The sequence below is a fragment of the Salmo salar genome, chromosome 06, assembly GCF_965601325.2.
Source record: "Salmo salar chromosome 06, fSalSal1, whole genome shotgun sequence".
Classification (NCBI taxonomy): domain Eukaryota; kingdom Metazoa; phylum Chordata; class Actinopteri; order Salmoniformes; family Salmonidae; genus Salmo; species Salmo salar.
This window is the reverse complement of record NC_138296.1, coordinates 97948794-98020080: the sequence shown is the minus strand read 5'-3', so window position 1 is coordinate 98020080 and position 71287 is coordinate 97948794. Positions and strand designations below refer to the sequence as shown.

Genomic DNA, 71287 nt, shown 5'->3' with positions numbered 1-71287 from the left:
TGGTGTCTCTGTTCCCATAGTAATAGTCTAGGACCTGGTGGTGGTGGTGGTGGTGTCTCTGTTCCCATAGTAATAGTCTAGGACCTGGTGGTGGTGTCTCTGTTCCCATAGTAATAGTCTAGGACCTGGTGGTGGTGGTGGTGGTGTCTCTGTTCCCATAGTAATAGTCTAGGACCTGGTGGTGGTGGTGGTGGTGTCTCTGTTTCCATAGTAATAGTCTAGGACCTGGTGGTGGTGGTGGTGGTGTCTCTGTTCCCATAGTAATAGTCTAGGACCTGGTGGTGGTGGTGGTGTCTCTGTTCCCATAGTAATAGTCTAGGACCTGGTGGTGGTGGTGGTGGTGTCTCTGTTCCCATAGTAATAGTCTAGGACCTGGTGGTGGTGGTGGTGGTGTATCTGTTCCCATAGTAATAGTCTAGGACCTGGTGGTGGTGGTGGTGGTGGTGGTGTATCTGTTCCCATAGTAATAGTCTAGGACTTGGTGGTGGTGGTGGTGGTGGTGTCTCTGTTCCCATAGTAATAGTCTAGGACCTGGTGGTGGTGGTGGTGGTGTCTCTGTTCCCATAGTAATAGTCTAGGACCTGGTGGTGGTGGTGGTGGTGTCTCTGTTCCCATAGTAATAGTCTAGGACCTGGTGGTGGTGGTGGTGGTGTCTCTGTTCCCATAGTAATAGTCTAGGACCTGGTGGTGGTGTATCTGTTCCCATAGTAATAGTCTAGGACCTGGTGGTGGTGGTGGTGGTGTCTCTGTTCCCATAGTAATAGTCTAGGACCTGGTGGTGGTGGTGGTGGTGGTGGTGTATCTGTTCCCATAGTAATAGTCTAGGACCTGGTGGTGGTGGTGGTGGTGTCTCTGTTCCCATAGTAATAGTCTAGGACCTGGTGGTGGTGGTGGTGGTGTCTCTGTTTCCATAGTAATAGTCTAGGACCTGGTGGTGGTGGTGTCTCTGTTCCCATAGTAATAGTCTAGGACCTGGTGGTGGTGGTGGTGGTGTATCTGTTCCCATAGTAATAGTCTAGGACCTGGTGGTGGTGGTGGTGGTGTATCTGTTCCCATAGTAATAGTCTAGGACCTGGTGGTGGTGGTGGTGTCTCTGTTCCCATAGTAATAGTCTAGGACCTGGTGGTGGTGGTGGTGGTGTCTCTGTTCCCATAGTAATAGTCTAGGACCTGGTGGTGGTGGTGGTGTATCTGTTCCCATAGTAATAGTCTAGGACCTGGTGGTGGTGGTGGTGGTGCCTCTGTTTCCATAGTAATAGTCTAGGACCTGGTGGTGGTGGTGGTGGTGTATCTGTTCCCATAGTAATAGTCTAGGACCTGGTGGTGGTGGTGGTGGTGTCTCTGTTCCCATAGTAATAGTCTAGGACCTGGTGGTGGTGGTGGTGGTGTCTCTGTTCCCATAGTAATAGTCTAGGACCTGGTGGTGGTGGTGGTGGTGTCTCTGTTCCCATAGTAATAGTCTAGGACCTGGTGGTGGTGGTGGTGGTGTATCTGTTCCCATAGTAATAGTCTAGGACCTGGTGGTGGTGGTGGTGGTGTCTCTGTTCCCATAGTAATAGTCTAGGACCTGGTGGTGGTGGTGGTGGTGTATCTGTTCCCATAGTAATAGTCTAGGACCTGGTGGTGGTGGTGGTGGTGTCTCTGTTCCCATAGTAATAGTCTAGGACCTGGTGGTGGTGGTGGTGGTGTCTCTGTTCCCATAGTAATAGTCTAGGACCTGGTGGTGGTGGTGGTGGTGTCTCTGTTCCCATAGTAATAGTCTAGGACCTGGTGGTGGTGGTGGTGGTGGTGGTGGTGTCTCTGTCCCCATAGTAATAGTCTAGGACCTGGTGGTGGTGGTGGTGTCTCTGTTCCCATAGTAATAGTCTAGGACCTGGTGGTGGTGGTGGTGGTGTCTCTGTTTCCATAGTAATAGTCTAGGACCTGGTGGTGGTGGTGGTGGTGTATCTGTTCCCATAGTAATAGTCTAGGACCTGGTGGTGGTGGTGGTGGTGTCTCTGTTCCCATAGTAATAGTCTAGGACCTGGTGGTGGTGGTGGTGGTGTCTCTGTTCCCATAGTAATAGTCTAGGACCTGGTGGTGGTGGTGGTGGTGTCTCTGTTCCCATAGTAATAGTCTAGGACCTGGTGGTGGTGGTGGTGGTGTCTCTGTTCCCATAGTAATAGTCTAGGACCTGGTGGTGGTGGTGGTGGTGTCTCTGTTCCCATAGTAATAGTCTAGGACCTGGTGGTGGTGGTGGTGGTGTCTCTGTTCCCATAGTAATAGTCTAGGACCTGGTGGTGGTGGTGGTGTCTCTGTTTCCATAGTAATAGTCTAGGACCTGGTGGTGGTGGTGGTGGTGGTGGTGGTGGTGGTGGTGTCTCTGTTCCCATAGTAATAGTCTAGGACCTGGTGGTGGTGGTGGTGGTGTATCTGTTCCCATAGTAATAGTCTAGGACCTGGTGGTGGTGGTGGTGGTGGTGGTGTCTCTGTTCCCATAGTAATAGTCTAGGACCTGGTGGTGGTGGTGGTGGTGGTGTGTCTGTTTCCATAGTAATAGTCTAGGACCTGGTGGTGGTGGTGGTGGTGTATCTGTTCCCATAGTAATAGTCTAGGACCTGGTGGTGGTGGTGGTGGTGTATCTGTTCCCATAGTAATAGTCTAGGACCTGGTGGTGGTGGTGGTGGTGTGTCTGTTCCCATAGTAATAGTCTAGGACCTGGTGGTGGTGGTGGTGGTGTCTCTGTTTCCATAGTAATAGTCTAGGACCTGGTGGTGGTGGTGGTGGTGGTGGTGTCTCTGTTCCCATAGTAATAGTCTAGGACCTGGTGGTGGTGGTGGTGGTGTCTCTGTTCCCATAGTAATAGTCTAGGACCTGGTGGTGGTGGTGGTGGTGTATCTGTTCCCATAGTAATAGTCTAGGACCTGGTGGTGGTGGTGGTGGTGTCTCTGTTCCCATAGTAATAGTCTAGGACCTGGTGGTGGTGGTGGTGGTGGTGGTGGTGGTGTCTCTGTTCCCATAGTAATAGTCTAGGACCTGGTGGTGGTGTCTCTGTTCCCATAGTAATAGTCTAGGACCTGGTGGTGGTGGTGGTGCCTCTGTTCCCATAGTAATAGTCTAGGACCTGGTGGTGGTGGTGGTGGTGTCTCTGTTCCCATAGTAATAGTCTAGGACCTGGTGGTGGTGGTGGTGGTGGTGGTGTCTCTGTTCCCATAGTAATAGTCTAGGACCTGGTGGTGGTGGTGGTGGTGTCTCTGTTCCCATAGTAATAGTCTAGGACCTGGTGGTGGTGGTGGTGGTGGTGGTGGTGGTGTCTCTGTTCCCATAGTAATAGTCTAGGACCTGGTGGTGGTGTCTCTGTTCCCATAGTAATAGTCTAGGACCTGGTGGTGGTGGTGGTGGTGTCTCTGTTCCCATAGTAATAGTCTAGGACCTGGTGGTGGTGGTGGTGGTGGTGGTGTCTCTGTTCCCATAGTAATAGTCTAGGACCTGGTGGTGGTGGTGGTGGTGTCTCTGTTCCCATAGTAATAGTCTAGGACCTGGTGGTGGTGGTGGTGGTGGTGTCTCTGTTCCCATAGTAATAGTCTAGGACCTGGTGGTGGTGTCTCTGTTCCCATAGTAATAGTCTAGGACCTGGTGGTGGTGGTGGTGGTGTCTCTGTTTCCATAGTAATAGTCTAGGACCTGGTGGTGGTGGTGGTGGTGGTGGTGTCTCTGTTCCCATAGTAATAGTCTAGGACCTGGTGGTGGTGGTGGTGGTGTCTCTGTTTCCATAGTAATAGTCTAGGACCTGGTGGTGGTGGTGGTGGTGGTGTCTCTGTTCCCATAGTAATAGTCTAGGACCTGGTGGTGGTGGTGGTGGTGTCTCTGTTCCCATAGTAATAGTCTAGGACCTGGTGGTGGTGGTGGTGGTGTCTCTGTTCCCATAGTAATAGTCTAGGACCTGGTGGTGGTGGTGGTGGTGGTGGTGCCTCTGTTCCCATAGTAATAGTCTAGGACCTGGTGGTGGTGGTGGTGGTGGTGGTGTATCTGTTCCCATAGTAATAGTCTAGGACCTGGTGGTGGTGGTGGTGGTGGTGGTGTATCTGTTCCCATAGTAATAGTCTAGGACCTGGTGGTGGTGGTGGTGGTGGTGGTGTATCTGTTCCCATAGTAATAGTCTAGGACCTGGTGGTGGTGGTGGTGGTGGTGCCTCTGTTTCCATAGTAATAGTCTAGGACCTGGTGGTGGTGGTGGTGGTGTCTCTGTTTCCATAGTAATAGTCTAGGACCTGGTGGTGGTGGTGGTGGTGTCTCTGTTCCCATAGTAATAGTCTAGGACCTGGTGGTGGTGGTGGTGGTGGTGCCTCTGTTCCCATAGTAATAGTCTAGGACCTGGTGGTGGTGGTGGTGGTGCCTCTGTTCCCATAGTAATAGTCTAGGACCTGGTGGTGGTGGTGGTGGTGTCTCTGTTCCCATAGTAATAGTCTAGGACCTGGTGGTGGTGGTGGTGGTGTCTCTGTTCCCATAGTAATAGTCTAGGACCTGGTGGTGGTGGTGGTGGTGGTGCCTCTGTTCCCATAGTAATAGTCTAGGACCTGGTGGTGGTGGTGGTGGTGTCTCTGTTCCCATAGTAATAGTCTAGGACCTGGTGGTGGTGGTGGTGGTGGTGGTGGTGGTGGTGGTGTATCTGTTCCCATGGTAATAGTCTAGGACCTGGTGGTGGTGGTGGTGGTGGTGTCTCTGTTCCCATATTAATAGTCTAGGACCTGGTGGTGGTGGTGGTGGTGGTGTCTCTGTTTCCATAGTAATAGTCTAGGACCTGGTGGTGGTGGTGGTGGTGGTGGTGTCTCTGTTCCCATAGTAATAGTCTAGGACCTGGTGGTGGTGGTGGTGGTGGTGTCTCTGTTTCCATAGTAATAGTCTAGGACCTGGTGGTGGTGGTGGTGGTGTCTCTGTTCCCATAGTAATAGTCTAGGACCTGGTGGTGGTGGTGGTGGTGTCTCTGTTCCCATAGTAATAGTCTAGGACCTGGTGGTGGTGGTGGTGGTGTCTCTGTTCCCATAGTAATAGTCTAGGACCTGGTGGTGGTGGTGGTGGTGTCTCTGTTCCCATAGTAATAGTCTAGGACCTGGTGGTGGTGGTGGTGGTGTCTCTGTTCCCATAGTAATAGTCTAGGACCTGGTGGTGGTGGTGGTGGTGTCTCTGTTCCCATAGTAATAGTCTAGGACCTGGTGGTGGTGGTGGTGGTGCCTCTGTTCCCATAGTAATAGTCTAGGACCTGGTGGTGGTGGTGGTGGTGGTGGTGTCTCTGTTCCCATAGTAATAGTCTAGGACCTGGTGGTGGTGGTGTCTCTGTTCCCATAGTAATAGTCTAGGACCTGGTGGTGGTGGTGGTGGTGTCTCTGTTCCCATAGTAATAGTCTAGGACCTGGTGGTGGTGGTGGTGGTGTCTCTGTTTCCATAGTAATAGTCTAGGACCTGGTGGTGGTGGTGGTGGTGTCTCTGTTCCCATAGTAATAGTCTAGGACCTGGTGGTGGGTGTCTCTGTTTCCATAGTAATAGTCTAGGACCTGGTGGTGGTGGTGGTGGTGTCTCTGTTCCCATAGTAATAGTCTAGGACCTGGTGGTGGTGGTGGTGGTGTCTCTGTTCCCATAGTAATAGTCTAGGACCTGGTGGTGGTGGTGGTGGTGTATCTGTTCCCATAGTAATAGTCTAGGACCTGGTGGTGGTGGTGGTGGTGTCTCTGTTCCCATAGTAATAGTCTAGGACCTGGTGGTGGTGGTGGTGGTGTCTCTGTTTCCATAGTAATAGTCTAGGACCTGGTGGTGGTGGTGGTGGTGCCTCTGTTCCCATAGTAATAGTCTAGGACCTGGTGGTGGTGGTGGTGGTGGTGGTGGTGTCTCTGTTCCCATAGTAATAGTCTAGGACCTGGTGGTGGTGGTGGTGGTGTCTCTGTTCCCATAGTAATAGTCTAGGACCTGGTGGTGGTGGTGGTGTCTCTGTTTCCATAGTAATAGTCTAGGACCTGGTGGTGGTGGTGGTGGTGTCTCTGTTCCCATAGTAATAGTCTAGGACCTGGTGGTGGTGGTGGTGGTGTCTCTGTTCCCATAGTAATAGTCTAGGACCTGGTGGTGGTGGTGGTGGTGTCTCTGTTCCCATAGTAATAGTCTAGGACCTGGTGGTGGTGGTGGTGGTGTCTCTGTTCCCATAGTAATAGTCTAGGACCTGGTGGTGGTGGTGGTGGTGGTGGTGTCTCTGTTTCCATAGTAATAGTCTAGGACCTGGTGGTGGTGGTGGTGGTGGTGTCTCTGTTCCCATAGTAATAGTCTAGGACCTGGTGGTGGTGTATCTGTTCCCATAGTAATAGTCTAGGACCTGGTGGTGGTGGTGGTGGTGTCTCTGTTTCCATAGTAATAGTCTAGGACCTGGTGGTGGTGGTGGTGGTGGTGGTGTCTCTGTTCCCATAGTAATAGTCTAGGACCTGGTGGTGGTGGTGGTGGTGGTGGTGTCTCTGTTTCCATAGTAATAGTCTAGGACCTGGTGGTGGTGGTGGTGGTGTCTCTGTTCCCATAGTAATAGTCTAGGACCTGGTGGTGGTGTCTCTGTTCCCATAGTAATAGTCTAGGACCTGGTGGTGGTGGTGGTGGTGTCTCTGTTCCCATAGTAATAGTCTAGGACCTGGTGGTGGTGGTGGTGGTGGTGGTGGTGGTGTCTCTGTTCCCATAGTAATAGTCTAGGACCTGGTGGTGGTGGTGGTGGTGTCTCTGTTTCCATAGTAATAGTCTAGGACCTGGTGGTGGTGGTGGTGGTGGTGGTGTCTCTGTTCCCATAGTAATAGTCTAGGACCTGGTGGTGGTGGTGGTGGTGGTGGTGTCTCTGTTTCCATAGTAATAGTCTAGGACCTGGTGGTGGTGGTGGTGGTGTCTCTGTTCCCATAGTAATAGTCTAGGACCTGGTGGTGGTGTCTCTGTTCCCATAGTAATAGTCTAGGACCTGGTGGTGGTGGTGGTGGTGTCTCTGTTCCCATAGTAATAGTCTAGGACCTGGTGGTGGTGGTGGTGGTGTATCTGTTTCCATAGTAATAGTCTAGGACCTGGTGGTGGTGGTGGTGGTGTCTCTGTTTCCATAGTAATAGTCTAGGACCTGGTGGTGGTGGTGGTGGTGTCTCTGTTCCCATAGTAATAGTCTAGGACCTGGTGGTGGTGGTGGTGTATCTGTTCCCATAGTAATAGTCTAGGACCTGGTGGTGGTGGTGGTGGTGTATCTGTTCCCATAGTAATAGTCTAGGACCTGGTGGTGGTGGTGGTGGTGTCTCTGTTCCCATAGTAATAGTCTAGGACCTGGTGGTGGTGGTGGTGTATCTGTTCCCATAGTAATAGTCTAGGACCTGGTGGTGGTGGTGGTGGTGTCTCTGTTCCCATAGTAATAGTCTAGGACCTGGTGGTGGTGGTGGTGGTGGTGTCTCTGTTCCCATAGTAATAGTCTAGGACCTGGTGGTGGTGGTGGTGTCTCTGTTCCCATAGTAATAGTCTAGGACCTGGTGGTGGTGGTGGTGGTGTCTCTGTTCCCATAGTAATAGTCTAGGACCTGGTGGTGGTGGTGGTGGTGTATCTGTTCCCATAGTAATAGTCTAGGACCTGGTGGTGGTGGTGGTGGTGTCTCTGTTCCCATAGTAATAGTGTAGGACCTGGTGGTGGTGGTGGTGGTGTCTCTGTTCCCATAGTAATAGTCTAGGACCTGGTGGTGGTGGTGGTGGTGCCTCTGTTCCCATAGTAATAGTCTAGGACCTGGTGGTGGTGGTGGTGGTGGTGGTGGTGGTGGTGCCTCTGTTCCCATAGTAATAGTCTAGGACCTGGTGGTGGTGGTGGTGGTGGTGGTGCCTCTGTTCCCATAGTAATAGTCTAGGACCTGGTGGTGGTGGTGGTGGTGGTGGTGTCTCTGTTCCCATAGTAATAGTCTAGGACCTGGTGGTGGTGGTGGTGGTGTATCTGTTCCCATAGTAATAGTCTAGGACCTGGTGGTGGTGGTGGTGGTGGTGGTGTATCTGTTCCCATAGTAATAGTCTAGGACCTGGTGGTGGTGGTGGTGTCTCTGTTCCCATAGTAATAGTCTAGGACCTGGTGGTGGTGGTGGTGGTGGTGGTGGTGGTGGTGCCTCTGTTTCCATAGTAATAGTCTAGGACCTGGTGGTGGTGGTGGTGGTGTATCTGTTCCCATAGTAATAGTCTAGGACCTGGTGGTGGTGGTGGTGGTGGTGGTGGTGGTGGTGCCTCTGTTTCCATAGTAATAGTCTAGGACCTGGTGGTGGTGGTGGTGGTGTCTCTGTTCCCATAGTAATAGTCTAGGACCTGGTGGTGGTGGTGGTGGTGTCTCTGTTTCCATAGTAATAGTCTAGGACCTGGTGGTGGTGGTGGTGGTGTCTCTGTTCCCATAGTAATAGTCTAGGACCTGGTGGTGGTGGTGGTGGTGTCTCTGTTCCCATAGTAATAGTCTAGGACCTGGTGGTGGTGGTGGTGGTGTCTCTGTTCCCATAGTAATAGTCTAGGACCTGGTGGTGGTGGTGGTGGTGTCTCTGTTCCCATAGTAATAGTCTAGGACCTGGTGGTGGTGGTGGTGGTGTATCTGTTCCCATAGTAATAGTCTAGGACCTGGTGGTGGTGGTGGTGGTGTATCTGTTCCCATAGTAATAGTCTAGGACCTGGTGGTGGTGGTGGTGGTGGTGGTGGTGTATCTGTTCCCATAGTAATAGTCTAGGACCTGGTGGTGGTGGTGGTGGTGGTGGTGTATCTGTTCCCATAGTAATAGTCTAGGACCTGGTGGTGGTGGTGGTGGTGGTGGTGTATCTGTTCCCATAGTAATAGTCTAGGACCTGGTGGTGGTGGTGGTGGTGTATCTGTTCCCATAGTAATAGTCTAGGACCTGGTGGTGGTGGTGGTGGTGTCTCTGTTCCCATAGTAATAGTCTAGGACCTGGTGGTGGTGGTGGTGTATCTGTTCCCATAGTAATAGTCTAGGACCTGGTGGTGGTGGTGGTGGTGGTGTCTCTGTTCCCATAGTAATAGTCTAGGACCTGGTGGTGGTGGTGGTGGTGGTGTCTCTGTTCCCATAGTAATAGTCTAGGACCTGGTGGTGGTGTATCTGTTCCCATAGTAATAGTCTAGGACCTGGTGGTGGTGGTGGTGGTGTCTCTGTTCCCATAGTAATAGTCTAGGACCTGGTGGTGGTGGTGGTGGTGTCTCTGTTCCCATAGTAATAGTCTAGGACCTGGTGGTGGTGGTGGTGGTGTCTCTGTTCCCATAGTAATAGTCTAGGACCTGGTGGTGGTGGTGGTGGTGTCTCTGTTCCCATAGTAATAGTCTAGGACCTGGTGGTGGTGGTGGTGGTGTCTCTGTTTCCATAGTAATAGTCTAGGACCTGGTGGTGGTGGTGTATCTGTTCCCATAGTAATAGTCTAGGACCTGGTGGTGGTGGTGGTGGTGTCTCTGTTCCCATAGTAATAGTCTAGGACCTGGTGGTGGTGTTGGTGGTGTATCTGTTCCCATAGTAATAGTCTAGGACCTGGTGGTGGTGGTGGTGGTGGTGCCTCTGTTCCCATAGTAATAGTCTAGGACCTGGTGGTGGTGGTGGTGGTGTCTCTGTTCCCATAGTAATAGTCTAGGACCTGGTGGTGGTGGTGGTGGTGTCTCTGTTCCCATAGTAATAGTCTAGGACCTGGTGGTGGTGGTGGTGGTGCCTCTGTTCCCATAGTAATAGTCTAGGACCTGGTGGTGGTGGTGGTGGTGGTGGTGGTGGTGGTGGTGGTGTATCTGTTCCCATGGTAATAGTCTAGGACCTGGTGGTGGTGGTGGTGGTGGTGGTGTCTCTGTTCCCATATTAATAGTCTAGGACCTGGTGGTGGTGGTGGTGGTGTATCTGTTCCCATAGTAATAGTCTAGGACCTGGTGGTGGTGGTGGTGGTGGTGTCTCTGTTTCCATAGTAATAGTCTAGGACCTGGTGGTGGTGGTGGTGGTGGTGGTGTCTCTGTTCCCATAGTAATAGTCTAGGACCTGGTGGTGGTGGTGGTGGTGGTGTCTCTGTTCCCATAGTAATAGTCTAGGACCGGGTGGTGGTGGTGGTGGTGGTGTCTCTGTTTCCATAGTAATAGTCTAGGACCTGGTGGTGGTGGTGGTGGTGGTGGTGTCTCTGTTCCCATAGTAATAGTCTAGGACCTGGTGGTGGTGGTGGTGGTGGTGTCTCTGTTTCCATAGTAATAGTCTAGGACCTGGTGGTGGTGGTGGTGGTGTCTCTGTTCCCATAGTAATAGTCTAGGACCTGGTGGTGGTGGTGGTGGTGTCTCTGTTTCCATAGTAATAGTCTAGGACCTGGTGGTGGTGGTGGTGTCTCTGTTCCCATAGTAATAGTCTAGGACCTGGTGGTGGTGGTGGTGGTGTCTCTGTTTCCATAGTAATAGTCTAGGACCTGGTGGTGGTGGTGGTGTCTCTGTTCCCATAGTAATAGTCTAGGACCTGGTGGTGGTGGTGGTGTATCTGTTCCCATAGTAATAGTCTAGGACCTGATGGTGGTGGTGGTGGTGTATCTGTTCCCATAGTAAAAGTCTAGGACCTGGTGGTGGTGGTGGTGGTGTCTCTGTTCCCATAGTAATAGTCTAGGACCTGGTGGTGGTGGTGGTGTCTCTGTTCCCATAGTAATAGTCTAGGACCTGGTGGTGGTGGTGGTGGTGTCTCTGTTCCCATAGTAATAGTCTAGGACCTGGTGGTGGTGGTGGTGGTGCCTCTGTTCCCATAGTAATAGTCTAGGACCTGGTGGTGGTGGTGGTGGTGTGTCTGTTCCCATAGTAATAGTCTAGGACCTGGTGGTGGTGGTGGTGGTGTCTCTGTTTCCATAGTAATAGTCTAGGACCTGGTGGTGGTGGTGGTGGTGGTGGTGTCTCTGTTCCCATAGTAATAGTCTAGGACCTGGTGGTGGTGGTGGTGGTGGTGGTGTCTCTGTTTCCATAGTAATAGTCTAGGACCTGGTGGTGGTGGTGGTGGTGTCTCTGTTTCCATAGTAATAGTCTAGGACCTGGTGGTGGTGGTGGTGGTGTCTCTGTTCCCATAGTAATAGTCTAGGACCTGGTGGTGGTGGTGGTGGTGGTGGTGTCTCTGTTCCCATAGTAATAGTCTAGGACCTGGTGGTGGTGGTGGTGGTGGTGTATCTGTTCCCATAGTAATAGTCTAGGACCTGGTGGTGGTGGTGGTGGTGTCTCTGTTCCCATAGTAATAGTCTAGGACCTGGTGGTGGTGGTGTATCTGTTCCCATAGTAATAGTCTAGGACCTGGTGGTGGTGGTGGTGGTGTCTCTGTTCCCATAGTAATAGTCTAGGACCTGGTGGTGGTGGTGGTGGTGCCTCTGTTCCCATAGTAATAGTCTAGGACCTGGTGGTGGTGGTGGTGGTGGTGTCTCTGTTCCCATAGTAATAGTCTAGGACCTGGTGGTGGTGGTGGTGTCTCTGTTTCCATAGTAATAGTCTAGGACCTGGTGGTGGTGGTGGTGGTGTCTCTGTTCCCATAGTAATAGTCTAGGACCTGGTGGTGGTGGTGGTGGTGTCTCTGTTTCCATAGTAATAGTCTAGGACCTGGTGGTGGTGGTGGTGGTGTCTCTGTTCCCATAGTAATAGTCTAGGACCTGGTGGTGGTGGTGGTGGTGTCTCTGTTTCCATAGTAATAGTCTAGGACCTGGTGGTGGTGGTGGTGGTGTCTCTGTTCCCATAGTAATAGTCTAGGACCTGGTGGTGGTGGTGGTGGTGTCTCTGTTCCCATAGTAATAGTCTAGGACCTGGTGGTGGTGGTGGTGGTGGTGGTGGTGTATCTGTTCCCATAGTAATAGTCTAGGACCTGGTGGTGGTGGTGGTGGTGTATCTGTTCCCATAGTAATAGTCTAGGACCTGGTGGTGGTGGTGGTGGTGTCTCTGTTCCCATAGTAATAGTCTAGGACCTGGTGGTGGTGGTGGTGGTGGTGGTGTCTCTGTTCCCATAGTAATAGTCTAGGACCTGGTGGTGGTGGTGGTGGTGGTGTATCTGTTCCCATAGTAATAGTCTAGGACCTGGTGGTGGTGGTGTGGTGTATCTGTTCCCATAGTAATAGTCTAGGACCTGGTGGTGGTGGTGGTGGTGTATCTGTTCCCATAGTAATAGTCTAGGACCTGGTGGTGGTGGTGGTGGTGTCTCTGTTCCCATAGTAATAGTCTAGGACCTGGTGGTGGTGGTGGTGGTGGTGGTGGTGGTGGTGCCTCTGTTTCCATAGTAATAGTCTAGGACCTGGTGGTGGTGGTGGTGGTGTCTCTGTTCCCATAGTAATAGTCTAGGACCTGGTGGTGGTGGTGGTGGTGTCTCTGTTCCCATAGTAATAGTCTAGGACCTGGTGGTGGTGGTGGTGGTGTATCTGTTCCCATAGTAATAGTCTAGGACCTGGTGGTGGTGGTGGTGGTGTATCTGTTCCCATAGTAATAGTCTAGGACCTGGTGGTGGTGGTGGTGGTGTATCTGTTCCCATAGTAATAGTCTAGGACCTGGTGGTGGTGGTGGTGGTGGTGGTGTCTCTGTTCCCATAGTAATAGTCTAGGACCTGGTGGTGGTGGTGGTGGTGGTGGTGTATCTGTTCCCATAGTAATAGTCTAGGACCTGGTGGTGGTGGTGGTGGTGTCTCTGTTCCCATAGTAATAGTCTAGGACCTGGTGGTGGTGGTGGTGGTGGTGTCTCTGTTCCCATAGTAATAGTCTAGGACCTGGTGGTGGTGGTGGTGGTGGTGTCTCTGTTCCCATAGTAATAGTCTAGGACCTGGTGGTGGTGGTGGTGGTGTCTCTGTTCCCATAGTAATAGTCTAGGACCTGGTGGTGGTGGTGGTGTCTCTGTTCCCATAGTAATAGTCTAGGACCTGGTGGTGGTGGTGGTGGTGTCTCTGTTCCCATAGTAATAGTCTAGGACCTGGTGGTGGTGGTGGTGGTGTCTCTGTTCCCATAGTAATAGTCTAGGACCTGGTGGTGGTGGTGGTGTCTCTGTTTCCATAGTAATAGTCTAGGACCTGGTGGTGGTGGTGGTGGTGTCTCTGTTCCCATAGTAATAGTCTAGGACCTGGTGGTGGTGGTGGTGGTGTCTCTGTTCCCATAGTAATAGTCTAGGACCTGGTGGTGGTGGTGGTGGTGTCTCTGTTCCCATAGTAATAGTCTAGGACCTGGTGGTGGTGGTGGTGGTGGTGCCTCTGTTCCCATAGTAATAGTCTAGGACCTGGTGGTGGTGGTGGTGGTGGTGGTGTCTCTGTTCCCATAGTAATAGTCTAGGACCTGGTGGTGGTGGTGGTGGTGTCTCTGTTCCCATAGTAATAGTCTAGGACCTGGTGGTGGTGGTGGTGTCTCTGTTCCCATAGTAATAGTCTAGGACCTGGTGGTGGTGGTGGTGGTGGTGTCTCTGTTCCCATAGTAATAGTCTAGGACCTGGTGGTGGTGGTGGTGGTGGTGTCTCTGTTCCCATAGTAATAGTCTAGGACCTGGTGGTGGTGGTGGTGGTGGTGTCTCTGTTCCCATAGTAATAGTCTAGGACCTGGTGGTGGTGGTGGTGGTGTATCTGTTCCCATAGTAATAGTCTAGGACCTGGTGGTGGTGGTGGTGGTGTCTCTGTTCCCATAGTAATAGTCTAGGACCTGGTGGTGGTGGTGGTGGTGTATCTGTTCCCATAGTAATAGTCTAGGACCTGGTGGTGGTGTCTCTGTTCCCATAGTAATAGTCTAGGACCTGGTGGTGGTGGTGTCTCTGTTCCCATAGTAATAGTCTAGGACCTGGTGGTGGTGGTGGTGGTGTATCTGTTCCCATAGTAATAGTCTAGGACCTGGTGGTGGTGGTGGTGCCTCTGTTCCCATAGTAATAGTCTAGGACCTGGTGGTGGTGTCTCTGTTCCCATAGTAATAGTCTAGGACCTGGTGGTGGTGGTGTCTCTGTTCCCATAGTAATAGTCTAGGACCTGGTGGTGGTGGTGGTGGTGTATCTGTTCCCATAGTAATAGTCTAGGACCTGGTGGTGGTGGTGTCTCTGTTCCCATAGTAATAGTCTAGGACCTGGTGGTGGTGGTGGTGGTGTCTCTGTTTCCATAGTAATAGTCTAGGACCTGGTGGTGGTGGTGGTGGTGTCTCTGTTCCCATAGTAATAGTCTAGGACCTGGTGGTGGTGGTGGTGGTGTGTCTGTTCCCATAGTAATAGTCTAGGACCTGGTGGTGGTGGTGGTGCCTCTGTTCCCATAGTAATAGTCTAGGACCTGGTGGTGGTGGTGGTGCCTCTGTTCCCATAGTAATAGTCTAGGACCTGGTGGTGGTGGTGTCTCTGTTCCCATAGTAATAGTCTAGGACCTGGTGGTGGTGGTGGTGTCTCTGTTCCCATAGTAATAGTCTAGGACCTGGTGGTGGTGGTGGTGTCTCTGTTCCCATAGTAATAGTCTAGGACCTGGTGGTGGTGGTGGTGGTGGTGTCTCTGTTCCCATAGTAATAGTCTAGGACCTGGTGGTGGTGTATCTGTTCCCATAGTAATAGTCTAGGACCTGGTGGTGGTGGTGGTGGTGGTGGTGTCTCTGTTCCCATAGTAATAGTCTAGGACCTGGTGGTGGTGGTGGTGGTGGTGGTGTCTCTGTTCCCATAGTAATAGTCTAGGACCTGGTGGTGGTGTATCTGTTCCCATAGTAATAGTCTAGGACCTGGTGGTGGTGGTGGTGGTGTCTCTGTTCCCATAGTAATAGTCTAGGACCTGGTGGTGGTGGTGGTGGTGTATCTGTTCCCATAGTAATAGTCTAGGACCTGGTGGTGGTGGTGGTGGTGTCTCTGTTCCCATAGTAATAGTCTAGGACCTGGTGGTGGTGGTGGTGGTGTCTCTGTTCCCATAGTAATAGTCTAGGACCTGGTGGTGGTGGTGGTGGTGTATCTGTTCCCATAGTAATAGTCTAGGACCTGGTGGTGGTGGTGGTGGTGTCTCTGTTCCCATAGTAATAGTCTAGGACCTGGTGGTGGTGGTGGTGTCTCTGTTCCCATAGTAATAGTCTAGGACCTGGTGGTGGTGGTGGTGTCTCTGTTCCCATAGTAATAGTCTAGGACCTGGTGGTGGTGGTGGTGGTGTGTCTGTTCCCATAGTAATAGTCTAGGACCTGGTGGTGGTGGTGTCTCTGTTCCCATAGTAATAGTCTAGGACCTGGTGGTGGTGGTGGTGGTGTCTCTGTTCCCATAGTAATAGTCTAGGACCTGGTGGTGGTGGTGGTGGTGTCTCTGTTCCCATAGTAATAGTCTAGGACCTGGTGGTGGTGGTGGTGGTGTCTCTGTTCCCATAGTAATAGTCTAGGACCTGGTGGTGGTGGTGGTGGTGTCTCTGTTCCCATAGTAATAGTCTAGGACCTGGTGGTGGTGGTGGTGGTGTCTCTGTTCCCATAGTAATAGTCTAGGACCTGGTGGTGGTGGTGGTGGTGTCTCTGTTTCCATAGTAATAGTCTAGGACCTGGTGGTGGTGGTGGTGTATCTGTTCCCATAGTAATAGTCTAGGACCTGGTGGTGGTGGTGGTGGTGTCTCTGTTCCCATAGTAATAGTCTAGGACCTGGTGGTGGTGGTGGTGTATCTGTTCCCATAGTAATAGTCTAGGACCTGGTGGTGGTGGTGGTGGTGGTGGTGCCTCTGTTTCCATAGTAATAGTCTAGGACCTGGTGGTGGTGGTGGTGGTGTCTCTGTTCCCATAGTAATAGTCTAGGACCTGGTGGTGGTGGTGGTGGTGTCTCTGTTCCCATAGTAATAGTCTAGGACCTGGTGGTGGTGGTGGTGGTGGTGCCTCTGTTCCCATAGTAATAGTCTAGGACCTGGTGGTGGTGGTGGTGGTGTCTCTGTTCCCATAGTAATAGTCTAGGACCTGGTGGTGGTGGTGGTGGTGGTGGTGTCTCTGTTCCCATAGTAATAGTCTAGGACCTGGTGGTGGTGGTGGTGGTGGTGGTGGTGTCTCTGTTCCCATAGTAATAGTCTAGGACCTGGTGGTGGTGGTGGTGGTGTCTCTGTTCCCATAGTAATAGTCTAGGACCTGGTGGTGGTGGTGGTGGTGTGTCTGTTCACATAGTAATAGTCTAGGACCTGGTGGTGGTGGTGGTGGTGTCTCTGTTCCCATAGTAATAGTCTAGGACCTGGTGGTGGTGGTGGTGGTGGTGGTGTATCTGTTCCCATAGTAATAGTCTAGGACCTGGTGGTGGTGGTGGTGGTGTCTCTGTTTCCATAGTAATAGTCTAGGACCTGGTGGTGGTGTCTCTGTTCCCATAGTAATAGTCTAGGACCTGGTGGTGGTGGTGGTGGTGTCTCTGTTCCCATAGTAATAGTCTAGGACCTGGTGGTGGTGGTGGTGGTGTCTCTGTTCCCATAGTAATAGTCTAGGACCTGGTGGTGGTGGTGGTGGTGGTGGTGTATCTGTTCCCATAGTAATAGTCTAGGACCTGGTGGTGGTGGTGGTGGTGGTGTCTCTGTTCCCATAGTAATAGTCTAGGACCTGGTGGTGGTGGTGGTGGTGTCTCTGTTCCCATAGTAATAGTCTAGGACCTGGTGGTGGTGGTGGTGGTGTCTCTGTTTCCATAGTAATAGTCTAGGACCTGGTGGTGGTGGTGGTGGTGTCTCTGTTCCCATAGTAATAGTCTAGGACCTGGTGGTGGTGGTGGTGGTGTCTCTGTTCCCATAGTAATAGTCTAGGACCTGGTGGTGGTGGTGCCTCTGTTCCCATAGTAATAGTCTAGGACCTGGTGGTGGTGGTGGTGGTGGTGCCTCTGTTCCCATAGTAATAGTCTAGGACCTGGTGGTGGTGGTGGTGGTGTATCTGTTTCCATAGTAATAGTCTAGGACCTGGTGGTGGTGGTGGTGGTGGTGTCTCTGTTCCCATAGTAATAGTCTAGGACCTGGTGGTGGTGGTGGTGGTGTATCTGTTCCCATAGTAATAGTCTAGGACCTGGTGGTGGTGGTGGTGGTGTCTCTGTTCCCATAGTAATAGTCTAGGACCTGGTGGTGGTGGTGGTGCCTCTGTTCCCATAGTAATAGTCTAGGACCTGGTGGTGGTGGTGGTGGTGTCTCTGTTCCCATAGTAATAGTCTAGGACCTGGTGGTGGTGGTGGTGGTGTGTCTGTTCCCATAGTAATAGTCTAGGACCTGGTGGTGGTGGTGGTGGTGTCTCTGTTCCCATAGTAATAGTCTAGGACCTGGTGGTGGTGGTGGTGGTGGTGGTGTATCTGTTCCCATAGTAATAGTCTAGGACCTGGTGGTGGTGGTGGTGGTGTCTCTGTTCCCATAGTAATAGTCTAGGACCTGGTGGTGGTGGTGTGTCTGTTCCATAGTAATAGTCTAGAACCTGGTGGTGGTGGTGTCTCTGTTCCCATAGTAATAGTCTAGGACCTGGTGGTGGTGGTGGTGGTGTCTCTGTTCCCATAGTAATAGTCTAGGACCTGGTGGTGGTGGTGGTGGTGTCTCTGTTCCCATAGTAATAGTCTAGGACCTGGTGGTGGTGGTGTCTCTGTTCCCATAGTAATAGTCTAGGACCTGGTGGTGGTGGTGGTGGTGTCTCTGTTCCCATAGTAATAGTCTAGGACCTGGTGGTGGTGGTGGTGGTGTCTCTGTTCCCATAGTAATAGTCTAGGACCTGGTGGTGGTGGTGTCTCTGTTCCCATAGTAATAGTCTAGGACCTGGTGGTGGTGGTGGTGGTGGTGGTGTCTCTGTTCCCATAGTAATAGTCTAGGACCTGGTGGTGGTGGTGGTGGTGTCTCTGTTTCCATAGTAATAGTCTAGGACCTGGTGGTGGTGGTGGTGGTGTCTCTGTTCCCATAGTAATAGTCTAGGACCTGGTGGTGGTGGTGGTGGTGTCTCTGTTCCCATAGTAATAGTCTAGGACCTGGTGGTGGTGGTGGTGGTGCCTCTGTTCCCATAGTAATAGTCTAGGACCTGGTGGTGGTGGTGGTGCCTCTGTTCCCATAGTAATAGTCTAGGACCTGGTGGTGGTGGTGGTGGTGTCTCTGTTCCCATAGTAATAGTCTAGGACCTGGTGGTGGTGGTGGTGTCTCTGTTCCCATAGTAATAGTCTAGGACCTGGTGGTGGTGGTGGTGGTGTCTCTGTTCCCATAGTAATAGTCTAGGACCTGGTGGTGGTGTCTCTGTTCCCATAGTAATAGTCTAGGACCTGGTGGTGGTTGTGGTGGTGTGTCTGTTCCCATAGTAATAGTCTAGGACCTGGTGGTGGTGGTGTCTCTGTTCCCATAGTAATAGTCTAGGACCTGGTGGTGGTGGTGGTGGTGTCTCTGTTCCCATAGTAATAGTCTAGGACCTGGTGGTGGTGGTGGTGGTGTCTCTGTTCCCATAGTAATAGTCTAGGACCTGGTGGTGGTGGTGTCTCTGTTCCCATAGTAATAGTCTAGGACCTGGTGGTGGTGGTGGTGGTGTCTCTGTTCCCATAGTAATAGTCTAGGACCTGGTGGTGGTGGTGGTGGTGTCTCTGTTCCCATAGTAATAGTCTAGGACCTGGTGGTGGTGGTGTCTCTGTTCCCATAGTAATAGTCTAGGACCTGGTGGTGGTGGTGGTGGTGGTGGTGTCTCTGTTCCCATAGTAATAGTCTAGGACCTGGTGGTGGTGGTGGTGGTGTCTCTGTTTCCATAGTAATAGTCTAGGACCTGGTGGTGGTGGTGGTGGTGTCTCTGTTCCCATAGTAATAGTCTAGGACCTGGTGGTGGTGGTGGTGGTGTCTCTGTTCCCATAGTAATAGTCTAGGACCTGGTGGTGGTGGTGGTGGTGTCTCTGTTCCCATAGTAATAGTCTAGGACCTGGTGGTGGTGGTGGTGGTGTCTCTGTTCCCATAGTAATAGTCTAGGACCTGGTGGTGGTGGTGGTGGTGGTGGTGTCTCTGTTCCCATAGTAATAGTCTAGGACCTGGTGGTGGTGGTGGTGGTGTCTCTGTTTCCATAGTAATAGTCTAGGACCTGGTGGTGGTGGTGGTGGTGTCTCTGTTCCCATAGTAATAGTCTAGGACCTGGTGGTGGTGGTGGTGGTGTCTCTGTTCCCATAGTAATAGTCTAGGACCTGGTGGTGGTGGTGGTGGTGTCTCTGTTCCCATAGTAATAGTCTAGGACCTGGTGGTGGTGGTGGTGGTGTCTCTGTTTCCATAGTAATAGTCTAGGACCTGGTGGTGGTGGTGGTGGTGGTGGTGTCTCTGTTCCCATAGTAATAGTCTAGGACCTGGTGGTGGTGGTGGTGGTGGTGGTGTCTCTGTTCCCATAGTAATAGTCTAGGACCTGGTGGTGGTGGTGGTGGTGTATCTGTTCCCATAGTAATAGTCTAGGACCTGGTGGTGGTGGTGGTGGTGGTGGTGCCTCTGTTTCCATAGTAATAGTCTAGGACCTGGTGGTTTTGGTGGTGGTGTATCTGTTCCCATAGTAATAGTCTAGGACCTGGTGGTGGTGGTGGTGGTGTGTCTGTTCCCATAGTAATAGTCTAGGACCTGGTGGTGGTGGTGGTGGTGTATCTGTTCCCATAGTAATAGTCTAGGACCTGGTGGTGGTGGTGGTGGTGCCTCTGTTCCCATAGTAATAGTCTAGGACCTGGTGGTGGTGGTGGTGGTGTATCTGTTCCCATAGTAATAGTCTAGGACCTGGTGGTGGTGGTGGTGGTGTCTCTGTTCCCATAGTAATAGTCTAGGACCTGGTGGTGGTGGTGGTGTATCTGTTCCCATAGTAATAGTCTAGGACCTGGTGGTGGTGGTGGTGTCTCTGTTCCCATAGTAATAGTCTAGGACCTGGTGGTGGTGGTGGTGGTGGTGGTGGTGGTGGTGGTGGTGTCTCTGTTCCCATAGTAATAGTCTAGGACCTGGTGGTGGTGGTGGTGGTGTCTCTGTTCCCATAGTAATAGTCTAGGACCTGGTGGTGGTGGTGGTGGTGTCTCTGTTCCCATAGTAATAGTCTAGGACCTGGTGGTGGTGGTGGTGGTGTCTCTGTTCCCATAGTAATAGTCTAGGACCTGGTGGTGGTGGTGGTGTCTCTGTTCCCATAGTAATAGTCTAGGACCTGGTGGTGGTGGTGGTGTCTCTGTTCCCATAGTAATAGTCTAGGACCTGGTGGTGGTGGTGGTGGTGTCTCTGTTCCCATAGTAATAGTCTAGGACCTGGTGGTGGTGTCTCTGTTCCCATAGTAATAGTCTAGGACCTGGTGGTGGTGTATCTGTTCCCATAGTAATAGTCTAGGACCTGGTGGTGGTGTCTCTGTTCCCATAGTAATAGTCTAGGACCTGGTGGTGGTGGTGGTGGTGTCTCTGTTCCCATAGTAATAGTCTAGGACCTGGTGGTGGTGGTGGTGGTGTCTCTGTTCCCATAGTAATAGTCTAGGACCTGGTGGTGGTGGTGGTGGTGTCTCTGTTCCCATAGTAATAGTCTAGGACCTGGTGGTGGTGGTGGTGGTGTCTCTGTTCCCATAGTAATAGTCTAGGACCTGGTGGTGGTGGTGGTGTCTCTGTTCCCATAGTAATAGTCTAGGACCTGGTGGTGGTGTCTCTGTTCCCATAGTAATAGTCTAGGACCTGGTGGTGGTGGTGGTGTCTCTGTTCCCATAGTAATAGTCTAGGACCTGGTGGTGGTGGTGGTGGTGTATCTGTTCCCATAGTAATAGTCTAGGACCTGGTGGTGGTGGTGGTGGTGTCTCTGTTCCCATAGTAATAGTCTAGGACCTGGTGGTGGTGTATCTGTTCCCATAGTAATAGTCTAGGACCTGGTGGTGGTGGTGGTGGTGTCTCTGTTCCCATGGTAATAGTCTAGGACCTGGTGGTGGTGGTGGTGGTGTCTCTGTTCCCATTGTAATAGTCTAGGACCTGGTGGTGGTGGTGGTGGTGTATCTGTTCCCATAGTAATAGTCTAGGACCTGGTGGTGGTGTCTCTGTTCCCATAGTAATAGTCTAGGACCTGGTGGTGGTGGTGGTGCCTCTGTTCCCATAGTAATAGTCTAGGACCTGGTGGTGGTGGTGGTGGTGGTGGTGGTGTCTCTGTTCCCATAGTAATAGTCTAGGACCTGGTGGTGGTGGTGGTGGTGTCTCTGTTCCCATAGTAATAGTCTAGGACCTGGTGGTGGTGGTGGTGGTGTCTCTGTTCCCATAGTAATAGTCTAGGACCTGGTGGTGGTGGTGGTGGTGTCTCTGTTCCCATAGTAATAGTCTAGGACCTGGTGGTGGTGGTGGTGGTGTCTCTGTTCCCATAGTAATAGTCTAGGACCTGGTGGTGGTGGTGGTGGTGGTGTATCTGTTCCCATAGTAATAGTCTAGGACCTGGTGGTGGTGGTGGTGGTGTCTCTGTTCCCATAGTAATAGTCTAGGACCTGGTGGTGGTGGTGGTGTATCTGTTCCCATAGTAATAGTCTAGGACCTGGTGGTGGTGTCTCTGTTCCCATAGTAATAGTCTAACTGTTATCATTGATACTCCACCACCAGGTCCTAGACTCTATCTGTGAATTATTTTTTATTTGTATTTATCTTTTTTAACCTTTATTTTATCAGGGAGTCATACTGAGAGCAAAGTCTATTTTACAAATGAGCCCTGAATTACATAAATTACAGAAAATTCACACATCAATATGAATACAACATGCTAGCAGAAAGAACACATTCACCAGTAATATGATCCTCAATCAGCTTCCTTAATCGACCTCGAGACACCACAGAAAAGCTGCAGTAAGATCCTCCATTTTCTATTTTTTTTTTTTTTTTTTTTTTTTCACCTTTATTTAACCAGGTAGGCCAGTTGAGACAAGTTCTCATTGTGTCATGGCCAAGTTAAAGAAAAGTAGTTCGACTTAAACAACAACACAGAGTTACACATGGGATAAACAAACGTACACAATAGAAAAAATCTATATGCAGTTTGTGCAAATGAAGTAAGATTAGGGAGGTAAGGCAATAAATAGGCCGTAGTGGCAAAGTAATTGCAATTTAGCATTAACACTCGAGTGATAGATGTGCAGATGATGATGTGCAAGTAGGGATACTGGGGTGTAAAAGAGCAAGAGGATAAATAATAATATGGGGATGAGGTAGTTGGGTGTGCTATTTACAGATGAGCTATGTACAGGTGCAGTGATCGGTAAGCTGCTCTGACAGCTGATGCTTGAAGTTAGTGAGGGAGATATAAGACTCCAGCTTCAGTGATATTTGCAATTCGTTCCAGTGATTGGCAGCAGAGAACTGGCAGGAAAGGTTCTGTATTGATGCTTTGCCTGTTTGATGGTTCGTCAGAGGGCATAGCGGGATTTCTTATAAGCTTCCGGGTTAGAGTCCCTCTCCTTGAAAGCGGCAGCTCTAGCCTTTAGCTCAGTGCGGATGTTGCCTGTAATCCATGGCTTCTGGTTGGGGTATGTACGTACTGTCACTGTGGGGACGACATCATCTCTGCACTTATTGAAGAAGCCAAACAGTCCTGTAGCTTAGCATCTGCTTCATCTGACCACTTTTTTATTGATCTAGTCACTGGTGCATTTTGCTTGTAAGCAGGAATCAGGAGGATAGAATTATAGTCAGATTTGCCAAATGGAGGGCGGGGGAGAGCTTTGTATGCATCTGTGTCTGTGGGGTAAAGGTGGGCCAGAGTTTTTTCCCTTTCTGGTCGCACATTTAACATGCTGATAGAAATTTGGTAAAACTAATTTAAGTTTCCCTGCATTAAAGTCCCCGGCTACTAGGAGCGCCACCTCTGGGTGAGCGTTTTTGGTGGAATACAGATCATTCAATGCTGTCTTAGTGCAGCCTCAGTCTGTGGTGGTATGTAAACAGCTACGAAAAATACAGATGAAAACTCTCTAGGTAGACAGTGTGGTCTACAGCTTATCATGAGATACTCTACTTCAGGTGAGCAATAGCTTGAGACTTCCTTAGATGTCATCCACCAGCTGTTATTTACAAAAATACGTAGTCCGCCGCCCATTGTCTTACCAGACGTCGCTGTTCTATCCTGCTGGTGCAGCGTAGAACCAGCCAGCTGTATGTTGATAGGGTCGTCGTTCAGCCACGACTCTGTGAAGCATAAGATGTTACAGTTTTGAATGTCCCATTGGTAGTTTAATCTTCTGCGTAGGTCATCTATTTTATTCTCCAAAGATTGCACTTTTGCTAGTAGAATGGAAGGAAGTGGGGGTTTATTCGATCGCCTACGAATTCTCAGAAGGCAGCCCCGCCCTCCGGACCCTTTTTCACCGCCGCCTCTTCATGCAAATCACAGGGATCTGAGCCTGTTCCTGAGAAAGCAGGATATCGTTTGCGTCGGTCTGATCAGACTCGTTAAAGGAAAAAAAGGATTCTTCCAGTCCGTGGTGAGTAATCACAGTCCTGATGTCCAGAAGTTATTTTCGGTCATAAGAGACGGTAGCGGCAACATTATGTACAAAAATAAGTTAAGCTAGGCGGGACGAATTCGTCCCACCTACGCAACAGCCAGTGTAATCCAGTGGCGCGATTTTCAAATACCTTAAAAATCCTATTACTTCAATTTCTCAAACATATGACTATTTTACAGCTATTTAAAGACAAGACTCTCGTTAATCTAACCACACTGTCCGATTTCAAAAAGGCTTTACAACGAAAGCAAAACATTAGATTATGTCAGCAGAGTACCAAGCCAGAAATAATCAGACACCCATTTTTCAAGCTAGCATATAATGTCACAAAAACCCAGAAGACAGCTAAATGCAGCACTAACCTTTGATGATCTTCATCAGATGACAACCCTAGGACATTATGTTATACAATACATGCATGTTTTGTTCAATCAAGTTCATATTTATATCAAAAAACAGCTTTTTACATTAGCATGTGACGTTCAGAACTAGCATACCCCCCGCAACCTTCCGGGGAATTTACTAACAATTTACTAAATTACTCACGATAAACGTTCACAAAAAGCATAACAATTATTTTAAGAATTATAGATACAGAACTCCTCTATGCACTCGATATGTCCGATTTTAAAATAGCTTTTTGGTGAAAGCACATTTTGCAATATTCTAAGTACATAGCCCAGCCATCACGGGCTAGCTATTTAGACACCCGGCAAGTTTAGCCTTCACCAAAATCAGATTTACTATTAGAAAAGTTTGATTACCTTTGTTGTCTTCGTCAGAATGCACTCCCAGGACTTCTACTTCAATAACAAATGTTGGTTTGGTCCCAAATAATCCATCGTTATATCCAAATAGCGGCGTTTTGTTCGTGCGTTCCAGAAATTATCCGAAATGGTAAATCAGGGTCACGCGCATGGCGCAATTCGTGACAAAAAAATTCTAAATATTCCATTACCGTACTTCGAAGCATGTCAACCGCTGTTTAAAATCAATTTTTATGCAATTTATCTCGTAAAAAAGCGATAATATTCCGACCGGGAATCTCCTTTTCGGTCAACAGAGGAAAAAACACAAAGACGGGGGCAGCCAGTGCACGCGCATAAGCCCACAGTCCCTTGATCGGCCACTTGAGAAAGGCGATAATGTGTTTCAGCCTGGGGCTGGAATGACGACATTCAGGTTTTTCCCGGGCTCTAAGAGCCTATTGGAGCCGTGGGAAGTGTCACGTTACCGCAGAGATCCTAAGTTTTGGAATGAGATGTCAAAGAAAGACAATAAATGGTCAGACAGGCCACTTCATGTAAAGGAATCTCTCAGGTTTTGACCTGCCATTTGAGTTCTGTTATACTCACAGACACCATTCAAACAGTTTTAGAAACTTTGGAGTGTTTTCTATCCAAAGCCAATAATTATATGCATGTTCTAGTTACTGGGCAGGAGTAGTAAGCAGATTAAATCGGGTAAGTTTTTTATCCAGCCGTGTCAATACTGCCCCCTACCCTCAACAGGTTAAAAAAAAATAAGTTACAAACAACGCAAATAAACAATTGTTTGGGGACACGTAGAACGTCAGCCTTTTTCTCCGGCGCCATTAAAGTGTTGAGGGTTTGAATGGTGTTCCAGAAGAGTACATGGTGGCGGATAGGCCTTCACTGCAGGCTGCAGGGGTTGCCTTTCACCAGAAGGACCCCGATATTTTAAAGGTTAAGAAGTTGGACTTTGTGGACTTTGTGGCCTTTACAGCTATGGTGATTAATGGCACTGCCAAGGTGGAGAGAAGGTCCAGGAAAATATATATTATTGTGGATGCGACAGAGAGGTTGCTGGTGTCTACCCCACCCCAAATAAAATAATAATTCAAGACATTATTTAGATGTGACATGGCAATGACACAGTTTATTGTGGTGCATGAACTGGCCATACGCGTTAGCTTATGTTACAGTCTTACATTACCTAGCTAGCTAACTGGCTATCAGCAGCCAAGTATGTTTGCTAGCTTTATTTGTGCATATTTGTTTGTGCTCTGATTACATCATGTTTTCTAGGTCAGCAATTTACACATGATGACTTCAGCCGTAATATGAAAAAAAACGTACTTGGCAAAAATATAACTATGTAGATGTCCTCGCGTGTTGGTTAGCTATCTAGCTAACGTTAGTTCTCATCTTTCACTATTTAACAGTAACATGCAAAACACACACAAAAAAACTGAACAGCCAGAGGGATTCCACAAAGAAATAAGGGGGGAAAAAAAGAAATAATGCAAATCCACATTACATCAATTCAAATACAGACATGTTACGAATATTTTTTTGTTGACATTTATACAATTTACATTTTAGTCATTTTAGCAGACACTCTTATCCAGAGCGACTTACAGTAGTGAATGCATACATTTCATACATTTTTTTTTCTTTCTTTCTTTCCTGTGCTGGCCCCCCGTGGGAATCGAACCCACAAACCTGGCGTTGCAAACACCATGCTCTACCAACTGAGCTACAGGGAAGGCCAAGTAGTTTGTGTATACGTTTTAATGATTCTAAATAGTTTTCCAAATCAGATATCAAATCTAATCAAAGCTTCATCAATTTTGATTTGTGTATGAAACATTTTCTTGATAAAATAAAAAGATTTATGACATTTTCACGTTAAATTTTCGAATCAGTATTGTAAAATAACATGTCAAACTTAGATATTTCAATGGTTGTATGCATTTTGTTGCCAATATATAGTTTTACATCAGTCCAGAACACTTCACTATGTAAACAATGACAGAATAAGTGTTCAATAGATTCAGTTTCTAGTTCACAAAAACTGCATTGACTGGTAACATCAGGTAAATATTTAGAAATCAAGATATTAGAAGGATAGAATCCATGTATCATCTGTCACGACTTCTGCCGAAGTCGAAGCCTCTCGTTGTTCGGGTGGTGCTCGGCGTCACCGGTCTTGTAGCCATCACTGATCCATTTTTCATTTTCCATTGGTTTTGTCTGGTTTATCTACACACCTGGTTTCAATTACATTTGACATTTTAGTACATTTAGCAGACGCTCTTATCCACAGCGACTTACAGTAGTGAATAAATACATTTAATTTTCATTTCATGCATTTTTTGTTGTTGTTGTACTGGTCCACCGTGGGAATCAAACCCACAACCCTGGCGTTGCAAACACCATGCTCTACCAACTGAGCCATTCCCATTCATAACATGTTGTGTATTTAACCCTCTGTTTTCTCTCATGTCCTTGTCCGAGATTGTTTTGTTTGTTATCGGTTTCTTGTATTTTTGTATTGGTGTACTACGGGTATTTTTTTACCCATGTTATTTTTATGTACGTTGGTTTTTGGAGTTCGTGTTTGTTTATTCCTTATTAAATAACTCCAGTTATACCAAGTTGGTTTCTTCCTTCGCTTACACACACGTCGATGACAGGATCATCTTAAAGGAGATCTATTTTACTTTATTGGTCACCATAAATTTGTGCGGAGTGAGCCAAGCACAGCGCCAGTCTACATCAAACAATGAAACCCAACAAAATATCGCAGAGGGAATAGACTGTAGAAATGATCCCTTATTAATAAACGATTGTTGAATTTCTTATCTAGTAAACCTATGCCATTCACTTGGATATCGCTTACTCTTACTGGTATAACGTCAGAAATTGGCTAGCTAGCTTCCCCCCCCGTTCGTTAGCTAGCTAGCTTTCAGCTGACTGGTGTTAGCTAGCTAGCTTTCAGCTGACTGGTGTTAGCTAGCTAGCTTTCAGCTGACTGGTGTTAGCTAGCTAGCTTTTCCCCCTTTTCGTTAGCTAGCTAACTTTCAGCTGACTGGTGTTAGCTAGCTAGCTTTCAGCTGACTGGTGTTAGCTAGCTAGCTTTCAGCTGACTGGTGTTAGCTAGCTAGCTTTTCCCCTTTTCGTTAGCTAGCTAACTTTCAGCTGACTAGAGTTAGCTAGCTAGCTTTCAGCTGACTGGTGTTAGCTAGCTAGCTTTCAGCTGACTGGCGTTAGCTAGCTAGATTTCAGCTGACTGGCGTTAGCTAGCTAGCTTTCAGCTGACTGGTGTTAGCTAGCTAGCTTTTCCCCTTTTTGTTAGCTAGCTAACTTTCAGCTGACTAGAGTTAGCTAGCTAGCTTTCAGCTGACTGGCGTTAGCTAGCTAGCTTTCAGCTGACTGGCGTTAGCTAGCTAGCTTTCAGCTGACTGGCGTTAGCTAGCTAGCTTTCAGCTGACTGACGTTAGCTAGCTAGCTTTCAGTTGACTGGCGTTAGCTAGCTAGCTTTCAGCTGACTGGCGTTAGCTAGCTAGCTTTCAGCTGACTGGTGTTAGCTAGCTAAAGAGGCTAGCTATTTGGACTTTGTACAAGCAAGCTAACGTTAGCTAGGTAATGTTAGCTAGTTAGCTACCTAGCTAATCCAAATATCTGTTTGTATTTATTGAATACCATCATATATATATATTTACATTTACATTTAAGTCATTTAGCAGACGCTCTTATCCAGAGCGACTTACAAAATGGTGCATTCACCTTATGATATCCAGTGGAACAACCACTTTACAATAGTGCATCTAAATCTTTTAAGGGGTGGGGGGGTTAGAAGGATTACTTTATCCTATCCCAGGTATTCCTTAAAGAGGTGGGGTTTCAGGTGTCTCCGGAAGGTGGTGATTGACTCCGCTGTCCTGGCGTCGTGAGGGAGCTTGTTCCACCATTGGGGTGCCAGAGCAGCGAACAGTTTTGACTGGGCTGAACGGGAACTGTGCTTCCTCAGAGGTAGGGGGGCCAGCAGGCCAGTGGTGGATGAACGCAGTGCCCTTGTTTGTATATTGTTTATATATATATATATATAGCTACAGTAGCCTAGGTTTGTTCACATACACATATGACTGGCAGCCTGGTGCAAGCCTAGGTTGAAGTTGACATATGACAGAATTGTATTTATTTCCTAATTTAACGACCCTGTTAAAAATCTGGTTTGTGGTTCTCGGTAACAGCCGGATGGCAGGGAGTGTGGTGTGTACCAGAGGCAGGGAGTGTGGTGTGTACCAGAGACAGGGAGTGTACCAGAGGCAGGGAGTGTGGTGTCTACCAGAGGCAGGGAGTGTGGTGTGTACCAGAGGCAGGGAGTGTGGTGTGTACCAGAGGCAGGGTGTGTGGTGTGTACCAGAGGCAAGGAGTGTGGTGTGTACCAGAGGCAGGGAGTGTGGTGTGTACCAGAGGCAGGGAGTGTGGTGTGTACCAGAGGCAGGGAGTGTGGTGTGTACCAGAGGCAGGGAGTGTGGTGTATACCAGAGGCAGGGAGTGTGGTGTGTACCAGAGGCAGGGAGTGTGGTGTGTACCAGAGGCAGGGAGTGTGGTGTGTACCAGAGGCAGGGAGTGTGGTGTGTACCAGAGGCAGGGAGTGTGGTGTGTACCAGAGGCAGGGAGTGTGGTGTATACCAGAGGCAGGGAGTGTGGTGTGTACCAGAGGCAGGGAGTGTGGTGTATACCAGAGGCAGGGAGTGTACCAGAGGCAGGGAGTGTACCAGAGGCAGGGAGTGTACCAGAGGCAGGGAGTGCACCAGAGGCAGGGAGTGTGGTGTGTACCAGAGGCAGGGAGCGTGTTGTGTACCAGAGGCAGGGAGCGTGTTGTGTACCAGAGGCAGGGAGCGTGTTGTGTACCAGAGGCAGGGAGCGTGTTGTGTACCAGAGGCAGGGAGCGTGGTGTGTACCAGAGGCAGGGAGCGTGGTGTGTACCAGAGGCAGGGAGCGTGGTGTGTACCAGAGGCAGGGAGCGTGGTGTGTACCAGAGGCAGGGAGCGTGGTGTGTACCAGAGGCAGGGAGCGTGGTGTGTACCAGAGACAGGGAGTGTGGTGTGTACCAGAGGCACACTTATCAAGAGAACATCCCTGGTCATCCCATGCCTCAGATCTGGTGGACTGACTAAACACAAGTGCTTTGTTTGTAAATGATGTCTGAGTGTTTGACTGTGCCTCTGGCTATCAGTAAAAAAAAAATGTATTTAAAAAAAATGGTGCCGTCTGATTTGCCTATAAAAAAGGAATTTGAAATGATTTATACTTTTACTTTTGATACTTAAGTATATTGTATCAATTCTATTTACAGAAGTATATGTAAAACCAAATACTTTAAGACTTTTCCTCAAGTAGTATTTTACTGGGTGACTTTTACTTTTTCTTGAGTCATTTTCTGTTAAAGTATCTTTACTTTTACTCAAGTATGACAATTGAGTACTTTTTCCACCACTGGTTTTAAAGCACATTTTCTTGCAATTCTATAATTTTTTTCCATGTCTAATGTGTATTCATGTGATATTTGAGTGACTCAAATATTACTACGATATCTATGGGCTAAAAAACGTTAGCTGACGTGGGCTTGTTGATCTGGACATTTCTGACAAGTTCTAAATATCTCTCTAAGGTCTGTAATGATTGACATGACAAGAGGAACTGACGATGCACTACCCAATTTAGAAAGTTCACCTTGTCCTTTCTACTATTACAATTTACGTAAGTTGATAGCTGGACTGAGTTCCTTAACAAAAATAAATATATATATATATATATATATATATATATATATATATATATATATATATATATATATATATATATAATAAAAACACTTTCTTTTTTTTAAGGAACTATATATATATATATATATATATATTTATTTTTGTTAAGGAACTCAGTCCAGCTATATATATATATATATATATATATATATATATATATATATATATATATATATATATATATATATATATATAATAAAAACACTTTCTTTTTTTTAAGGAACTATATATATATACACAGTTTGGGAACCACTGGGCTACAGTGTATATATATATATATATATATATATATATATATATATATATAAAAACACTTTCTTTTTTTTAAGGAACTATATATATATACACAGTTTGGGAACCACTGGGCTACAGTGTCCCCTCCCCTGGGTGCACGTTTTTTGGGTGGGCCTAGCACGACACAGCTGATTCAACTAACCAACTCATCATCAAGTTAGGAATATTTGGGGTGGGGGCAGGACCGAGTTTGAGAAAACCTGCGGTAGGGCTCGGTACCGTCGGCAGGGTGTAAGTCTACGGTAGACGACAGTGTGTCTGGGTAATGAATACAGAGGTCCATTACGTCATTCAGACAGGTGCTTTTTTTACTTGGTGTTTTTCAGACTATACAGCAGCGGTCCATTTAGCGCTTGAAGCATAGCTTTTATAGTTGATGCACATCGATAACTTATATTACGCTAACATTTAGTTAAATAAGATTCAGTCGCTTGAACAGAATAACATTTGAGCTTCTGTAATTGGAGACTGCTGTGTATGGACGGGACTTCCTTGTAGCAACACTGTTTATTTGTGCGTGTTGCACAAATAGAAGAGACATTTTTTTGTTGTTGCACGGAGCAGATATAAGAAGGTAAGTTTGACAGCGTAGTCTTTTTTTTAAATGTCCGCATTTTACAAGGACGTTTTGTAAAATGTTTAAATCTTCATCTCGACCATTCTACATTATTCTGAACGTCTTTGACCGTGTTATTGTTAAGCTGATGGACAGCAGTCACTTCGGGGATAGTATCTAACAGGTGATTATGAAAAGCCATAATAATACCATTTTGCAGTAGGTAAATACCGAGCTACTGCTAGAGGTATATTGGTTACATTCCGACTGTTGCATTATTGGGAGGTCGGTCGGTTTGTGCCCAGTAAACCCTCCCAATAACTGATAGGTAAGTCGTTTTACTCGTTGTAATATGTTGTGAGGGGGGTTTGCTTTAGCAGTCACTTCATATAGATTGTCATTGGTTTGTACATTTTAATAAGAGTGCAGTAATAAACATGTTGTGCACATAGGCTAGGCTACTGTAGCAATAACACAATAACACAGGACTGGTAGCTGTCTCTTCTCCTAGCACATAGGCTAGGCTACTGTAGCAATAACACAATAACACAGGACTGGTAGCTGTCTCTTCTCCTAGCACATAGGCTAGGCTACTGTAGCAATAACACAGGACTGGTAGCTGTCTCTTCTCCTAGCACATAGGCTAGGCTACTGTAGCAATAACACAGGACTGGTAGCTGTCTCTTCACCAAGCACATAGGCTAGGCTACTGTAGCAATAACACAGGACTGGTAGCTGTCTCTTCTCCTAGCACATAGGCTAGGCTACTGTAGCAATAACACAGGACTAGTAGCTGTCTCTACTCCAAGCACATAGGCTAGGCTACTGTAGCAATAACACAATAACACAGGACTGGTAGCTGTCTCTTCTCCTAGCACATAGGCTAGGCTACTGTAGCAATAACACAGGACTAGTAGCTGTCTCTTCACCAAGCACATAGGCTAGGCTACTGTAGCAATAACACAATAACACAGGACTGGTAGCTGTCTCTTCTCCAAGCACATAGGCTAGGCTACTGTAGCAATAACACAGGACTGGTAGCTGTCTCTTCTCCTAGCACATAGGCTAGGCTACTGTAGCAATAACACAGGACTGGTAGCTGTCTCTTCACCAAGCACATAGGCTAGGCTACTGTAGCAATAACACAGGACTTGTAGCTGTCTCTTCGCCTAGCACATAGGCTAGGCTACTGTAGCAATAACACAGGACTTGTAGCTGTCTCTTCTCCTAGCACATAGGCTAGGCTACTGTAGCAATAACACAATAACACAGGACTGGTAGCTGTCTCTTCTCCAAGCACATAGGCTAGGCTACTGTAGCAATAACACAGGACTGGTAGCTGTCTCTTCACCAAGCACATAGGCTAGGCTACTGTAGCAATAACACAGGACTGGTAGCTGTCTCTTCTCCAAGCACATAGACTAGGCTACTGTAGCTATAACACAGGACTGGTAGCTGTCTCTTCTCCTAGCACATAGGCTAGGCTACTGTAGCAATAACACAGGACTGGTAGCTGTCTCTTCTCCTAGCACATAGGCTAGGCTACTGTAGCAATAACACCGGACTGGTAGCTGTCTCTTCTCCAAGCACATAGGCTAGGCTACTGTAGCAATAACACAATAACACAGGACTGGTAGCTGTCTCTTCTCCAAGCACATAGGCTAGGCTACTGTAGCAATAACACAGGACTGGTAGCTGTCTCTTCTCCTAGCACATAGGCTAGGCTACTGTAGCAATAACACAATAGCACAGGACTGGTAGCTGTCTCTTCTCCTAGCACATAGGCTAGGCTACTGTAGCAATAACACAGGACTAGTAGCCTTCTCTTCTCCAAGCACATAGGCTAGGCTACTGTAGCAATAACACAATAACACAGGACTGGTAGCTGTCTCTTCTAGCACATAGGCTAGGCTACTGTAGCAATAACACAGGACTAGTAGCCTTCTCTTCTCCTAGCACATAGGCTAGGCTACTGTAGCAATAACACAGGACTGGTAGCTGTCTCTTCTCCTAGCACATAGGCTAGGCTACTGTAGCAATCACACAGGACTGGTAGCTGTCTCTTCTCCAAGCACATAGGCTAGGCTACAGTAGCAATAACACAATAGCACAGGACTGGTAGCTGTCTCTTCTCCTAGCACATAGGCTAGGCTACTGTAGCAATAACACAGGACTGGTAGCTGTCTCTTCTCCAAGCACATAGGCTAGGCTACTGTAGCAATAACACAATAACACAGGACTGGTAGCTGTCTCTTCTCCTAGCACATAGGCTAGGCTACTGTAGCAATAACACAGGACTGGTAGCTGTCTCTTCTCCTAGCACATAGGCTAGGCTACTGTAGCAATAACACAGGACTAGTAGCTGTCTCTTCTCCTAGCACATAGGCTAGGCTACTGTAGCAATAACACAATAACACAGGACTGGTAGCTGTCTCTTCTCCTAGCACATAGGCTAGGCTACTGTAGCAATAACACAGGACTAGTAGCTGTCTCTTCTCCTAGCACATAGGCTAGGCTACTGTAGCAATAACACAGGACTGGTAGCTGTCTCTTCTCCTAGCACATAGGCTAGGCTACTGTAGCAATAACACAGGACTGGTAGCTGTCTCTTCACCAAGCACATAGGCTAGGCTACTGTAGCAATAACACAGGACTGGTAGCTGTCTCTTCTCCAAGCACATAGGCTAGGCTACTGTAGCAATAACACCGGACTGGTAGCTGTCTCTTCTCCAAGCACATAGGCTAGGCTACTGTAGCAATAACACAATAACACAGGACTGGTAGCTGTCTCTTCTCCAAGCACATAGGCTAGGCTACTGTAGCAATAACACAGGACTGGTAGCTGTCTCTTCTCCTAGCACATAGGCTAGGCTACTGTAGCAATAACACAATAACACAGGACTAGTAGCTGTCTCTTCTCCAAGCACATAGGCTAGGCTACTGTAGCAATAACACCGGACTGGTAGCTGTCTCTTCTCCAAGCACATAGGCTAGGCTACTGTAGCAATAACACAGGACTGGTAGCTGTGTCTTCTCCTAGCACATAGGCTAGGCTACTGTAGCAATAACACAGGACTGGTAGCTGTGTCTTCTCCTAGCACATAGGCTAGGCTACTGTAGCAATAACACAATAGCACAGGACTGGTAGCTGTCTCTTCTAGCACATAGGCTAGGCTACTGTAGCAATAACACAGGACTAGTAGCCTTCTCTTCTCCTAGCACATAGGCTAGGCTACTGTAGCAATAACACAGGACTGGTAGCTGTCTCTTCTCCTAGCACATAGGCTAGGCTACTGTAGCAATCACACAGGACTGGTAGCTGTCTCTTCTCCAAGCACATAGGCTAGGCTACAGTAGCAATAACACAATAGCACAGGACTGGTAGCTGTCTCTTCTCCTAGCACATAGGCTAGGCTACTGTAGCAATAACACAGGACTGGTAGCTGTCTCTTCTCCAAGCACATAGGCTAGGCTACTGTAGCAATAACACAATAACACAGGACTGGTAGCTGTCTCTTCTCCTAGCACATAGGCTAGGCTACTGTAGCAATAAAACAGGACTGGTAGCTGTCTCTTCTCCAAGCACATAGGCTAGGCTACTGTAGCAATAACACAATAACACAGGACTGGTAGCTGTCTCTTCTCCTAGCACATAGGCTAGGCTACTGTAGCAATAACACAGGACTGGTAGCTGTCTCTTCTCCTAGCACATAGGCTAGGCTACTGTAGCAATAACACAGGACTAGTAGCTGTCTCTTCTCCTAGCACATAGGCTAGGCTACTGTAGCAATAACACAATAACACAGGACTGGTAGCTGTCTCTTCTCCTAGCACATAGGCTAGGCTACTGTAGCAATAACACAGGACTAGTAGCTGTCTCTTCTCCTAGCACATAGGCTAGGCTACTGTAGCAATAACACAGGACTGGTAGCTGTCTCTTCTCCTAGCACATAGGCTAGGCTACTGTAGCAATAACACAGGACTGGTAGCTGTCTCTTCACCAAGCACATAGGCTAGGCTACTGTAGCAATAACACAGGACTTGTAGCTGTCTCTTCTCCTAGCACATAGGCTAGGCTACTGTAGCAATAACACAGGACTGGTAGCTGTCTCTTCTCCAAGCACATAGGCTAGGCTACTGTAGCAATAACACAGGACTGGTAGCTGTCTCTTCTCCTAGCACATAGGCTAGGCTACTGTAGCAATAACACAGGACTGGTAGCTGTCTCTTCTCCAAGCACATAGGCTAGGCTACTGTAGCTATAACACAGGACTGGTAGCTGTCTCTTCTCCTAGCACATAGGCTAGGCTACTGTAGCAATAACACAGGACTGGTAGCTGTCTCTTCTCCTAGCACATAGGCTAGGCTACTGGAGCAATAACACAGGACTGGTAGCTGTCTCTTCTCCAAGCACATAGGCTAGGCTACTGTAGCAATAACACAATAACACAGGACTAGTAGCTGTCTCTTCTCCTAGCACATAGGCTAGGCTACTGTAGCAATCACACAGGACTGGTAGCTGTCTCTTCTCCAAGCACATAGGCTAGGCTACAGTAGCAATAACACAATAGCACAGGACTGGTTGCTGTCTCTTCTCCTAGCACATAGGCTAGGCTACTGTAGCAATAACACAGGACTGGTAGCTGTCTCTTCTCCAAGCACATAGGCTAGGCTACTGTAGCAATAACACAATAACACAGGACTGGTAGCTGTCTCTTCTCCTAGCACATAGGCTAGGCTACTGTAGCAATAACACAGGACTGGTAGCTTTCTCTTCTCCAAGCACATAGGCTAGGCTACTGTAGCAATAACACAGGACTGGTAGCTGTCTCTTCTCCTAGCACATAGGCTAGGCTACTGTAGCAATAAAACAGGACTGGTAGCTGTCTCTTCTCCAAGCACATAGGCTAGGCTACTGTAGCAATAACACAATAACACAGGACTGGTAGCTGTCTCTACTCCAAGCACATAGGCTAGGCTACTGTACCAATAACACAATAACACAGGACTAGTAGCTGTCTCTTCTCCAAGCACATAGGCTAGGCTACTGTAGCAATAACACAATAACACAGGACTGGTAGCTGTCTCTTCTCCTAGCACATAGGCTAGGCTACTGTAGCAATAACACAGGACTGGTAGCTGTCTCTTCTCCTAGCACATAGGCTAGGCTACTGTAGCAATAACACAGGACTAGTAGCTGTCTCTTCTCCTAGCACATAGGCTAGGCTACTGTAGCAATAACACAATAACACAGGACTGGTAGCTGTCTCTTCTCCTAGCACATAGGCTAGGCTACTGTAGCAATAACACAGGACTAGTAGCTGTCTCTTCTCCTAGCACATAGGCTAGGCTACTGTAGCAATAACACAGGACTGGTAGCTGTCTCTTCTCCTAGCACATAGGCTAGGCTACTGTAGCAATAACACAGGACTGGTAGCTGTCTCTTCACCAAGCACATAGGCTAGGCTACTGTAGCAATAACACAGGACTTGTAGCTGTCTCTTCTCCTAGCACATAGGCTAGGCTACTGTAGCAATAACACAATAACACAGGACTGGTAGCTGTCTCTTCTCCTAGCACATAGGCTAGGCTACTGTAGCAATAACACAGGACTGGTAGCTGTCTCTTCTCCTAGCACATAGGCTAGGCTACTGTAGCAATAACACCGGACTGGTAGCTGTCTCTTCTCCAAGCACATAGGCTAGGCTACTGTAGCAATAACACAATAACACAGGACTGGTAGCTGTCTCTTCTCCAAGCACATAGGCTAGGCTACTGTAGCAATAACACAGGACTGGTAGCTGTCTCTTCTCCTAGCACATAGGCTAGGCTACTGTAGCAATAACACTGGACTGGTAGCTGTCTCTTCTCCTAGCACATAGGCTAGGCTACTGTAGCAATAACACAGGACTGGTAGCTGTCTCTTCTCCAAGCACATAGGCTAGGCTACTGTAGCAATAACACAATAACACAGGACTAGTAGCTGTCTCTTCTCCAAGCACATAGGCTAGGCTACTGTAGCAATAACACCGGACTGGTAGCTGTCTCTTCTCCAAGCACATAGGCTAGGCTACTGTAGCAATAACACAATAACACAGGACTGGTAGCTGTCTCTTCTCCTAGCACATAGGCTAGGCTACAGTAGCAATAACACAATAGCACAGGACTGGTAGCTGTCTCTTCTCCTAGCACATAGGCTAGGCTACTGTAGCAATAACACAGGACTAGTAGCCTTCTCTTCTCCAAGCACATAGGCTAGGCTACTGTAGCAATAACACAATAACACAGGACTAGTAGCTGTCTCTTCTCCAAGCACATAGGCTAGGCTACTGTAGCAATAACACAATAACACAGGACTGGTAGCTGTGTCTTCTCCTAGCACATAGGCTAGGCTACTGTAGCAATAACACAGGACTGGTAGCTGTCTCTTCTCCAAGCACATAGGCTAGGCTACTGTAGCAATAACACAATAACACAGGACTGGTAGCTGTCTCTTCTCCAAGCACATAGGCTAGGCTACTGTAGCAATAACACAGGACTGGTATCTGTCTCTTCTCCAAGCACATAGGCTAGGCTACTGTAGCAATAACACAATAACACAGGACTAGTAGCTGTCTCTTCTCCTAGCACATAGGCTAGGCTACTGTAGCAATAACACAGGACTGGTAGCTGTCTCTTCTCCTAGCACATAGGCTAGGCTACTGTAGCAATAACACAGGACTGGTAGCTGTCTCTTCTCCTAGCACATAGGCTAGGCTACTGTAGCAATAACACAGGACTGGTAGCTGTCTCTTCTCCTAGCACATAGGCTAGGCTACTGTAGCAATAACACAGGACTAGTAGCTGTCTCTTCTCCTAGCACATAGGCTAGGCTACTGTAGCAATAACACAGGACTGGTAGCTGTCTCTTCTCCAAGCACATAGGCTAGGCTACTGTAGCAATAACACAGGACTGGTAGCTGTCTCTTCTCCAAGCACATAGGCTAGGCTACTGTAGCAATAACACAATAACACAGGACTGGTAGCTGTCTCTTCTCCAAGCACATAGGCTAGGCTACTGTAGCAATAAAACAGGACTGGTAGCTGTCTCTTCTCCTAGCACATAGGCTAGGCTACTGTAGCAATAACACAATAACACAGGACTGGTAGCTGTCTCTTCTCCAAGCACATAGGCTAGGCTACTGTAGCAATAACACAATAACACAGGACTGGTAGCTATGTCTTCTCCTAGCACATAGGCTAGGCTACTGTAGCAATAACACAGGACTAGTAGCTGTCTCTTCTTATATTCACAATAACACTGTATTTCACACCGTCTATATTCACAATAACACTGTATTTCACACTGTCTATATTCACAATAACACTGTATTTCACACTGTCTATATTCACAATAACACTGTATTTCACACTGTCTATATTCACAATAACACTGTATTTCACACTGTCTATATTCACAATAACACTGTATTTCACACTGTCTATATTCACAATAACACTGTATTTCACACTGTCTATATTCACAATAACACTGTATTTCACACTGTCTATATTCACAATAACACTGTATTTCACACTGTCTATATTCACAATAACACTGTATTTCACACTGTCTATATTCACAATAACACTGTATTTCACACTGTCTATATTCACAATAACACTTTTTCACACTGCCTCCTATTGCAGGCTTTACACATTGTGTTCTTTCATAAATTCACTCTGGCCATCTACTTCCGATTTCAGTGCAACTCTCGTCTGAGTCCCAGAGCGCAGAATAACTGAAGAGTTTACCAACACTCAACACCCGTTGAATATGGACGGTGTCAGTAAACGTCGGTCAAAAAAAAAAAACGCCATTAAATTGTTGCCAATAGCACAGTTACATGCTGACCACACCGCTCGCGTTACGTGAGCTAGCGTTGCAAAATAAATGTAAATGTAACCGATGTGAAATGGCTAGCTTGTTAGCGGTGGTGCGCGGCTAATAGCGTTTCTACCAGGTGACGTCACTCGCTCTGAGACCTTGAAGTAGTTGTTCCCCTTCGCTCTGCAAAGGGCCGCGGCATTTTGTGGCGCGATGGGTAACGATGCTTCGTGGGGTGGCAGTTGTTGATGTGTGCAGAGGGTCCCCGATTCGAGCCCAGGTCGGGGCGAGGAGAGGGACGGAAGCTATACTGTTACATACACATACATGTTATTCAATAAATTCATCCAAACTTCACGCTTGATACCTGCAAGTCCCGCATCTCCCATCTCCTCATTGGTTTTTACGGGGCATAAACCCACGTGGGTGATTGAAAGATGAACTGAGGTCCACACTCCAGTCCAGTTGGTGGTGGTAATGCACCTTAAAGTTGGTTGCCAACCCCCGTATAAAGTCCAGAGAAGAAGAAGAAGATTCCTGAAGGAGGAGAGATGGCTAGAAACTAACTCTGGTTCCCCTTTTATCTGTGGATTAATTGTCAGAGTAGAGGACCTTGTGCATTTCAGGTAAAATAACAACCCAATGTTTATATCCCAGGACAAATCAGCTAGCAACAGCAAGCTAGCTAGCTAAATTGGGATGAATGTTTAATGCGTTTCGACCTGTCCCCAAATGAATGTAATTGGTTCAGTTTGTTTTGATATTAAAACCTGCGTCTTCTGATCGCGTCTGGTGTGGATGGACAAAATCAACAACCGTTGGTGTACGAGCGTGGCTGGTCAAGTCAGCATGTTAGTGTCACCAATATGCTCTGGATTACACGAAAACAGCCTAACCAGCTCTGCTAGGGCGAGTAAAATGGTCAGAGTGAAGTGTTCTCTCATTTTGTGTCTGGAATTAGCTAGCTAGCCGATGTTAGCCAGTTGGCAGTCAAGCACCCAAGCTATTGGTCGGTCAGAACGGCCGGATCAACTCTACTCCTCCAAAGCCAGAGCGTCCAGCGTGCTCTGAACGCAGAGAGAGAGAGAGAGAGAGAGCGAAACGCTCTGAATTTACAAAACGGACAATCTGACAACGCTCTGCATTTTACGAACGGCGCATTTTCAACCCCAGAGTGAATTTTACAAACGCACCCATTATCATTATCCTAACATAACCTCCTGCAGTCTGTATTACAGGGTGGCATGATGGTGTGGAGCGTAATGCTGGGTTGCAGCTCACGAAGAGGAGGAGGCTGCTATCTGGGATGGCTTCTGACCTTAACCCTGACCCTGCCTCTGGCCTCCCTACAGATGGACCACCATGGACACCAAGGTAGGGTCAGGGACTAGGGAGCATGGGGTAGGGAGCAGGACCAGGGAGCATGGGGTAGGGAGCATGGGGCAGGGTCAAGGACCAGGGAGCATGGGGTAGGGAGCAGGACCAGGGAGCATGGGGTAGGGAGCATGGGGCAGGGTCAAGGACCAGGGAGCATGGGGTAGGGAGCAGGACCAGGGAGCATGGGGTAGGGAGCAGGACCAGGGAGCATGGGGTCGGGAGCATGGGGCAGGGTCAAGGACCAGGGAGCATGGGGTAGGGAGCAGGACCAGGGAGCATGGGGTAGGGAGCATGGGGCAGGGTCAAGGACCCGGGAGCATGGGGTAGGGAGCAGGACCAGGGAGCATGGGGTAGGGAGCATGGGGTAGGGAGCATGGGGTAGGGAGCATGGGGCAGGGAGCATGGGGTAGGGAGCATGGGGCAGGGTCAAGGACCCGGGAGCATGGGGTAGGGAGCAGGACCAGGGAGCATGGGGTAGGGAGCATGGGGTAGGGAGCATGGGGTAGGGAGCATGGGGCAGGGAGCATGGGGTAGGGAGCAGGCCCAGGGAGCATGGGGTAGGGAGCATGGGGTAGGGAGCATGGGGCAGGGAGCATGGGGCAGGGAGCATGGGGTAGGGAGCATGGGGTAGGGAGCATGGGGTAGGGAGCATGGGGTAGGGAGCATGGGGCAGGGAGCATGGGGCAGGGAGCATGGGGTAGGGAGCATGGGGTAGGGAGCAGGACCAGGGAGCATGGGGTAGGGAGCATGGGGCAGGGTCAAGGACCAGGGAGCATGGGGTAGGGAGCATGGGGTAGGGAGCAGGACCAGGGAGCATGGGGTAGGGAGCATGGGGCAGGGTCAAGGACCCGGGAGCATGGGGTAGGGAGCAGGACCAGGGAGCATGGGGTAGGGAGCATGGGGTAGGGAGCATGGGGTAGGGAGCATGGGGCAGGGAGCATGGGGTAGGGAGCATGGGGCAGGGTCAAGGACCCGGGAGCATGGGGTAGGGAGCAGGACCAGGGAGCATGGGGTAGGGAGCATGGGGTAGGGAGCATGGGGTAGGGAGCATGGGGTAGGGAGCATGGGGCAGGGAGCATGGGGTAGGGAGCAGGCCCAGGGAGCATGGGGTAGGGAGCATGGGGTAGGGAGCATGGGGCAGGGAGCATGGGGTAGGGAGCATGGGGCAGGGAGCATGGGGTAGGGAGCATGGGGTAGGGAGCATGGGGCAGGGAGCATGGGCCAGGGAGCATGGGGTAGGGAGCATGGGGCAGGGAGCATGGGGCAGGGAGCATGGGGTAGGGAGCATGGGGTAGGGAGCATGGGGTAGGGAGCATGGGGTAGGGAGCATGGGGCAGGGAGCATGGGCCAGGGAGCATGGGACAAATGCAAGAGATGTATACATTACCTATCCCTTTACTAGCAGTGTTGATCCCTTTTGGTACAGGCTTTATGTTGCCTGTTGCCATTCTAACGTTACCCTCTCCTCTCTCTACACCCCAGGCCACCCCCTCCATCCTCACCAGCAGGCCACCAGAGGGGCTCGCCCCAAGCTCCTGCTGCTGTCCTTCGACGGGTTCCGCTGGGACTACGTGGACCGCGTCCCCACCCCTAACTTCCATGCCCTGATGGAGGAAGGGTCGATCGTTGAACAGGTTGAAAACGCCTACATCACTAAAACCTACCCTGACCACTACACCCTGGTCACCGGGCTGCACGCCGAGACGCATGGCATCGTGGGTAACGAGATGTACGACCCAGACCTTAACGCCTCCTTCTCCATGGAGACGCCGAGCGCCTACGAGCCGCGCTGGTGGGCCGGGGCAGAGCCTCTGTGGGTGACCAATCAGAAGCAGGGTGGGCGGAGCGGCGGGGTGATGTGGCCGGGGTCGGACGTGGAGATCGGAGGGGCGTACCCGTCACGCTACCTTCCGTACAACGCATCGCTGAGCTTCGAGAGGCGCGTGGAGACGATGGTCGCCTGGCTGATGGGGGAGAGGCCAGGGGGAGGGGTTCGCTCTGTGCAAGGGGGTGTGGACTTTGGCGTGTTGTACTGGGAGGAGCCTGACGAGAGCGGTCACCGTCTGGGCCCAGAGAACCCTCTAATGGACGCGGTCATCGCTGACATAGACGACAAGCTGGGCTTCCTCCGCAATGAGCTGCGCAAGAACGGTCTATACCTGCTGTCTATGTACATTACACAGTTATGATCGAGATAAGGGGTCGCAAATGTTCTCTCAGCCCCCCCCCCCCCCCCTAATTCTATAGGTACAAGCACTGTGACAACTGTTCACCCCCCCCCCTTCCAGCGTTATACTGTTCACCCCCCCCTTCCAGCGTTAAACTGTTCACCCCCCCCCCCCCTTCCAGCGTTATACTGTTCACCTCCCCCCCCTTCCAGCGTTAAACTGTTCACCCCCCCCCCCTTCCAGCGTTAAACTGTTCACCCCCCCCCCCCTTCCAGCGTTAAACTGTTCACCCCCCCCCCTTCCAGCGTTATACTGTTCACCCCCCCCTTCCAGCGTTAAACTGTTCACCCCCCCCCCTTCCAGCGTTAAACTGTTCACCCCCCCCTTCCAGCGTTAAACTGTTCACCCCCCCTTCCAGCGTTAAACTGTTCACCCCCCCCCTTCCAGCGTTATACTGTTCACCCCCCCCTTCCAGCGTTAAACTGTTCACCCCCCCCCCTTCCAGCGTTAAACTGTTCCCCCCCCCCTTCCAGCGTTATACTGTTCACCCCCCCTTCCAGCGTTAAACTGTTCACCCCCCCCTTCCAGCGTTATACTGTTCACCCCCCCTTCCAGCGTTATACTGTTCAACCCCCGCTTCCAGCGTTATACTGTTCACCCCCCCCCTTCCAGCATTATACTGTTCACCCCCCCCTTCCAGCATTATACTGTTCACCCCCCCCTTCCAGCATTATACTGTTCACCCCCCCCCTTCCAGCGTTAAACTGTTCCCCCCCCCCCCTTCCAGCATTAAACTGTTCCCCCCCCCCCTTCCAGCATTAAACTGTTCCCCCCCCCCTTCCAGCGTTAAACTGTTCACCCCCCCCCCTTCCAGCGTTAAACTGTTCACCCCCCCCCCTTCCAGCGTTAAACTGTTCACCCCCCCTTGTTGGCAGAGTGAAAATGTTGCAGGTTTAAAGCATATTTTCATGCATTTCTATTCATTTTGTCATGTTTTATGTGACCTCGTGATATTTCAGACACTCAAAACATGACTACAAAATCTATAGGATAAAAAAAACGTGTTAGATGACGTGGGATAGTTGATCTGGACATTTCAGACAAGTTATAAATATCTCTCTAAGGTCTGTAATGACTGACAAGTTATAAATATCTCTCTAAGGTCTGTAATGACTGACAAGTTATAAATATCTCTCTAAGGTCTGTAATGACTGACAAGTTATAAATATCTCTCTAAGGTCTGTAATGACTGACAAGTTATAAATATCTCTCTAAGGTCTGTAATGACTGACAAGTTATAAATATCTCTCTAAGGTCTGTAATGACTGACAAGTTATAAATATCTCTCTAAGGTCTGTAATGACTGACATGACAAGAGGAAGCACACTACTCAATTAAGACATTTCACCTTGTACAATTAATCAGTTTATCAAGAAACGCATGTAATTGATCAATTCATGAAATAAATATTTAATTATTTTGTCAATTTAAATGTAATTAATTGTATTTTGACTGCATTCCTAGGTCTGTACGAAAGTGTGAACCTGATTGTGACCAGCGATCATGGCATGACCCAGCTATCCAAAGACAAGGTGATTGAGCTGGACCAATACTTGGACAGAGATCTCTATACCTGGGTGGACAAGAGCCCTGTGGTGGGGATTCTACCTAGAGAAGGTGAGATCCTGGGGATTCTACCTAGAGAAGGTGAGATCCTGGGGATTCTACCTAGAGAAGGTGAGATCCTGGGGATTCTACCTAGAGAAGGTGAGATCCTGGGGATTCTACCGTCTAGAGAAGGTAAGATCCTGGGGATTCTACCTAGAGAAGGTGAGATCCTGGGGATTCTACCTAGAGAAGGTGAGATCCTGGGGATTCTACCTAGAGAAGGTAAGATCCTGGGGATTCTACCTAGAGAAGGTAAGATCCTGGGGATTCTACCGCCTAGAGAAGGTGAGATCCTGGGGATTCTACCGCCTAGAGAAGGTGAGATCCTGGGGATTCTACCGCCTAGAGAAGGTAAGATCCTGGGGATTCTACCGCCTAGAGAAGGTAAGATCCTGGGGATTCTACCGCCTAGAGAAGGTAAGATCCTGGGGATTCTGCCGCCTAGAGAAGGTAAGATCCTGGGGATTCTGCCGCCTAGAGAAGGTAAGATCCTGGGGATTCTGCCGCCTAGAGGAGGCGAGATCCTTTGGGGTTCCGCCGCCTAGCGGAGGCGAGATCCTTTGGGGTTCCGTCTCCGAGAGGAGGCGCGATCCTTTGGGGTTCTGCCGCCTAGAGGAGGCGAGATCCGGTGTATAGTAACTGTCTCACCTGTCCTGTAGGTAAGTTAGAGGAGGTGTACAGTGCGCTGGTGGAGGCCAATCCCAACATGGTGGTGTATAGGAGGGAGCAGATCCCCGAGCGTCTCCACTACCGTCACAACAACAGGATCATGCCCATAATTATCGAGGCCAAGGAAGGCTGGACCATCACCCAGAACAGGACCACTGGACCACACATGTGTAAGGAAATACTTCATCAACTAAATTCCAATTTGAAATATGCTGTATTATTGTAACTCAGACTTTCACAAGGACTTCCCTGTGGCTCAGTTGGTAGAGCATGGTGTTTACAAACCCCAGCGTGGTGTTTACAAACCCCAGCGTGGTGTTTACAAACCCCAGCGTGGTGTTTACAAACCCCAGCGTGGTGTTTACAATCCCAGCGTGGTGTTTACAAACCCCAGCGTGGTGTTTACAAACCCCAGCCTGGTGTTTACAAACCCCAGCGTGGTGTTTACAAACCCCAGCGTGGTGTTTACAAACCCCAGCCTGGTGTTTACAAACCCCAGCCTGGTGTTTACAAACCCCAGCCTGGTGTTTACAAACCCAGCGGGGTGTTTACAAACCCCAGCGGGGTGTTTACAAACCCCAGCGTGGTGTTTACAAACCCAGCGTGGTGTTTACAAACCCCAGCGTGGTGTTTACAAACCCCAGCGTGGTGTTTACAAACCCCAGCGTGGTGTTTACAAACCCCAGCCTGGTGTTTACAAACCCCAGCCTGGTGTTTACAAACCCCAGCCTGGTGTTTACAAACCCAGCGGGGTGTTTACAAACCCCAGCGGGGTGTTTACAAACCCCAGCGTGGTGTTTACAAACCCAGCGTGGTGTTTACAAACCCCAGCGTGGTGTTTACAAACCCCAGCGTGGTGTTTACAAACCCAGCGTGGTGTTTACAAACCCCAGCGTGGTGTTTACAAACCCCAGCGTGGTGTTTACAAACCCCAGCGTGGTGTTTACAAACCCCAGCGTGGTGTTTACAATCCCAGCGTGGTGTTTACAAACCCCAGCGTGGTGTTTACAAACCCCAGCGTGGTGTTTACAAACCCCAGCGTGGTGTTTACAATCCCAGCGTGGTGTTTACAAACCCCAGCGTGGTGTTTACAATCCCAGCGTGGTGTTTACAAACCCCAGCGTGGTGTTTACAAACCCAGCGTGGTGTTTACAAACCCCAGCGTGGTGTTTACAAACCCCAGCGTGGTGTTTACAAACCCCAGCGTGGTGTTTACAAACCCAGCGTGGTGTTTACAAACCCCAGCGTGGTGTTTACAAACCCCAGCGTGGTGTTTACAATCCCAGCGTGGTGTTTACAAACCCCAGCGTGGTGTTTACAATCCCAGCGTGGTGTTTACAAACCCCAGCGTGGTGTTTACAAACCCCAGCGTGGTGTTTGCAACGCCAGGGTTGTGGGTTCGATTCCCACGGGGGGCCAGTACAAAATGCATGAAATGTATTCACTACTGTAAGTCGCTCTGGACAAGAGCGTCTGCTAAATGACTAAAATGTAAAAAATGTAAATCTTTATGCTGCCCGTTGGACATTTTGAGTTACCAATATTAGGATTCAGTAAACATGTTCCAATGTTATAAATATGTTAATTCAATTCAACGCTGTTCTCTCTCTCTCTCTGTGTTTCACAGTGGGTAACCACGGCTACGACAACACCCTACCCAGCATGCATCCTGTCTTGGTGGCGCGTGGCCCCGCCTTCCGTCAGGACTACGTGAAGAGTTCCATGCGTTCCGTTGACCTCTACCCTCTCATGTGTCACATCCTGTCCATCCGGCCCCGCCCCAACAATGGTTCTCTGGACCGGGTTAGGGACCTCCTCTCCGAGCCCGCACCCCCCACACGCTCCGCCCCCTTGGAGGTCAGATACCAGCCTTCCTTCGACACCGCCCTGGGCGTGGTCCTGGGGGTTGTCATGGTGACGGGGTTCCTGGTGGTTATTGTCAAACAGATGACGCTGCGACAGCTACCCAGCAGGCAGAGCGAGATGGCCCAGCCGCTATTACTTGAAGAACTACAGCTTTAGAGGAGCGAGGCAGAGGAGAGAGGGAGTTATGAGGAGAGAAGAAGGGAGAGGAGAGGAAAGAGGAGAGTTGGCTCCGTACACCGGTAAAGGACAGTAGTTAACCAGGCTTCAGTGAGGAGGAGAGGAGAGGAGAGAGAGAGGAGAGGGGAGGGAGGAGAGGGGAGAGAGAGAGGAGAGAGAGGAGAGAGAGGGAAGAGAGGAGAGAGAGGAGAGGAGAGGGAAGAGAGGAGAGAGAGAGAGGGAAGAGAGGAGGGAGGAGAGAGGAGAGAGAGAGGGGAGAGAGGAGAGGGAAGAGAGGGGAGGAGAGGAGAGAGGAGAGGAGGAGTAAAGTGTGGCTTTGTTCTGATGGTTATTTTGTTGTTAATGTCATCAGAGAGTCACAATAAGAACCAATAGTACCATGGACACCAAGCAGTGAGTAAATCTAGTTTGTGGTTGAGTTGTTACGCTGAGCCGTACAGTGAACCAGAGGTTTTAGACCACCGACCGGGAGTTCAGTTAATCAGGCTGTTGCTTTCAGTCTGTCAATAGATCCTATACTTTAGTCCATATAGTTGTCGTCATGACTACCACGTTACTGCTTTAGTCCATATAGTTGTCGTCATGACTACCACGTTACTGCTTTAGTCCATATAGTTGTCGTCATGACTACCACGTTAGTGCTTTAGTCCATATAGTTGTCGTCATGACTACCACGTTACTGCTTTAGTCCATATAGTTGTCGTCATGACTACCACGTTACTGCTTTAGTCCATATAGTTGTCGTCATGACTACCACGTTACTGCTTTAGTTCATATAGTTGTCGTCATGACTACCACGTTAGTGCTTTAGTCCATATAGTTGTCGTCATGACTACCACGTTACTGCTTTAGTCCATATAGTTGTCGTCATGACTACCACGTTACTGCTTTATTTAGTCCATATAGTTGTCGTCATGACTACCACGTTAGTGCTTTAGTCCATATAGTTGTCGTCATGACTACCACGTTAGTGCTTTAGTCCATATAGTTGTAGTCATGACTACCACGTTCCTGCTTTAGTCCATATAGTTGTCGTCATGACTACCACGTTAGTGCTTTAGTCCATATAGTTGTCGTCATGACTACCACGTTACTGCTTTAGTCCATATAGTTGTCGTCATGACTACCACGTTACTGCTTTAGTCCATATAGTTGTCGTCATGACTACCACGTTACTGCTTTATTTAGTCCATATAGTTGTCGTCATGACTACCACGTTACTGCTTTAGTCCATATAGTTGTCGTCATGACTACCACGTTAGTGCTTTAGTCCATATAGTTATCGTCATGACTACCACGTTAGTGCTTTAGTCCATATAGTTGTCGTCATGACTACCACGTTACTGCTTTAGTCCATATAGTTGTAGTCATGACTACCACGTTAGTGCTTTAGTCCATATAGTCGTCGTCATGACTACCACGTTACTGCTTGTTCCTGTTCAGTACTTACAGTTATCCTCTGCTTCATAGATCATCTTGCTTGTTCGTTAGGGGTTAGAGGTCAGGGTTAGGGTTAGGGTTATCCTCTGCTTCATAGATCATCTTTTGTGTTTATGTGTGTAATAATGTTGTTTCATATATGTTACTGTCTGTAGGGGGGGGGGGGTTAGGGTTAGGGTTAGGGTTGGGGGGGGGGTTAGGGTTGGGGGGGAGGGGTTAGGGTTAGGGTTGGGGGGGATGTATTTCTGTACAGACGCATGTGTCTTACCCTTTAATATAAAGTGTGAGAATCATAAACCACTATCCATTCAGGGCTTGACATTCAGGTAAATTTGCCAGTTTGCACACCAGGCCAGTATCAAGTGAAAAACCACTGTCCCGAATGAGAAAAATGACTGGCTGGGCCAAGTTATAAACGCAAGATTTTAATCATGGGTGATTTCCAGTTTCATTTGCAGTCTGGGAAAGTACCTTTTTTAATCATTTTTTTTATAGCCTATATAGCCAAATATACAATCTGATATTTACACTGATTTTGTTTGGAGAAGAAACACAAAGCCGATGACATATAGCCTCGACATTTAAAGAAAATGTCATAAATTAGCCCAATAACATATTGATGAAGTGTAATATCTTCATGGCCTATATAGTACATGGTCCTTATTAGAGGCAGGTATGATATTTTAACAATTAAGCATTATCACTTGTAGTCTGATGCAGCGTGGAGGCTACGTGGCTGAAGCCTGGTCACCTGTCTGATGCAGCGTGGTGGCTACGTGGCTGAAGCCTGGTCACCTGTCTGATGCAGCGTGGTGGCTACATGGCTGAAGCCTGGTCACCTGTCTGATGCAGCGTGGTGGCTACATGGCTGAAGCCTGGTCACCTGTCTGATGCAGCGTGGTGGCTACATGGCTGAAGCCTGGTCACCTGTCTGATGCAGCATGGTGGCTACATGGCTGAAGCATGGCTGAAGCCTGGTCACCTGTCTGATGCAGCATGGAGGCTACATGGCTGAAGCCTGGTCACCTGTCTGATGCAGCATGGAGGCTACATGGCTGAAGCATGGCTGAAGCCTGGTCACCTGTCTGATGCAGCATGGAGGCTACATGGCTGAAGCCTGGTCACCTGTCTGATGCAGCATGGTGGCTACATGGCTGAAGCCTGGTCACCTGTCTGATGCAGCATGGTGGCTACATGGCTGAAGCCTGGTCACCTGTCTGATGCAGCATGGTGGCTACATGGCTGAAGCCTGGTCACCTGTCTGATGCAGCGTGGAGGCTACATGGCTGAAGCCTGGTCACCTGTCTGATGCAGCATGGTGGCTACATGGCTGAAGCCTGGTCACCTGTCTGATGCAGCGTGGAGGCTACATGGCTGAAGCCTGGTCACCTGTCTGATGCAGCGTGGAGGCTACATGGCTGAAGCCTGGTCACCTGTCTGATGCAGCGTGGTGGCTACATGGCTGAAGCCTGGTCACCTGTCTGAAACCCACAAATGATGATGCTCCAGATACTCAACTAGTCTAAAGAAGGCCAGTTTTATTGCTTCTTCAATCAGAACAACAGTTTTCAGCTGTGCTAACATAATTGCAAAAGGGTTTTCTAATGATCAGTTAGCCTTTTAAAATGATAAACTTGGATTAGCTAACACAACGTGCCATTGGAACACAGGAGTGATGGTTGCTGATAATGGGCTTCTGTACGCCTATGTAGATATTCCATTAAAAATCTGCCGTTTCCAGCTACAATAGTCATTTACAACATTAACAATGTCTACACGGTCTTTATGATCAATTTGATGTTATTTTAATGGGCAAAAAATGAGATTTTTCTTTCAAAAACAAGGACATTTCTAAGTGACCCCAAACTTTTGAACGTGTGTGTGTGTTACAGAATAGCATTATTACAATATTAATTTTCCTATTTTTTTTTTTTTTCTTCCAACAAGTGATTTGTGTAAATAGTGGATGTCTTGACAAGCAAGCAGCTACATAGTGTAGGCCGAGGTCTACATAAACCTTTCCTTGCTAATAATGATGTTTGTGTGATGTGAAATAATACTGAAAATCAGGGGGAGCACTTTTTTTATTCTGTCTCGGCTGAGACGGGCCTGTCGCGAGTATCTAGGCCGTATTGTAGTGGGGCTGAGTCGAGATGGAAAGGGAATTTTAAAGGCTTTGATTTTCTTGCCTCAGGTTGCAAAACCGAATTCTGGTTGATAACAACTGTGAATCGTCAGACGTCAAGGATTAAATTCGAAATACAAATCATTATTTTTCTGTTTTGTAGTTTTGGAAATGTACTGGGCCAAACGGGTCATGTGTACTGAGCCAAACGGGTCATGTGTACTGGGCCAAACGGGTCATGTGAAAGCTTGATTGGCCCGGAGAGCTCGGCAGAAGTTTGAACGTCAAGCCCTGCCCATTAGTTGGTTATGTCATAACCATTCGCTGGTGAATTTTTATTTAATTTTTTTTTTTTTTTTTACGTTTTAAGGACTGTGAAGTGTGAAGTGCAATAGGTTTTAAGGACTAGGAGGGATTCTTTCATTTTTAGGAGGGATTCTGAACAATATGTGTGATTCTTAACTTTCTGTGTTAGGTTGATAGTTGACTAATGAGTTGTGAGGTCTGAGTTGCCATTTTGCGCTAAATTAACTGAATCGTAATGAAGCGGAATGAGATTAAGTACTGTGTAGGACATGTATGTTTTTGCACTCTTTATTTACAGAGCCTTCGGAAAGTATTCAGACCCCTTGACTTTTTCCACATTTTGTTACGTTACAGCCTTATTCTAAAATTGAGAAAATTTGCTTTTTTTCCCCCTCATCAATCTAGACCCAATATCCCATAATGACAAAGCAAAAACAGTTTTTCTGAAATGTTTGCAAATTTATAAAAAAGCAACAAATGAAAACATTAACATGAGTATTCAGACCCTTTACTCAGTACTTTGTTGAAGCACCGTTGGCAGCGATTACAGCCTCAAGTCTTCATGGGTATGAGGCTACAAGCTTGGCACACCTGTATTTGGGGAGTTTCTCCCATTCTTCTCTGCAGATCCTCTCAAACTCTGTCAGGTTGGATGGGGAGCGTTGCTTCACAGCTATTTTCAGGTCTCTCCAGAGATGTTCGATCGGGTTCAAGTCCAGGCTCTGGCTGGGCCACTCAAGGACATTCAGAGACTTGTCCTGTTGGAAGGTGAACCTTCGCCCCAGTCTGAGGTCCTGAGCGCTCTGGAGCAGGTTTTCATCAAGGATCTCTCTGTACTTTGCTCCGTTCATCTTTTCTTCGATCCTGACTAGTCTCCCAGTCCCTTCCACTGAAAAACATCCCCACAACATGACGCTGCCACCACCATGCTTCACCATAGGGATGGTGCCAGGTTTCCTCCAGACATAACGCTTGGCATTCAGTCAAAAGTGTTAATTCTTGGTTTCATCAGACCAGATAATCTTGTTTCTCATGGTCTGAGAGTCCTTTAGGTGCCTTTTGGCAAACTCCAAGCGGGCTGTCGTGTGCCTTTTACTGAGTAGTGGCTTCCGTCTGACCACTCTACCATAAAGGCCTGATTGGTGGAGTGCTGCAGAGATGGTTGTCTTTCTGGAAGGTTCTCCCATCTCCACAGAGGAACTCTGGAGCTCTGTCAGAGTGACCATCGGGTTCTTGGTCACCTCCCCGACCAAGGCCCTTCTCCCCCGATTGTTCAATTTGGCCGGGCGGCCAGTTCTAGGAAGAGTCTTGGTGGTTTCAAACTTCTTCCATTTCAGAATGATGGAGGCCACTGTGTTCTTGGGGACCTTCAATGCTGCAGAAATGTTTTGGTACCCTTCCCCAGATCTGTGCCTCGACACTATCCTATGTCGGAGATCTACGGACAATTCCTTGGCTTGATTTTTTTTTGCTCTGAGCTGCACTGTCAACTGTGGAACCTTATATAGACAGGTGTGAGCCTTTCCAAATCATGTCCAATCAATTGAATTTACCACAGGTGGACTCCAATCAAGTTGTAGAAACATCTCAAGGACGATCAATGGAGACAGGATGTCGGAATACTTTGTTTTTGCTTTGTCATTATGAGGAATTATGTGTAGATTGATGAGGATTTTAAAACATATTTTTTTTTAATCTATTTTAGAATAAGGCTGTAACGTAACAAAATGTGGAAAAAGTCAAGGGGTCTGAATACTTTCCGAAAGCGCTGTAAATGCTTTTCGATGTTGATAACTGGTGCCTCCTGCCAAAATGTTTTTTTTTCAGGTATTCAAAGAGTTGACAGCATCCTACTCTGTCATAGGATACCTTTTTTATTGTACTGATATTATAAATCATTGTAGTAGATTTATTTAATTCAGATTATTGAGTGGATTATTGTCCTTTGAGATTTTGTTAGACTCATTGATTGATTTAAGGAACACCAGTGCCCAAAAAATAGACAACTTCACTGTGATGTAATACATTTAAGAAAACATTACACTCAGAAATTATTCAGACCCCTTGACTTTCCCACATTTTTGTTTTTACAGCTTTATTCTAAAATGTATAAAATACGTTTTTCCTCATCAATCTACACACAATACACCATAATGACAAAGTGAACAGGTTTTTTTGGAATTTTTTTGCGAATTTATTAAAAATAAAAATACATACCTTTCTTTACATGGCAAAATGTGATTATTATTAATTTGATCTAATATTAATAAAAAGGAAAGTAAGTTGTTCATTACGTTATATTATTATATAATACGTTTTCTGATATCTTACAGCATTATTAAAGGGGTGTTGTAACTAATGAGGTACTTTAGAGGTGTTGTAATTAATTATGTACATTAAAGGAGAATTTCACCCTGGGAGAATCTGGGCTTGTTTCCATCATGTCTGAGGCATTTCTATGTTATACTGATCACACTATAAGGCTCTACTGATCACACTATAAGGCTCTACTGATCACACTATAAGGCTCTACTGATATACTGATCACACTATAAGGCTCTATGGGATACTGATCACACTATAAGGCTCTACTGATCACACTATAAGGCTCGACTGATCACACTATAAGGCTCTACTGATCACACTATAAGGCTCTATGTGATACTGATTGCGCTGTACGTTTTTGTGGGTGTAGATATGGTTGTCCTTGTTCGATAGAGCCTTTAGACGTCTTTCAGTTTTATTTATTTAAATTTATTTCACCTTTATTTAACCAGGAAGGCTAGTTGAGAACAAGTTCTCATTTGCAACTGCGACCTGGCCAAGATAAAGCGTAGCAGTTCGACAACATACAACAACACAGAGTTACACATGGAATAAACAAAACATACAGTCAATAATACAGTAGAACAAAAGAAAACAAAAAGTCTATATACAGTGAGTGTAAATGAGGTAAGATAAGGAATACTTTGTGATGTTCCTATCGGCGAATTCATTGCTAAATATACAAGTCAACACATTTTTTTTTCAATCTCTGAAAGTCTACAATTTGTCTGGGGGGGCAATGCCTCATCCTTCCGTCCCTCCCCCAAGGCGAGCATTTTTTAATAGGACACTAACAACATAATCCTTTTGGGCAAAACCAAAAGAACTGACTAGACTACAATGGCTTCAAGTGATTGAACTCATCAACACGAATTTATCGATGGAGCGTCTATTAGCGACATGCTGACGTTCAACCATACATCTTTCAATTGAATTACTCTTAGTTGCTAGCGTTAGTTAGCATGAATCAAAGATTTACATTTACGTCATTTAGCAGACGCTCTTATCCAGAGCGACTGCATACATTTCATAACTTTTTTTTCCCGTACTGGTCCCCCGTGGGAATCAAACCCACAACCCTGGCATTGCAAACACCATGCTCTACCAACTGAGCCACACGGGACAGATAGAATGAACATACAAACATTTACTCTGCTGAAGGTTGCTACCACTTCTTCAAGGTCGCTACCACTTCTTCAATGTCAAGGTCGCTACCACTTCTTCAATGTCAAGGTCGCTACCACTTCTTCAAGGTCGTTACCACCTCTTCAAGGTCGCTACCACTTCTTCAAGGTCGTTACCACCTCTTCAAGGTCGCTACCACTTCTTCAAGGTCGTTACCACCTCTTCAAGGTCGCTACCACTTCTTCAAGGTCGCTACCACCTCTTCAATGTCAAGGTCGCTACCACCTCTTCAATGTCATAGGCAAAATTGATTGACAGCTAGCTATATTATTTATCTGATGGCTTTCGGAGTTCAATAGAGGACAGTAACGTCCAGCTAGGCTAGCAAGCAAGCTAACGTTAAGTTACCTCTAATTGAGAATCATCTGTTTTATTTGTGAAGGAAGGTGAAGGTTCTCAGCTTTTGTGGAAATGGATTCCCCATTCCCCACAAAATCCTTCTGATCTTTGGTCACCGTCCATATCGTCACGCATCGTTCTTGATAGCCGCAAGCCGCTGGCAGCATCGGGGTAAGTCTCTGCTATTTTATTTATTTAACTAGGCAAGTCAGTTAAGAACAAATTCTTATTTACAACGACGGCCTTCCAAAAGGCAAAAGGCCTCCTGCTGGGATTAAAAATAAAGATAAATAAAAATATAGGACAAAACACAAGAGAGACAACACTACATAAAGAGAGACCTAAGACAACAATATAGCAAGGCAGCAACACATGAAAACACAGCATGGTAGCAACACAACATGACAACAAGGCAGCAGCACAGGGTACAAACATTATTGGGCCCAGACAACAGCACAAAGGGCAAGAAGGTAGAGACAACAATACATAACGCGAAGCAGCCACAACTGTCAGTAAGAGTGTCCATGATGGAGTCTTTGAATGAAGAGATGGAGATAAACTGGACAGTTTTGAGTGTTTGTTGCAGCTCGTTCCAGTCGCTAGCTGCAGCGAACTGAAAAGAGGAGCGACCCAGGGATGTGTTCGCTTTGGGGACCTTTAACAGAATGTGACTGGCAGAACGGGTGTTGTATGTGGAGGATGAGGGCTGCAGTAGATATCTCAGATAGGGGGGAGTGAACGGGTGTTGTATGTGGAGGATGAGGGCTGCAGTAGATATCTCAGATAGGGGGGAGTGAACGGGTGTTGTATGTGGAGGATGAGGGCTGCAGTAGATATCTCAGATAGGGGGGGAGTGAACGGGTGTTGTATGTGGAGGATGAGGGCTGCAGTAGATATCTCAGATAGGGGGGAGTGAACGGGTGTTGTATGTGGAGGATGAGGGCTGCAGTAGATATCTCAGATAGGGGGGGAGTGAACGGGTGTTGTATGTGGAGGATGAGGGCTGCAGTAGATATCTCAGATGGGGGGAGTGAACGGGTGTTGTATGTGGAGGATGAGGGCTGCAGTAGATATCTCAGATAGGGGGGAGTGAACGGGTGTTGTATGTGGAGGATGAGGGCTGCAGTAGATATCTCAGATAGGGGGGAGTGAACGGGTGTTGTATGGGGAGGATGAGGGCTGCAGTAAATATCTCAGATAGGGGGGAGTGAACGGGTGTTGTATGGGGAGGATGAGGGCTGCAGTAGGTATCATGCCCATGTGGTAGATTAAACATTTTCGTACTTGTTTGTAATTAACACGGCCAGACGCAGAACACGGCCAGACCCAGAACACGGCCAGACCCAGAACACCACATGAGCGAGATAACACATTAGTGGAAGATTTTTTTTTTTACCAGTCCCAGTCAAAATTTTGGACACACCGACTCATTTACATTGTAGAATAATAGTGAAGACATCAAAACTATGAAATAACTCATATGGAATCATGTAGTAACCAACAAAGTGTTAAACAAATCAAAATGTATTTTATATTTGCGATTCTTCAAAAGTAGCCACCCTTTGTCTTCACTAAACTGAATAAAAATAAGAAAAAACTATACTATGGAACATAGATGACAGTAAAAACGCAACTTAAATTACATTTTGTCCAACTCGGCTCCTCCATTCATTGGGTCAGATGGCTCATTCATTACAAAACCCACTGATATTGCCCAGTACTTTAATATTTTTTTTTTTCATTTGCAAACGCCAACTCTACTGTACACATCCAAGTATAACTGATCAAATTATGAAATGCAAGCATTGTCCTTTTGAATTCTGTAAAGTGAGTGTGGAAGAGGTGAAAAAATTATTGATGGCTAAGGGCTGTTCTTAGGCACGACGCAGCGCGGAGCTAGTGTTTATTGGGGTTGGGGTAAGACTGGATCAAGGTTGGTTTGGGGCTGGGACAGGACAAGCCACCTGGGTCTGACAATCTGGATGGAAAATTACTGAGGATAATAGCGGACGATATTGTCACTCCTATTTAACATATCTTCAATCTAAACCTACTAGAAAGTGTGTTCCCTCAGGCCTGGAGGGAAGCTAAAGTCATTCCGCTACCTAAGAATAGTAAAGCCTCCTTTACTGGCTCAAATAGCCGACCAATCAGCCTGTTACCAACCCTTAGTAAACTTTTGGAAAAAATTGTGTTTGACCCGATACAATGCTATTTCACAGTAAACAAATTGACAACTGAATTTCAGCACGCTTATAGGGAAGGACATTCAACAAGCACGGCACTTACACAAATTGCTGATGATTATCTGAGATAAATTGATGATTAAAGGATTGTGGGGGCTGTCTTGTTAGAGTTCAGTGCAGGTTTCGACATTATCGATCACAGTCTGCTGCTGGAAAAATACATGTGTTATGGCTTTACACCCCCTGCTATAATGTGGATAAAGAGTTACCTGTCTAACAGAACACAGAGGGTGTTCTTTAATGGAAGCCTCTCAAACATAATCCAGGTAGAATCAGGAATTCCCCAGGGCAGCTGTTTAGGCCCCTTGTTTTTTTCAATCTTTACTAACGATAATAATACCCTTGTTGAGTTGAGTTTATTCTTGTTAAAACCAAGTATTGAGTTTATTTGTTATAATTAATTAGTATTAGATTTAAAAGGTGATTGAATTGCTCCTAAATTGTAATGTTGTTAATGCGTTTCTTTTTGAAGAAATGTTTACTTAATGTATAAGTGAATAAGTTGGTTTACTTTTAAGTTTAAGTTTTGACCAATAGGGTCGCTTGTTAAGCTGTGGCCAATGGGAGAGTGGACCTGGTTAACGGGAGGTCTGGGGGAAAAAAAGAGAGGGAGAGAGACGTTGAGAAAAGGATGGACTTTTACAGGACCGTTGGTGAAGAAAAATTATAAAAGAAGACGACAAAACTAGAAGAAAACCCCATACCTACTAAGACATGAAGGGAAATACCGATTTTATTTTATAAGAGAGTTGTTATAATTTTGCCAAGATTTAGTAAAGACTGAAGCTACCGTCTCGTCGTGGAGGTATTTGACAGCCTTGAGGGTTAGCCTAGCATCGTGTAACACCGAGAGAGAATTGCTTGGGAAAGCTTAAAACCTGTTAGGGCTAGGGGCAGTATTTGCACGGCTGGATAAAAAAATGTACCCGATTTAATCTGGTTACTAATCCTACCCAGTAACTAGAATATGCATATACTTATGATATATGGATAGAAAACACTCTAAAGTTTCTAAAACTGTTTGAATGGTGTCTGTGAGTATAACAGAACTCATTTGGCAGGCAAAACCCTGAGACATTTTCTGACAGGAAGTGGATACCTGATGTGTTGTATTGACTTTAAACCTATGCCATTGAAAAACACAGGGGCTGAGGAATATTTTGGCACTTCCTATTGCTTCCACTAGATGTCACCAGCCTTTACAAAGTGTTTTGAGTCTTCTGGAGGGAGATCTGACCGAACAAGAGCCATGGAACGATGATGGCCCATTAGACACCTGGCGCGCGAGTTCATGTTGGGTACCCTCGTTCCAATACGTTATAAAAGAGAATGCATTCGTCCACCTTGAATATTATTCATGTTCTAGCCCATAGAAACACATTGAATAACAGATTACTGCTGTTAGCCCATAGAAACACATTGAATAACAGATTACTGCTATTAGCCCATAGAAACACATTGAATAACAGATTACTGCTATTAGCCCATAGAAACACATTGAATAACAGATTACTGCTGTTAGCCCATAGAAACACATTGAATAACAGATTACTGCTATTAGCCAATAGAAACACATTGAATAACAGATTACTGCTATTAGCCCATAGAAACACATTGAATAACAGATTACTGCTGTTAGCCCATAGAAACACATTGAATAACAGATTACTGCTATTAGCCCATAGAAACACATTGAATAACAGATTACTGCTGTTAGCCCATAGAAACACATTGAATAACAGATTACTGCTGTTAGCCCATAGAAACACATTGAATAACAGATTACTGCTATTAGCCCATAGAAACACATTGAATAACAGGTTCACTACATGGAACAACAAAGTCCCCAAAAACAAATCTAAAGGAAGTTTGTTCTGAAGTGTCTATCCTATATCTGAGAGATAAAATAAATAACAGTTAACCTTTATTTAACCGGGCAAGTCAGTTAAGAACAAACTCTTATTTTCAATGACGGCCTACCAGGGAACAGTGGGTTAACTGACAGATTTGTACCATGTCAGCTCGGGGATTTGAACTTGCAACCTTTCGGTTACTAGTCCAACGCTCTAACCACTAGGCTACGCTGTCGCCCCTGTATGTATTTAACCCCTTAATTTCGTCACTAAACAGTCTCCATATATACAGTACATCCAGTCAGTACATCCAGTCTCCATATATACAGTACATCCAGTCAGTACATCCAGTCTCCATAGATACAGTACATCCAGTCTCCATAGATACAGTACATCCAGTCTCCATATATACAGTACGTCCAGTCTCCATATATACAGTACGTCCAGTCTCCATAGATACAGTACATCCAGTCTCCATAGATACAGTACATCCAGTCTCCATAGATACAGTACATCCGGTCTCCATAGATACAGTACATCCAGTCTCCATATATACAGTACATCCAGTCAGTACATCCAGTCTCCATATATACAGTACATCCAGTCTCCATATATACAGTACATCCAGTCTCCATATATACAGTACATCCAGTCAGTACATCCGGTCTCCATAGATACAGTACATCCAGTCTCCATATATACAGTACATCCAGTCAGTACATCCAGTCTCCATATATACAGTACATCCAGTCTCCATATATACAGTACGTCCAGTCTCCATAGATACAGTACATCCAGTCTCCATAGATACAGTACATCCAGTCTCCATAGATACAGTACATCCAGTCTCCATATATACAGTACATCCAGTCTCCATATATACAGTACATCCAGTCAGTACATCCAGTCTCCATACATTACAGTACATCCAGTCTCCATATATACAGTACGTCCAGTCTCCATAGATACAGTACATCCAGTCTCCATAGATACAGTACATCCAGTCTCCATAGATACAGTACATCCAGTCTCCATATATACAGTACATCCAGTCAGTACATCCAGTCTCCATACATTACAGTACATCCAGTCTCCATATATACAGTACATCCAGTCAGTACATCCAGTCTCCATACATTACAGTACATCCAGTCTCCATATATACAGTACATCCAGTCAGTACATCCAGTCTCCATACATTACAGTACATCCAGTCTCCATATATACAGTACATCCAGTCAGTACATCCAGTCTCCATATATACAGTACATCCAGTCTCCATATATACAGTACATCCAGTCAGTACATCCAGTCTCCATACATTACAGTACATCCAGTCTCCATATATACTTCCGTTAATGTCTTCAACTGGGACCAGGGTACCTTCAGTCTCACCTTTCCACCGAGGGGTCATAATAGCGTGTAGCCCAAACTGTTTCGGACGCTACAGACGATTTCGTGAGAAGATCGATTTTTCAGGACGTCTCATGGTCTGAGAAACGACCGCTCTAGCTCCGCGACCTTTCACCTCAGATACGAAAGGGTGACATCGGCGGATGAAGTGGAATGAGACGAACCCAATGCAGATATCTCAAGCTTAAATTCACAGCTTTATTTTGGAAATGTTTTTATTGTGTTAATTATATTTCAGAGAGGGGTGGGGGGTGGGACAGCGACTCTAGCTGGTTAAATGCCTTCCCTGTGGCTCAGTTGGTAGAGCATGGTGTTTGCAACGCCAGCATGGTGTGTGTGCAACGCCAGGGTTGTGGGTTCGATTCCCATGGGGGACCAGTACAAAAAAAATAACAAATACATTTAAAAAAAAGTATGAAATGTATACATTCACTACTGTAAGTCGCTCTGGATAAGAGTGTCTGCTGAAATGACTAAAATGTAATCATAAAGATCTGTTTACACTCGATTATTATCCAGATACAAATGTTCCCTGTCTACGTCCGGTGGTGGGAGATCTGATCACAATGCGGCTTGTAATTGTCTACACCAGTCTCAAAATGTGAGCACAATCAGAAATGTGGACAAAATCAGAACAAAGGCTGCATGTTAGCAGCGGGTATAAATGGGTCACTTGATAAGGACTTTGTTTTCTCTGTAGTGATTTCAGTCTATACGCTTTGTGGTGATTATATATTGTGAAGGGTTGAAGGGTTTGCCCTCCTGCATCCACCCTGCAGGGTGCTATGTGCACATCCCAAATAGCACCCTATTCCCTATATAGTGCACTACTTTAGACCAGGGCTCTATGGCACCCTATTCCCTATATAGTGCACTACTTTAGACCAGAGCCCTATGGCACCCTATTCCCTATATATAGTGCACTACCTTAGACCAGAGCCCTATGGCACCCTATTCCCTATATAGTGCACTACATTAGACCAGAGCCCTATTCCCTATATAGTGCACTACTTTAGACCAGAGCCCTATTCCCTATATAGTGCACTACTTTAGACCAGAGCCCTGTGGCACCCTATTCCCTATATAGTGCACTACTTTAGACCAGAGCCCTATTCCCTATATAGTGCACTACTTTAGACCAGAGCCCTATTCCCTATATAGTGCACTACTTTAGACCAGAGCCCTATTCCCTATATAGTGCACTACTTTAGACCAGAGCCCTATGGCACCCTATTCCCTATATAGTGCACTACTATAGACCAGAGCCCTCTGGGGTAGTGCACTATATAGGGTATAGGGTATCATTGGGGAGCCTAAATGCTCTGTTACCGTCTGTACCAGTTTGTTCGCTGTGTATTTTAACGTCACGACCAGATCTCACACTTTATCGTTTGCACTTGTTCATATACAGTATGTCACAATGATGTCATTACCTTCCTTTAGTATAGTATAGGACATGCTATGTGACTTCTCCAGCACTGTTATTAATGGGGATCCTAATGAATCCGATCAAATAGTTAGGTGTAAAATACCAACCATCATTAAAGTCTTTATAACCAGGTCTCCTTTACAAGCAGCCGTTTAGGGGCTTGAATCACCTGACCGCTACTGAAAGATCAAAGTTCTGTCTGAGTTATCATTGCTAGAGCTCACTCGTGCTCGTAATCAGGGGGAGGGGGGGAGAGAGAGAGAGAGGGAGGGAGGGAGGGAGGGAGGGAGAGAGAGAGAGGGGCAAGCCCATTGCACCGAGAGAGATAGAGAGAGAGAGAGAGAGAGAGAGAGAGGGGGCAAGCCCATTGCACCGAGAGAGAGAGAGAGAGAGAGAGAGAGAGAGAGAGAGAGAGAGAGAGAGAGAGAGAGAGAGAGAGAGAGAGAGAGAGAGAGAGAGAGAGAGAGAAATAGAGAGAGAGAGAGAGAGAGAGAGGGCAAGCCCATTGCACCGAGAGAGAGAGAGAGAGAGAGAGAGAGAGAGAGAGAGAGGGAGAGAGAGAGAGAGACAGAGGGAGAGAGAGAGAGAGAGAGAGAGAGAGAGAGGGCAAGCCCATTGCACCGAGAGAGAGAGAGAGAGAGAGAGAGAGAGAGAGGAGAGGGAGAGAGAGAGAGAGACAGAGGGAGAGAGAGAGAGAGGGCAAGCCCATTGCACCGAGAGAGTGAGACCAGCGCGTCAACAGACAATCACCAGTCAGTTAGTTGCAGCGACCTTGTAACGGACAACTCTCCCCCAGTCGGCCCTGAACATTCAGCCAGAGAAAACGTCCAGCATGGAGAACGTTTACGAGGCCGTAGCGGAGGGTAGCGTGTATGAGCGGCCCGACACTCCTGCCGAGGCCAAGTATGAGAACCAAGGAGTTATCTATGAAACCCCCAGTGAGGTGGAAGAGGCGTTGCACAGAGAGGAGCAGGTGTACTCATACCCGAGCGGGGAGCGATCCTCGCCGGACTACATGAACACCAGAGACGCACCGGAACAGGCAGCAGCACCGGCAGCAGAGAAAGATTGTTCTTCTTCGTCCTCCTCGTACGGCAACAACGAGGGGGATAAGTATACGGCGGAGGAGATGAAATTAGCTGCAGAAGTTGAGGCTGCGCTCGAGGTTAACGGCGACGGTGCTGTCTCGAGACGATCATCATCCTCCTCCTCCTCCTCTTCCTCCTCCAAGCACGAGGGCAACCTGCAGGACAACAGGCTGGTGGATGCCTACAGCCACAGTGACAAGAGTCTGAGCGACAAGGAGGAGGAAGAAGCGGTGGACTACAGTCTGAAGACCATCGAGACTCTGGAAGCCGTTAATCTGGACGAGGACAGTGCCACTCCCGATGACCCCGATGCACCCGAAATCTCCCTGTTTGTCAAGGTAAGGAAGGAAGGAAGGAAGAATAGTCGACTTTCTCAAACTGTCTAAGAAGGGATATTCATATAAACAACTGTGAAATAGGTATATACAGTATAGGCTCTTAGATAAACAGGAATGGGATTAGACAGCTGTTTTTCTTCAACTATCTCAGAAGGTAGGCCTAAGGAATGGGATTAAACAGCTGTTTTTCTTCAACTATCTCAGAAGGTAGGCCTAAGGAATGGGATTAAACAGCTGTTTCTTCAACTATCTCAGAAGGTAGGCCTAAGGAATGGGATTAAACAGCTGTTTCTCCAACTATCTCAGAAGGTAGGCCTAAGGAATGGGATTAAACAGCTGTTTTTCTTCAACTATCTCAGAAGGTAGGCCTAAGGAATGGGATTAAACAGCTGTTTCTCCAACTATCTCAGAAGGTAGGCCTAAGGAATGGGATTAAACAGCTGTTTCTCCAACTATCTCAGAAGGTAGGCCTAAGGAATGGGATTAAACAGCTGTTTTTCTTCAACTATCTCAGAAGGTAGGCCTAAGGAATGGGATTAAACAGCTGTTTCTCCAACTATCTCAGAAGGTAGGCCTAAGGAATGGGATTAAACAGCTGTTTTTCTTCAACTAACTCAGAAGGTAGGCCTAAGGAATGGGATTAAACAGCTGTTTCTCCAACTATCTCAGAAGGTAGGCCTAAGGAATGGGATTAAACAGCTGTTTCTCCAACTATCTCAGAAGGTAGGCCTAAGGAATGGGATTAAACAGCTGTTTTTCTTCAACTATCTCAGAAGGTAGGCCTAAGGAATGGGATTAAACAGCTGTTTCTCCAACTATCTCAGAAGGTAGGCCTAAGGAATGGGATTAAACAGCTGTTTCTCCAACTATCTCAGAAGGTAGGCCTAAGGAATGGGATTAAACAGCTGTTTTTCTTCAGCTATCTCAGAAGGTAGGCCTAAGGAATGGGATTAAACAGCTGTTTCTTCAACTATCTCAGAAGGTAGGCCTAAGGAATGGGATTAAACAGCTGTTTCTCCAACTATCTCAGAAGGTAGGCCTAAGGAATGGGATTAAACAGCTGTTTCTTCAACTATCTCAGAAGGTAGGCCTAAGGAATGGGATTAAACAGCTGTTTCTCCAACTATCTCAGAAGGTAGGCCTAAGGAATGGGATTAAACAGCTGTTTCTCCAACTATCTCAGAAGGTAGGCCTAAGGAATGGGATTAAACAGCTGTTTTTCTTCAACTATCTCAGAAGGTAGGCCTAAGGAATGGGATTAAACAGCTGTTTCTTCAACTGTCTCAGAAGGTAGGCCTAAGGAATGGGATTAAACAGCTGTTTCTCTCAACTATCTCAGAAGGTAGGCCTAAGGAATGGGATTAAACAGCTGTTTCTCCAACTATCTCAGAAGGTAGGCCTAAGGAATGGGATTAAACAGCTGTTTTTCTTCAACTATCTCAGAAGGTAGGCCTAAGGAATGGGATGTTTTCAATTGTCATTGGTCTTCTGAGGGATAAAGGTGATGTTTAAAACAGCCATAAGAAATAAAACATTGACTAAAACGTGTGTTAAGGTTGTATATGGTCTGTAAACGACCTATCTGCATCAGATAGTGTTTTTTCAGGGAAAGACAGAGTCATTGAGTTACCGTCTAAGATTGACCCCATAACCCTCCTCGCCACTCTGCGGAAGTCTGAAGGTCGTTAAGGTGTGGCTGTGTGAGTGGTCATTCCCCCCCCCCACATGGACTTTGCTATAGTAGGCCAGGCCTCGGCCCTCACAGCAGCCCATATCAGCAGGCTGAGGCCCTCACAGCAGCCCATATCAGCAGGATAGGCCTCGGCCCTCACAGCAGCCCATATCAGCAGGCTGAGGCCCTCACAGCAGCCCATATCAGCAGGCTGAGGCCCTCACAGCAGCCCATATCAGCAGATAGGCCCTCACAGCAGCCATATCAGCAGGATAGGCCCAGGCCCTCACAGCAGCCCATATCAGCAGGCTGAGGCCCTCACAGCAGCCCATATCAGCAGGATAGGCCTCGGCCCTCACAGCAGCCCATATCAGCAGGCTGAGGCCCTCACAGCAGCCCATATCAGCAGGCTGAGGCCCTCACAGCAGCCCATATCAGCAGGATAGGCCCAGGCCAGGGTTATTCACATCCGAACCTGGAGGTCCAGACGACAGCAGGTTCCCTGTTCTACCTGATAATGAATCCACCTGGTGTCCCAGGTTTAAATCAGTTCTTGACGTGGGAAGGGGAGGAATGAAAATCAGCCGGTGGAACTGACTTCGACGCCCAGCTTTGAAACCCTCCCCCTAGTCCCACAGACCATAGAGAACACAGTGGTTATAGGGAGTTCAGCGAGGCACTTGTTAACTTCATCAACATGCTCATTTCCGTGTGTGTGTGTGTGTGTGTGCAGTGAACTATAGTTAATGATTACATGGCCGTTTCCGGGGTTTGTCAAAGTCAAAGACGATGAACAGAGGATATAAACACAGTGGAATAAACCAGCAGCTCCTGGTCCACACACACACACGCGCACACACACACACACACACACACACACACACACACACACACACACACACACCACACACCACTGGCTGTAATCAGTGTTTTGTGTTCTAGTCACCGTGATGATTGACCAACCCAGATTAACAGAGAGAGAGAGGTTTGAACAAGAGAGTGGTTGGACATGTTTTGAGTCTGAGAAAGCCCAGATATACAGTAGCCTCTTACCTATCCCCTATCCCCTAGACCCTAGCCCCTATCCGCTAGCCCCTATCCCCTATCCGCTAGCCCCTATCCCCTATCCCCTATCCCCTAGCCCCTATCCCCTATCCCATATCCCCTATCCCCTAGCCCCTATCCCCTAGCCCCTATCCCCTAGCCCCTATCCCCTAGCCCCTAGCCCCTATCCCCTAGCCCCTCTCCCCTATCCCCTATCCCCTCTCCCCTAGCCCCTATCCCCTAGCCCCTATCCCCTAGCCCCTATCCCCTATCCCCTAGCCCCTATCCGCTAGCCCCTAGCCCCTATCCCCTATCCCCTAGCCCCTATCCCCTATCCCATATCCCCTATCCCCTATCCCCTATCCCCTAGCCCATAGATGCTATCTCCTCCCCTAGGCCTTATCCCCTAGACCCTAGCCCCTATCCCCTAGCCCCTATCCCCTAGCCCCTAGCCCCTATCCCCTATCCCCTATCCCCTCTCCCCTAGCCCCTATCCCCTAGCCCCTATCCCCTAGCCCCTATCCCCTAGCCCCTATCCCCTATCCCCTAGCCCCTATCCGCTAGCCCCTAGCCCCTAGTCCCTATCCCCTATCCCCTAGCCCATAGATGCTATCTCCTCCCCTAGGCCTTATCCCCTAGACCCTAGCCCCTATCTCCTGCCCTAGCCCTTATCCCCTAGCCCCTAGCCCCTAACCCCTATCCCCTAGCCAATAGACCCCATCTCCTGCCCTAGGGGGTAGAATACCTGTCACACGTACACACACACTCTACCTTGATGTTTCAATGTACAGTCCATTCGGAGAGTATTCACACCCCGTTGATGTTTTAATGTACAGTCCATCCGGAGAGTATTCACACCCCGTTGATGTTTTAATGTACAGTCCATTCGGAGAGTATTCACACCCCGTTGATGTTTCAATGTACAGTCCATCCGGAGAGTATTCACACCCCGTTGATGTTTCAATGTACAGTCCATCCGGAGAGTATTCACACCCCCTTTGATTTTTCCCCACATTTTGGTACGTTATGGACTTATTCTAAAATTGATAAAATTTTTAAACATTTTTTGTCATCAATCTACACACAGTACCCCATAATGACAAATCAAAAACTGGTTTTTAGAATGTTTGCAAATGTATTAAAAAAAAATCTAACTGAAATATCACATTTACACATTTTACTCAGTATTTTGTTGAAGCACCTTTGGCAGCGATTACAGCCTCGAGTCTCCTTGGGTATGACGTTACAAGCTTGGCACACCTGTATTTGGGGAGTTTCTCCCATTCATCTCTGCAGATCCTCTCATGCTCTGTCAGGATGGATGGGGAGTGTTGCTGCACAGCTATTTTCAGGTCTCTCCAGAAATGTTCGATCGGGTTCAAGTCCAGGCTCTAGCTGGGCCACTCAAGGACATTCAGAGACTTGTCCCAAAGCCACTCCTGCGTTGTCTTGGCTGTGTGCTTAGGGTCGTTGTCCTGTTGGAAGGTGAACCTTCACCCCAGTCTGAGGTCGTTAGTGCTCTGGAGTAGGTTTTCATCAAAGATCTCTGTACTTTGCGCCATTCATCTTTCCCTCGATCCTGACTAGTCTCCCAGTCCCTGCTGCTCAAAAACATCCCCACAGCATGATTCTGCCACCACCATGCTTCACCGTAGGGCTGGTGCCAGGTTTCCTCCAGATGAGACGCTTGGCATTCAGGCCAAACAATTCAATCTTGGTTTCATCAGATCAGAGAATCTTGTTTCTCATGGTCTGAGTCCTTTAGGGGCCTTTTGGCAAACTCCACTTTGGTCTTTTACCCTCTGCACCACAAGGGAAGCTGTCATCCATCTTGTTTTTTTTTCAGTATATAACCATGGCAGTAATTCTCATGCTTCCTTTTTAGACTTCTGCATTTCTGACTGGATGTATAAATCTTGATGAAATAAAGACATCCTCTCTCTTTTTTTAGTAAATTAATTAATTATCTGAGCCTCAATTTCATCTATAAATCATCTTTCAGTAAAGCCCCGCCTTATCTCAGCTCACTGGTCACCATAGCAGCACCCACTTGTAGCACGCGCTCCAGCAGGTATATTTCACTGGTCATCCCTAAAGCTAACACCTCCTTCGGCCACCTTTCCTTCCAGTTCTCTGCTGCCAATGACTGGAACGAACTGCAAAAATCACTGAAGCTGGAGACTCATATCTCCCTCACTAACTTTAAGCATCAGCTGTCAGAGCAGCTTACAGATCACTGCACCTGTACATAGCCCATCTGTAAACAGCCCATCTATCTACCTCATCCCCATATTGTTATTTATTTTTTTGCACCCCAGTATCTCTACTTGCACATTCATCTTCTGCACATCTATAACTCCAGTGTTTAATTGCTAAATTGTAATTACTTCGCCACTATGGCCTATTTATTGCCTTACCTCCCTAATCTTAATCCATTTGCACACACTGTATATAGACTTTTCTATTGTGTTATTGACTGTACGTTTGTTTACTCCATGTGTAACTCTGTGTTGTTGTTTGTGTCGCACAGTTTTGCTTTATCTTGGCCAGGTCGCAGCTGCAAATGAGAACTTGCCTAACTGGTTAAATAAAGGACTTTTTCTCAAAAGAAACATGGTTAAAATGTGGGATTGAACCTGCAATCTTCAACTCTGCAGTCAAATGACATCCACATCAAAATATGTCAGTTTAAACTAGAGCTGTCAGTTTAAACTAGAGCTGTCAGTTTAAACTAGAGCTGTCAGTTTAAACTAGAGCTGTCAGTTTAAACTAGAGCTGTCAGTTTAAGATAGAGATGTCAGTTTAAGCTAGAGCTGTCAGTTTAAGATAGAGCTGTCAGTGTTTTGCTTGGGCTGCATCTCAATATGTCGGCCTTCAGCGGTGTTTGTCAGACCGTGAGACATCCCGAAAATCGGTCTTTTCACAAAAACATCTGTAGCTTCTGCAAACTATTTTGACCACTCTATCGAAAAGGGGATACTCTCACTGAGACGATGGTGTTCTCCGTTTGGCTCTACGACCCTCACAATTATCACGGGACTCGTCTGAAGTTGGTAACGCTGATGTGCCAAGTTCTGTCTGTAGAGTCCGAACCGTCACAAACACAATAGTTTTCTCCGTTTTGTCCTTTTGGGAGCTTTGGAAAGGTAATCCATACAAACGAATGGAAGTATGGAGGTAGTTTTGTGCCAACAAAAATAAGGAGTTAAATATGTGTAAAAAATAAATAAATATATATCCTGAGATGTCTTATAGCTCCTAGTTATAAGACAAATACTTCAAAACCTTATTCTTTATGATTTTATTTTTTCCCATTCATGAAGGTGTTATTTAATGTGTTTCTAAGGGCTATAGCAGTAAATGCCAAATTCAATATTTAACCTAATAATTTGTAAATATATTTTGGGGATACCTAAAGAGGTCCTAAAATTCTAAATAATCCATGGTATGACCATTTTTATAACTATTCCATATGTTAGATTACATATAGCGTTTTCTCTATTTGTTATGTTCTTGAAATGTTCTCCAAAACAAAGTAAAATGTATATTGGAATATTATATCAAACCTAAAACAAAATATGCTAAAAAACATCATAAAAATGTATTTATTTAGAAAATTGTGGAACATTATGTAGCATTGTGGGAATGTTTTGTGCAATCTTTGAATATCACAATAATATTCTTGAAACATTAAGTGAATGTAATCTTTCGTAACGTTACCCGTACTGTTCCACAACCTAAATTAAATGTCCTGGGAACCTTTAAAGAGCAGTTCTGTCAACATTCTTGCAACATAAAATTGATGTTTTTTTTTATTCTTCCACCTTGATACAAACATTATCTGAATGTCAGCTCAACTGGACAGTCTTAGTGTTCTGGGAACACTTGTCTTTTGTGACGTTCCCACAATGTTCCCACCACATTGTTCCCACAACCTAATGAAACATTCTGGGAACTTTTAAAGAACAGACTAAATGTGTTCTGGGAACGTTTTTGCAACATCAGGCGAATGTTTTATACAAACATTGTATAATAATCATCATCATCATCATGACTGGACAGTTTCGGTGTTATGAGAACATTTGCCCGCAACCTAGCGAATGATCTGAGAACTTTTATAGACACAATTTTGGTTTGCTGGGAAAACATTACTGGTACATTGTGTTATTACATTACCTGGAAACCTAATGAGAACGTTTTGGGGATGTTCTGTTGTAGTTGTTACAGATGTTGTTTACAACATTTAAGGTGAATATTAGGAGAACATTCCAAGGATAATTCATTTAAAACATAAAAAAAAAATATATATAAATATTGTGTTATCAAAAATGTTATTTGAATGTTTTGGGGATGTTATCATCCTAACGTTAGATAAAAACCCTTTCTAGAACTTAATGGGAATCGTTTGGTTATGTTCCTGGTTGGCGAAACATTCCTGATACGAGGGGTTCAAAGTCTTTAGAAACATCACAATACATTCAACAGGTATTATATGTGAAGAGCGTTAATATAAGACTGGGTATTGAGAGGAAGAGACAGGGATGTTTGACTAGTCTAAGAACAAAAGGAGATCAACTCCGAGATCACTATCCTGTTTCACTAATCATTCACCTCAGCACTAAATCATTGACAGATGGGCTGTGTGTGTGTTGCACTGTGTCATCAGCTGCTCTGTACAGAGAGGGCCTTTGAACCCTGTAGTCACTATGATAGAATAATAATAATGCCACTGACTGGCTGACTGGCTGACTGGGCCTGACTGGCTGACTGACTGACTGGCTGACTGGCTGACTGGCTGGCTGGCTGGCTGACTTGCTGGCTGGCTGTTTTTGCACAATTCCTGACATTTAATCCTTGTAAAAATTCCCTGTTTTAGGTCAGTTAGGATCATCACTTTACTTTAAGAATGTGAAATGTCAGATTAACAGTTGAGAGAATGGATTTATTTCAGATTTTATTTCTTTCATCACATTCCCAGTGGGTCAGAAGTTTACATACACTCAATTAGTATATGTCACGTCCTGACCAGTAATAGGGGTTATTTGTTATTGTAGTTTGGTCAGGACGTGGCAGGGGGTGTTTGATTTATGTGGTTCAGGGTGTGTTTTGTGTATGTGTTTAGGTAGAGGGGGTATTTGATTTATTAGTCCGGGGTTTGTTAGTCTATGTTCTATCTAGTCTTTTGTATTTCTATGTGTAGTTAATTGGGGTTGGACCTTCAATTGGAGGCAGCTGGTTATTGTTGCCTCTGATTGAGGGTCCTATAATTAGGAGTTTGTTTTTCATGGGATTATGTGGGAGATTGTTCTTGTTTAGCTGTTTTGCCTGACAAGACTGTCCAGTTCGTTTGTGTTTTGTATACGTTTCTGTGTTTTCCTTCTTCACCTAATAAAAAGAAGATGAGTATACATTTTCCTGCTGCGTCTTGGTCTCTACCCTACGACACCCGTGATAAATACACTCAACCAGTATTTGGTAGCATTGCCTTTAAATTGTTTAACTTGGGACAAATGTTTCGGGTAGCCTTCCACAAGCTTCCCACAATAAGTTGGGTGAATTTTTGGCCCATTCCTCCTGACAGAGCTTGTGTAACTGAGTCAGGTTTGTAGGCCTCCTTGCTCTCACGCACTTTTTCAGTTCTGCCCACAAACTTTCTATGGGATTGAGGTCAGGGCTTTGTGATGGCCACTCCAATACCTTGACTTTGTTGTCCTTAAGCCATTTTGCCACAACTTTGGAAGTATGCTTGGGGTCATTGTCCATTTGGAAGACCCATTTGCGACCAAGCTTTAACTTCCTGACTGATGTCTTGAGATGTTGCTTCAATATATCCACATCATTTTCCTCCTCATGATGCCATCTATTTTGTGAAGTGCACCAGTCCCTCCTGCAGCAAAGCACCCCCACAACATGATGCTGCCACCCCCGTGCTT

At 46.9% G+C, this 71287-nt stretch overlaps 2 protein-coding genes across 3 annotated transcripts in view; both read left to right on the top strand.

Annotated features, from left to right (window-relative positions):
* Positions 1-30340: 30340 nt before the first annotated feature.
* enpp5 (ectonucleotide pyrophosphatase/phosphodiesterase 5) lies at positions 30341-48147 on the top strand. 2 transcript variants are annotated; one of them, XM_045721229.2, is made up of 6 exons: positions 30341-30777; positions 39865-40000; positions 41486-42154; positions 43696-43848; positions 44499-44678; positions 46136-48147. In XM_045721229.2, exons 2-6 carry the CDS (start codon positions 39871-39873, stop codon positions 46528-46530), a joined length of 1527 nt encoding a protein of 508 aa, XP_045577185.2. In that variant the 5' UTR covers positions 30341-30777; positions 39865-39870; the 3' UTR covers positions 46531-48147. The 2 variants fall into 2 exon arrangements, with proteins under 2 accessions (XP_045577185.2, XP_045577186.2); XM_045721230.2 differs by having other exon boundaries at positions 39853-40000.
* A 13756-nt stretch (positions 48148-61903) lies between these two features.
* Positions 61904-71287, top strand: part of LOC106593329 (chloride intracellular channel protein 5) — a 60991-nt gene continuing 51607 nt past the window's right edge. The window contains exon 1 of the mRNA XM_045721228.2: positions 61904-62638. Coding sequence (XP_045577184.1) covers positions 62045-62638 — 594 coding nt within the window. The 5' untranslated portion in view covers positions 61904-62044. The remainder of the gene's footprint in view (positions 62639-71287) is intronic.

What these genes read in the sequence shown, in the direction of transcription:
- enpp5 (XM_045721229.2), top strand. Translation starts at nt 39,871, where the DNA reads ATGATGGTGTGGAGCGTAATGCTGGGTTGCAGCTCACGAAGAGGAGGA. An exon ending in GGACCACCATGGACACCAAG is followed by an intron (nt 40,001 to 41,485) that starts GTAGGGTCAGGG and finishes TCTACACCCCAG; the next exon opens with GCCACCCCCTCCATCCTCAC. An exon ending in GGGGATTCTACCTAGAGAAG is followed by an intron (nt 43,849 to 44,498) that starts GTGAGATCCTGG and finishes CCTGTCCTGTAG; the next exon opens with GTAAGTTAGAGGAGGTGTAC.